Raw genomic sequence first — 72,089 nt, 5'->3', positions numbered from 1 at the left:
AACCACAGCAGAAATATACTGAGGAACAAAATTAAAATCAGACATGACATTAAATATAAGCCATGTTCCTTCAGTTGATTGTTAAAACCGATGGCTGACTTTAACCACAACCGACGGTGACTGTATCGCTTTATTCCATGTGCAAAATGAAACCGATGGTTGACTTTAACCACAACCGACGGTAACTTTATCGCTTTATTCCATGTGCAAAATGAAACCGATGGTTGACTTTAACCACAACCGAAGGTGACTGTATCGCTTTATTCCATGTGCAAAATGAAACCGATGGCTGACTTTAACCACAACCGACGGTGACTTTATCGCTTTATTCCATGTGCAAAATGAAACCGATGGTTGACTTTAACCACAACCGACGGTGACTGTATCGCTTTATTCCATGTGCAAAATGTTGACTTCATATTTAAGTATTACAATAGACTTTGTACATGACAAATACAAGATGCTCGATGTTGGCAGGAAAAGATATTTTTAAAAAAATCGCTAAGAGGAGATACATAGAAGAGGACGAGAAAAAAGTTGAATTCATAATGGACTAAAGCATGTACATTATTGCCTGATCAATGTATGATAAGAGACCTAGTGGGGAAAAGGAAACTTATATTCAGTTGGTCTTTTGCAAACCCAAACTTCCACTTTGTATATAAACAGCGAAACCAGGCTAAAGTTATGAAACCTCCTACGTATTACCGGATTGCATTATGTGCCTTGTAGTCATATTTTAAGTCAAATTTGTCTTAATTGGAACATCTGTACGTATTAATGACATCATATTGCAAAATTATTATGTCTGAGAATGACTTCGAAATTTTGGGAGTCTCTGGCAATTTTAAAATTTTACAACAAAAATTTTGTTGACTTTTCATCCATCTTTTCCAACTACTTTTCCGTACATGTTGATCGGTTATTTCTTTGTATGATATATTTGCAATACTTATATTCAATGATTATTTTAAGTTCAAAAAACATTGTAAAATTTTAAAATTGCCAGAGACTCCCAAAATTTCGAAGTTTCTTTCCAACAATTGGGCAAAAACATACTCCACATACCACAGATACATAATTTGTTGGCAAATTAAAAAAATCTCATAACATTGGCTAATTATTTGAGTTAGGACAACATTGAAGCACCTGCTTTACCTGTTATTATTTTGGGGCGTTATACAAGGTCTCTATGCAAGTCGTTTATATGCCTACCGAAAGTATTATTTTAATTGTTTTAGATTTCGTGCCTTGGTTAAACATGTTTTGATAAAAACGTAAACAAAGCAAACCAAACAAAGCAAATCAAAGTAATAAAATGCTAGTCATATAAAGCCTTATTCAAAACTAAAGCCATACCGGCTCTCAGAAACATTAGTATCAGATAAAGGTTGTTTTTTATTTACATTATTGCATTTAAATGTTTGTTAATTTGATCTTATCCACATTTCATGATTGTCAGGCGTAAATAGATTGACAGAATATCAGTTAGCAGAACTGTCAGCAGGACAGAATTAATACCATCTCGAAAAGAATGCTATCCACTTTGTCTTGGCTCTTGCCGACTTCACATTCTTATAATATTGTTATAAAGTGTTTATCAGCCTTTACAATGACATAAATTGTTACCTCATATTGATGTTAGGGATTACCCCCAGTTTGTACTAGTCGGTACATTTCTGCAAATTGCTGTTATGTCTAAATATATGACCAAATGGTATCATAACTGTAATCGATAACAAAACAAATACAGTAGTTTCACTTTTTCATTGTAGAACGTATTACTAGAATGTAACCATGATGTTATAATTTGTCCCGTAACCTTTGCTGCCCTAAAAATAAATGACGTCGTTAGCGTTTTATCAATGTCTGTTCCTGACAGCAGTCTGTGTGACAGATAGAATGCTTTGAACCTGGCATCTAAGAGGTAGATGACACAAGACATTATTCTTTGATTTCGATCATGATATTTCCTCACAATTCAGACTATTACGGAGTTGTAGAAAAGCGGAAACCGTAAGAGTAGGATTATATGCAAATTGCATTGCTGTTATTAAAGATCTAATTAGGTTGATTTTAGCATGGTGAATCCCAATTTTTAATTTGCTTATTTAATGCATACATTTTTCTTTCATATCTTATGCGCATATATCGATTCCTGTAGCAATTATCATTCTTTGTTGTTTCATGTTAGCCCTGAAGGTATCACTAACCATTATGTGAAGGATTTCGAAATTTAACAGAGCTCTAATTAAGCTGTTGTTTGTCAAATCCATCATTATCCGTTTTCGTAGCACAGTTAATCAATGAAGGTAATGTTCACTCATCCAGTAAGATGTGCATCTGAAAATATTAGATATGTGTATCGAATTCGCTAACTCCCATATGGCAACCGGATGAATGTCTACCTTTTATGCACAATGTATTCATCGTTGGAATTTTGAACCTCTTCTTCCCACTTTCTCTTCACTTTTTGTTATTATATTTGTAACATTTATTCAACTAATAAGCTTTGTTCTTCTACAGATGCAGCAGAAATTCTCGCATTCTCTGACCATACTGTACCATTTAATTTCCTGATTTAATTTCGGTTGCCATTAAAATAAACGTTTATGAAAAATGCAATCCGAAAAGTATGCGTTTTCATCTCATGAAGAGAGCGGAAATATATATATAAACGGCAAAATAATTAAGAACAAGATCTTCAAATTACAAGTTTCTCTCCATTGTAAAGATAAATGATCAATTACCGAGATCCAATTCAAACGTACTGAAATATGCACGACAAACGGCTTATGATGAAATGAGGGGGATGAAGGAAAGGTACGAACAGAAAAAAAGTGTTTGTACGGAACATTTGGTCTGTAGTCATAGTGGAACACAAATTAATCCTATGTTTGTGAACCTTTACGAGTGAATAAAACATTTCTGTATTTCCTTTTGAAAAACAATGTTTTTGGACTCTTTCTTTCAAATAGTCAAAGTATGGTGCTCAACAAAAGAGTATCCAAATCGATATTAATATTCACTAACGATATTTGTAATAAAGTTCATTTCTTGCTTTATTAAAATGACGATGACGGTCTTTTTCTATTGACAATCCACAATATAAGGATGGATAGGCGAGAATATTACTTCTCTGTAAGTCATAATTCAGGGAACAACATTAGTATTAATTGGCTTAGAAGCACAGGAGCTGACCAAGTACCAACTAATAAAAACGTGGAGCAGACATGTTGCGCTTCGTTCGTATTTCAGGTTAGTATAGACGACAGTGGGATTTATTTTTGGATTGTTTATATCGTCCCAGGAGTCGATAGGTGTTGTCTATATGACTTTGTTTCTAGCAAGGAGGTTTTACATCAATACTGAATGATTTTGTTCGATTATCACAAATCGTAAGCCAATTTCTGGTGAACAAAGTGGGTGTATGTGGATAATATAATCTGGAGACTGGTTGTTGGCTATGTTATCTAATGAAAACTACCGAAATCTAATGATTTTTCTTGTTTAATTTTGGTTGTTTGTTTTGGGGATTTTAAAAAAAAAATTGAAAGGGTGATAGCCGATCTGCGAGAGTATGCAATCAAGGTTTAAAATAAAATGCGTCTCTGCTAGCAAATTAAGGAATCTAAGTTAGCACATGAAGACCATATTTCAGATGAATTTTATAGGATATGTCGAATGTAGGTTAAATCAATTTTCATATGGTTCTGTTTTGATAATACACATTTAAGGTTCAATATGGTTGTTTGTAGATGTACTCGATGGTCGCATGATTCCGATGTGTCACTGTGAAATAACACGACAAATATGTGAGTTGTTGAACAATTATATAGTTATGCAATCAGTCATTCGTATTGGAAACGCACTTGATAATGGCCCAAAGTGAATACAGCTATTTGAGTTATGTAATGTTTGAATAATGGTGTTATTTTTCTGTGAGGTATATTAGTTTCTTTTGCTTTAGAAATATCTTTCATCTTAAGGTGGTGCATTTCGGTGTTTATATTTCTTACAACTTGAAGTAAAAAAGCATCTCAAGAAACATTATCAAACCCCAAACGACAGGAACGTAATAGAGAATTAACAGCGAGAAAATCGCTCATATTGTGCACACAATATAACATGTTTGCAGCAGATGCAGTGTGCAAAATGAATTATTTGCGAAACGTATTCATACATTGAAGTCTCATTTTTTATTTTGATTCTTCTGGAAATCATAGAGTTGATACGTATTGCTGAGATTCCTACCTAAACATTGGATGATTTTTTGTATATTGACAGTTTCAGTTAGTGTCTTGTTGGCCGCGGTAAATCATGTTGACATAAATGATAAATGTATGTTGTCAGATCCTGTAATACATACATACATACATACATACATACATACATACATACATACAGATAGATAGATAGATAGATAGATAGATAGATAGATAGATAGATAGATAGATAGATAGATATATATTGCTGAAACAAATATCTTCAAAAACCGTTTAATTGAAATAGCATTAACTATCTAAAGTGTAATTGAAATATCCTTATGAAATATCAGAGATATTTGCAAATGTCATTGTTAGCTGTAGAACTGTAAACAAGTAGGCCTAAATTCAAAAAGCATTTGTTTATCTTTAGCAGCCAATCGAAAAAAACTAATGAAGACTGAGAACGGAAACGTAAATCAAAAATTTTTAAACAAGAAATACAAATTGATAAAATTGTGAATGTCGAATATAGGTTTTATCTTTTTCTTCATAAGTTACTTTTAATAAGATGTTCATTGTTTTACTAAAGGTACACCTTTTAAAAATATATAGTTTTAAAATTGAAGATTTCAGGCCGATTCAAGAGTATGATCGTTATGAAGTAGCACATATATTAGCATGAACTAAGGATATTGATGAGTATGGTCCATGTGACTCAATACATACATTCACAGGACCTAGGAATATTGATGATGTCCCAGGTAAATTGACATTTATGATATTTATGAAGTAATGTGTTCATTACCATGACCTGAGGTTATTGAAGGAATGGAATAATATATTCGTTGGAAATCGTTTTTGAGGCTTTGAACACGTTCTCCTGTACATTTATGTGAAAATTTGCAGATGCAATTTATTTTCATTACGAACATTATTGATATCACTGGTTAGTTGTCACTTTTAGGCGATGTATAACTGTGGTTTGTTTTCACTGGGTTCGTATTTGATACATTCCCAATTATCAGTAACGTAATAATTCTGGAAGATATAAACAAACACAATACGTGGGCTGATGTTTTATGAAATTAACTGAAACGAGTCGAATAGTCTTAACATCTGTAGCAAAAACATATTCTGTAGTGGCAAAACAAATATAAATAGTTTTACACAAATACGACATTATACTTGCTAATATAATGTCATAGACAACCGAATACTTGGCTGAGAAATTGAAATGATGTGTACAAGTATATTCCAAGAAATCGTCTTTGGCATTGGTGAGATAGCTCTTGCTTTATCATTATGGAATATATTATTACATCTAATATCAATAATGTATTACTTCTGGAAGGCATTAACTAACATAATAACGTAGCCGATGTTTTGCGAAATTGGCGTAAACGAACTGAATAGTCTTACTAGCAGCAGTAAAACGGATTGTGTGGTGGTAAAACAAATATATATGGGATTTACATTCCACGACTCTTATATTCTTTCAATCAATATTATAGACAGAAAATATTTGGTTGAGAATTGAAGATGATGTGTGCAAGTATATGTGACGAAATTGTCCTTCGTATTGGAAAGATAGATCTTGGTTTATAATTATGGAAATATCTATAGCATCTATCAATAAGTTTGTATGGGAGGCTAACGGTAATTTACCCCCGAACAATCATTCTAATTTGTTTTTATGGATTTTCAAAACCATCGAAACTTGTATGAACTTATAAATAAGTTTGACTTTGTGACACACGCTCACATGAATGTCCACGTTGTTTGCCTCCCCACCTACCAACCGACAGTAAAATATCTGACGCAAATTGACAGGATTTTACCTCGACAAACTATTTGTAGTCTCTCTCTCTCTCTCTCTCTCTCTCTCTCTCTCTCTCTCTCTCCAATTGTCCTTGTGATATTATTTTTCTAGGAATGAACATTCTTGGAGAAGATTTTAATTCATGTACGTCGTGTGAGGAATTATCTATCAACGACAATACTGATAAATTCACCGAAATAGACGAAAGTATGCCTGTAGAAATATAGTGAAGTCAGACAATGTGTATACATGTATTTTCTGGGAATCTAAGTCAAGACACCCAAACAATACTTCTCTAAAGAATGTACTGACGCTTTCAAGTAATATTCCCATGGGTTGCTTTATTATAACAAATATTGTTTGCCCGTTTTCTTTTCCCTCGGCTTTCATAATTTGTCATTAATGCATTTCCTTGCTTTGATTAAAGATTTTCTTCCGAAAGTGCAGATACACGTTATTAATTTAATGTAATTTGTATGACATTTCCTTCAAATTACAGGAGAATACAATCTGCGCTTTGACAGAGAATACTGCGGTTATATAATCATTGCATGCAGATATTGTCTCATTAGTGAACAGTTCCTGTTCTTGTGTTACAAGATTATACATACAATTCACTCATATGCTAATATGCCATTTAGTTTACGTTCAAAATTTCCTTTGGAAAACAGAAAGACGGTGAAATCAAAACTTCACATATATTAAAAATTGAAAACTTGAATTGATGAATATATAAAAACTGAACTGTTGTGGTTTTCATGAGTTAAATAATAAAAAAAATCAAAATCCATGATTCCAAACTTCCTACCTACTTACCTACCTACCTACACACACACACACACACACACACACACACACACACAAACACACACACACATATGAATCAAGTTTGAAGGTATAGGCTCGCTATGCAAGCGTAATTCACAGTCAGCTGTATGCACTAACACTCTAGACTGAAATTTAGAAATGTATGATAGAGCATATATACTAATCATTTGTAAACAGCGATATTTTACAGGACACTAAGAAAACAACCAATCTAAGGTCTGCTCTGTCGATGGACCAACAAAGATCGTTAAAGTATATATGGCGGGCTACAACAAAAAAGCCTTTAAATATAAGTCAATGAAGGTAACGAGTTTTGCTAATGAGAGAGAGAGAGAGAGAGAGAGAGGACTGCCTATGATATTTTGGACTTACATTCCATCAAAAGAGCAAGCTTTATGAACAGTGTATATCAGCTCGGCACTCGATTATCTAGTCTGAAGTGATTTCTTTTTAAAAAATCTATATTTTGGCTCTGTGTCTCTCTCATTAAACATTCCTGCGAAACAGTCTTCATTGTTATAACCCTGATGTTATATTTATCGTCATTAAAGTCGAAGTACAATCATTACTGGTGGGGATTTCTTTTACAAAACAAGTATAATTAAAATGTTGTACAAATATGATTAACAGGAATGTTTATATACTAGTCTCATATAAGTTATATTGCTCTATCTTTAAGAATTATGTTACGGCGATTTTCATTGTCTTCTTAGCCGTCATCATAATCATTGACATCGTCATCAATACGTTTCCTATAATGTGGGGAGTATATAAATGTGTGTGAGTCTCCCGTATTTCGTGTCGTGATTTTCTACTTACAGCCTTTAAGATTCGAAACGTCGCATGATGTCTGTAATTTTTGTGCTTTAATATAAGCTCATGTTATTAATTTCCAATTCGCCTCTAGTTCAAACTAAATGGGAAAGATAGGAATTATATTTGACTTTGACTCGCAGAGAATACTACTCGAAATTACGATATTACTATAGTCATTGATTCTCTGTTGTAGTAATAGGTGTTGTCGCTGTAGGTTTTGTCGCTGTTTAGTTTGTCGCCATTACAGAAGGGAAGAGAGTAGTAGTTGTTAATGTGTGCTGTTCTTGTTTGCTAATTAAAGTAGACCTAACGATTTAGTCCAGCGACAATAGTATACATTAGGTTAGACGGAGTTCACGCTGTAATCGTTAAATAGGAGTTGGATATTCTTAATGCATTATGTCAAATATTCAGATATTCTTCAACAGTCATGGAACATATGCCAACAAATGTTATATATCTTCAAAAGATAACAACGGTAAAGAAGTACCTGCAATTTGAAATAACATCTTTCTACTTGACAAAATAACCAAACATTTGTTGAAGAAGAAAAGAATGGTTTTGTACAAAAGGACTTCCAAGAATTCTGAAAAAAGGCACTGCATGACAATACATTTCAAACTTTATCAGCGTAAGAGAATCCAGTTCAGATGTACAATTAGCCTAATAGAGCGTTCATTCGAATGTTAACTATAGCTCTGCATATTATATTTAGACGAGTTGCTCGGAATTGCACAACAGCCAAAACTACCAACATGGACTATACGATAATTGTTAATTGTATTCTCTTTGAAAAAATACTATGAAGAAAAGAAGAAGAAAAACACACTTTCCAACCATCACCATCATTAAAGGAAAAGAGGAAATAAAAGTAGGTAATGGCTTTGATGATGATAAAAGTTAATATATATGGTATTGTCAAAACCATGATAAAAATAGAATACATGATGTCCACCATATCTCACTGAAAATATATGATCGCCTCTTTAAAGGGGCATTTCGTCTGTTTATATAAGGATTAAAATAGCATGCACTAAATAAATTGGCAAAAGTGTCCGTTATAGATGATAATCGAGGATAAAAGATTTCATATGAATATAACATTTGCTAACAAGCTTGTAAATTCTAGTTTGCTGCGATACCCAACAACTGTGTATGTGCATGTTCATATGGAATCAAACACTCACATGTGTTATACTTTTGAGAATATTTACTGATGCTGAATTTTTTAATTAAATTGTACCTGTCTTGGACTGCTAGTTGTATTAAGGGACGTCTTCTACTATCTCCTAAGCTAGTGTGCACGGACCTTATCAAAAGCCTGGGAATATCCGTACAGGCCTTATCAAAAGCCTGGGAATACCCGAATCGAAGATACCTAACACTTACAAGTTCCTGACTGCTTGTATTGATCTTTGTTTCAACATGGGATTACATGAGAAGCCAATGCATCTTGACATAACAGAGGAGAGGGAAATTGATACAGAGAAGATATTTGACACAGACACGTTTAAGACATATACAAAAAGTGGCACAAATGTTCCATGTGTTTTCTGGCAGGATAAAAGAGGAGCTATGTCTGCCAAGGGAATAGCACAAGAATGTTAAGAATGTGTTAGGTATGTATAGCTAACTGAAGCAATCATCGTATTATTGTGCTTCTTTTCTTAGTGATAGCCCCTTCTAGCTTACATACTCTCTTACTATCTTGCGACTTCCTAACGATTACTTGAAGCCCAGCATACTGAGGAAAAACTCATCTATTTAAAACACTGTCAATGTTAGGTATCCTGGCATATAATTGTAATTGTTTTTAATGCAGTTTTGTCTCAAGCGGTGGAAATCTATAAGGCACGAATTTTAAATTCTCAGTGAAGTTATATAACAGCATTCATAGCAAAGTTGTTTATTCACCGCCGTCTTCTCAGATATGGAAACATTGTTGTTAAAGTCTCCTGTAACAGTATATAAGTTCTTCCCATCAACGAAAGTCAGTTATATTCGACGAATTCAGCAATTGCAGTCAGAGAAACATTATAGTAATACGTATACAAATTAATTTATCAAACTACATGGATGTTTAATGGTTATGCATATACAACAACATGAAAAGATTTGCAACATATGGCTATTTATTATATGCTCATTTTTTCCCCGTTAACTTTACATTGTCAGAATCGTTCAGTATTACCCGATACTGAACTCGCGCGACAATACACTTATAACATTCACGTGCAAAAAGGAACTACTTTCTATTGTAAAGAAACAATGGACGCAGACTCCAGCAATTTTGATTTGTACACAATTCATGTACATTGCGTAAGAGGCTCTTTAATTTGTGATTGTTTAAATTTGTTTCTGAATGAACTAAAACAGATGTTTCGTGCACTGCCACATACCAGCTGTTTTTGGCACATTCCGCATTGATATAATGTTACGGATTTAAGCTAGCTATAGTATATAACAGACGCAAGATAATGTCCTTACAAATAACATACAAGTGACAAGGCATATACTCTCTTCTTTAGCTGGTGATAAGAATGGCAAAATAAAATAAACGTACCGTTTTACATCCTGAATTTCCTCAAAATGTATTTTCTTAACTCTGCAAATCCGAATTACATGAGCTATGTCACAGGTTTTCAATCTGGATTACACATTTCGAAATTGTGCTGCAATTTTGATGATAAGTACAACTGCATCCTCCTTACTGTACTCAAAATGAAATAAGCATTAAATTCCATAGCGTCTTTTTGATAATTGTAATTGAAAGACTTCATATTTTTCCTACATTATGATTTCAAACATTCAATGAGAAAAACAGAAACACATTTTCAGATGTAAACACTCTTCTCCCGCGCCGCTTCAATCCGGTGTATTTCATGTACAATTTGCACAGATGAATCCAATCCAAAATCACAAACTTTCGTCGAATCGAAACAAAATACCAAATTATATTCATTCCAGGTCAAATGGAAAAGTTGTTGTAATGCGCATTCATTCGCAATATGACTGCAAATTTCAATTTTAACTTAACACGCCATTTTCTTTCGAAAGTTATGTCGAGCGCGCGGCTAAGTTCAAATTTATCTCGGCGGAGTTATGTGCCCATTAGTAATGATGTTATTGCGAATGACAAATCTGCGCTTGTGTATTTAGTTTGGAATACGGCATTCATTAATTTACGTTGTTTCTTGTAGTGTATTTTGTTTATATAATTAAACCTTAGGTAGAATAACAAAATGAGCATATAATAAAAAGGCTACTGCATTTGTATTGGAAAATATGAACTCGTTTTGTCGGAAGGATATACCGCACTCCCAAGGTCGTGCAGTATTACATCCCAAAACTCGTTCATATTTTCCACACAAATGCAGTAACCTATAAATCCAGTCTACCCGAATTACTATTCGAAAGATGAAACCTGAAATACATATTTTGTTTGCGTCGAATACTGAACAAATTGTGATACTTTTGTCATAAAGATCATGCGCATAATGCTTTTGCGATTATCTTGACACTGAGAATCGTTACACTCATTTGTAAAGTAATTTATTTTGTAATTGTTACGACTGAGAATGGAAAGTGAAGTTGAGGTGTGGTTTTAATAACTGTAGAGCTAAAGAACAATAAATAAAAACTGATGGTACGTACGCAGTCATTTAAAATGGCACTTGGAAAACGAGTATTATGCATTTCACAGACGTTGTTCTTACACCTTGACTTTGATTCAGTTCTTGTTTGGCGACTTATATTTCTCAAAATAAAACGATCATTATTTTTCTTTTTGGAACTCCAGTCAATTAGTACAAGTCACACAAGTACCTACTATTACACACTAGCAAGTGTGCATATGTAATGTGCTAGAAAAATGTTGATTTACTTATTGCTCAATCATAATCTTATTTTAGCAGGAAAATATGGATTAAAGCCTGATACATTAATAGAGTTCATTGTTGTTGTCGTTGATGTTGTATTTTGGGTTTAATGTCATTTTTAAGCACAATATAGGCTATAAATGGCGCCTAGTATAAACGGTGGAGGACAAACCCGGGAAAACCTCGGGAAGAACTACCGACCCACGAGAAGCTACTGGCAAACCTTTCTCACATGCCCACATTAGCCGAACCCGAGACTAGAACCCAACAGAACCAGATAGAGTTAATTGTCTTACACATTATAAATGTCAGCAAAAAGGCATATATGTCTTTATTGATACAATATTGAATGGCATAAAACGATAATGTGGATAGACTTCTTATTTACAATTGCATATATATTCTTCGTAATACAATCCTAATGGCTTTGCTGAAACAGGTTATGTGCTGCTTGTCTAAATTTAAAGGTCATTCATCTTCCTTTCAAAGCAGGGTGTTTCCAAAACTTTAAAAAGCTTCATTTTTCTTTTAAAACATAGTAGATTTTACTATTCAGCACAGTATAAATTGGGCCCATGAATTGACCCCTTCACAACAATACTCAAAATATATGCTGAGACATATATCGTGAATTGTATAAATTCAGAGTTGTCTTTCTTTTTTCTCTAAACATGTACTTCGGAAAAATGGAAGTATGTTGTTTCGCTGTTCCCCCCCCCCCCCCGCTCTCTCTCTCTCTCTCTCTCTCTCTCTCTCTCACACACACACACACACACACACACACACAGCTGAAACTCCTTGATGGGATGCGATTTGCCATGTAAATGTTTATGGAGCTTTACCCCGTAACGACGTCGGACGTCACAGACAGCCACGACCACGAAGATTATCCACCCGACGACATAAATGACACAAAACGCTCTTATTCTGTGCTGAACGTGTCATCATAGATATCCACAGCGACAATTTTGTTAATGCCAGATTTCCTTTAACGCGGTAGTTGCACCTGCAAAAGCCCCTTCGGTGTGCCAAATCGCTTCTTCGTCGGTAAGGTGCGGAAATAGTGCATTTGTGTGATTAGCTCCAAATATAACTTTAAAAAATCTGCAAAATCCAAAAACATGCGAAAGTGGAATCACACATGAAAATTGACCTTCTGAGTTCATTTGTGATCAACGTGCTACGAATCCCGTGTTGCGTGTTGGATTGATATCTTGCAGAATAGCAAAGACGTCGCTACGTCACGCTATTCTGGACGGTTGTGCATCAGTTACTGTACCTCGTGTATGTTGTACTTTAAGAAGTAGCCAGTCACTGGTGTCACTGGTGGTGTCTTTCGCTGAACATCTTAACGGGCCTGCGCGCGATTAATTTTCGGAAGATATGGTTAATTAGTGTAATGTCCTTTGCAATGACAACGTTGTCCAAACACGCTTCGATTTTCTTACAGTCGATGATGAATCGCGCGATGAAAAACAATGGCATTATTCTGATGTTGACAAAACCGAATCGTTCTTCTGCCGTGTATGGATTGCCATTTTGCTCTGGCAGATCCCCTTCAACTTGAGTGAATGCTTCTGAGGGCAGGAAATATCTGATTGTATCTTAAACTTGTAGTTACGCACGTCTACACGCTTTTGGGTTTTGTGCATCATAGCAATAATATCGAAATTCACGCACTGGCTTATCCTTGAACATTGGATCGTCTTTGTAAAATGCTGAATTTGATACGCTTTTGGAATTTTTTATTGCATTCGTTGTTGTTTAAAACCGCGACCGGATAATCCGCTCCTGGGTACCACTATTAAATTTACAGCAATATTCGGGACTTCCAGTGCTTCTTCGTCTATTTCACGGCAAGCCGTCCCCTGTTGATGTAAATGGTTTCTTCAGTGATTTATCACCTGCCAATTCTAGTTATTCTCAGCTGCACTTATGATTTACTCACATTTTCTGGCATCAATGAAGTGCTTGGTAGCGCTAGTGATTGACATTTCCTAGATACCAATTAGGCAAGGGTATCTCCGATTGATGAAAAAAATGCCTTTTCAATATCACCAACTGATCTCAATGCTTGTTTTCTAATAAAGTCGATCGCTTTCATTCCTAACTGCTTCGCGATTCGGATCGCTCTAGGAGCAATTCTCGGAAACAAATCACTAACAACGTCGCCAGATCCGTTTCCGTAAACAGCGTGGTAACTAGTGAGTCGCAAATTCATCACTCTGAATACTGTGGGGGTATTTTGAGTATTGTGTATGTTGATTATATTTTTCTGTCGTCGATCTGATTCTGATGCATGAAAACGAACCGACTTAATCGCTGAAGTAAATAAATATCATCAATTAATTCATCGACGAACGCTTAATAAATAGGTTTGTCCATCATTTTACAAATGAATAATAACTGGGAGATCATTGATCATTTGTTGATATTATCATTGTAGTTAGTACTAGCTCGCGGCTCACCGAAAAGAACTTCTAGGCGATCAACGTTGGCGAACACTTGATCCTGAAATGTACGTGAGGCGAGGCTTTGCGGGCATGTTCACCGCTTATTAACCCGCTACTGGTTTGCGCTTCATCTTCGTCCCGCGGTGGCGACGGTCGTTCCTTATATCGCAGAGCTGTTACTGTTTTATTACTTTTGGGCACTTTAACATGGTGGATGACAGTTTTATAATTTGTCTTATTGTTTTTTATTTTGATTTGCGCAACACCAAGCGATTCTCGATCTTCCATATCGATCAATTGTTTTATAAAACATTATGATAGTTTCCCTCAGCATGTTTTTACGCAGTCTATATCCTGCCGCAGCAATTCCAACTGGACTTTTAACACATATGCGTACTCCTGTTGGGTAAAATATATGGTTTAAGCCTATTTTTAAGTGTTAAACGACATCTGCAACTTTCGTCGATCTCATTACAAGCTTGATCGATGGCTTCAATAGTTTCATCGATTTGTTTTGCTAGCTTTGCAAGTTTTATGTGTTTCCGTGGTCTCACCGCAATCTCTTTCGTTGGTTTGATAAGTGGATAAAATATTCGCTCAAAATTCGCAGCTAGAACTTCTCCGCATGCTGACGTTCTTGCAATTCATGTTTAATGGCATCTCTGTCAGGTGTTTACTAATAATGTTTTGATTCGTTTCCGCGTTAATCACCATTGCTCACAGGATTGTATAATTCTCCGATGCGATGTGCAAGAGTAAGGGCCTCGTTGACCGGCAACAACCTAATGGGCTCACTCCCTAATAGGAACAGCAGGATAAACTAACAACGTGGCCACCATTCAACTCTTTTCTTGCTGTCGCCATTGATATGAGGAGGTGTGATGGGTTGGTCCCCTCTGCTGCTGGTGGAATCTGAAGACATGAACGTGCAGCATTGTAATATCATATCTCATAAACTCAGTGAAAACTGTTTGCAGGTGTAACAATACAAGCAAAAAAGTTCATCCTACACAGATAGAAAATGCAAAACAGATCAAAACAAAATAGTAGAATTATAGTACGCATATAATTATGGCGGTAATCCCCTCCATGTTATTATTCTTGACAGGTCATGCAAGATTAGAAAGAAAGAAAACTGACGGGATACTAAGAAAGAGGCGTATAAGTAAATACTGTGATCTACGTCAAAACGAGAGTTGATAATATAGAAATCGGACAAACAACAGCTAGACAAATAGCTAGACAATATTCACTCATGTGACACCAGTGATACTGGTGTGTGTGTGTGTGCATGTGTGTGTATGTGTGTGTGTGCGTGCGTGCGTGTGTGTGTGTGTATGTGTGTGTGTGTGTGTGTGGAGGAGGAGGACCTAACATAATTCAACCAAAACCGTTTTATTCGTCCCGTCCTACAATATATATCGCATTCCACTAACACATACCGTATTAATCATATGTATTTTATACCTATATAAACTGTTCTGACATATAAACTCTGAAGTCCTGGGATTGTATGGTAATTTTGGTAGAATGAAATGTGCACTCATCTTTTGTATGGCTTCAAGTGGTTAAATTACTACTCCTACCCAAGAGAGCTGATGAGTCTCCTGACAAAACTGATCAGGCATTCTGTACTATTTGTTAGTCAAATGACGACAACAAAAGTCGCTTTCTCGTGTGCTCTCTGCATCATGAATCGAGCTTTTTACAGGTTGCATCGACCAGCTATTTGTTTCTAGTCGTTCATCTTTGCTGGCCAAGGTTCCAATATGTTACCCTATCTATACCTTGAAGGATCGATCCTATATTTCTGTGCTTCGGGTTTGTGAATTTCACTGGATGCCACTGCACCCAAACGAAATTCCCAGGCCCGAAGCAGTGCAATGGATACAGTGGCATCCAAACAAATTCGCTCTTTCATTTATCGTTTTTACTATCAACGACTTGACTTAGGGTGCATGTGTGTGTGTGCGTGTGTGTGTGTGTGTGTGCGTGTGTGTTGGATTTATAACGCAGCTTTAAAACAATTCAGTGATATCGCTACGATGTCTGCAATATACAGTGATGCCTAATACTGGGGCGTCATGCCCCAGACATGTATCATCACGTCCCACACAGTCGCATTATCCTGACAACAGGTATGACACGGCCTGGGATTGAACACACGACCTTCCGCTTCAGAGGCGGACGCTCTAACCACTAGGCCACCGGACTAGTGTAATCTCACTAGTGCAATTTTTGATGATATACTTTATACATGGACGGTGAATGCAGCATTACATTTGTGCACAAAAGTGTCACCGCTCCGGTGGTCTAGTCGCTAGAGCGTCCGCCTCGGATGCGAGAGGTCGCGAGTTCGAACATCTGCGGAATCATACCGAAGACATATAAAAAAAATGGTATTAACAGCTGTCTCGAGTGCCGCTTAGGATTAAGATGTCTGTGTTAAGACTGGTCGGCCTGATGTCAGGATAATGTGACTGGGTGGGACGTCATGCTACATGTCTGCGGCATGATGCCCCAGTGCTAGACATCCTTGTAATAAAATGTTCTAATAAATTTAAAAAATAGAAAACTAACAGAAAAACAACTAAATTAAAATCAAATATAGATTAATTCAAATATACATAACACAAACCATAATATTATTATTAACTTAAACATAGAAGTAAATGGCAGAAGATTCCCCCAAATACCCAAATTATTCTTGCAGTTTTCATGTTCGACTGTCATTTTTGACACTATGTGAAGCTCATAGTGCAAACACAAGCCCTTTTAGAAGGTGACAATTCTGCAAAACATTGTGTACTAAACAGCTGGATGCAGTTCAAAATATTTGCAATCCAAACCGTTTTTGCAACAGTCTGTTTACCTTCCGCCAACATGTATACTGATATGGGTGGCTAGATCTTTTTCCAAGCCCACAACTGGTATTTCGCTGTCGACATACTGTGAAGTAATTATGGGAGGTGTACATGTCTCACGTCGATTTTAAAAAACAACACCAGCCCCAAACGCCTAATTCAAAAATATATTCATATCATTAATTAGCAAATATTAATATCTTGAAAAGTCACGCAATAGCTTTAAGTCAATAAATTTGGCTGGGGACAATTTTCGAATCTATCCTTTGCCATCTAACGAAGTCTCCTTTTCAGTCGATGCTCTTTTACGCTGTTCTATTGGGTTCTTAGCGGTACATAATAAGGGAGGCAACTCGGGAAAGCCAGTAGATGTAGCTAGTTAACGCATGAAATACCGGATTGACCCGCCAAGGTGTAAATAGGTTATCGGAACCTTGGCTAGCAAAGATGCTGGTCGTTGAACCTGAAATAAATGTTGAAAAAGATGTTCTTTATTTTTTTCTTCTATATTTTATGTTCTGTTTTGGGTTTATTTTTTGTTGTTTTGTTGTTGTTGGGGGCGAGGGAGGCGGTTGGTTGTTTCTGTTTTTTTTTTTCTTTCTACAAACATTATTCGACCTTAATTTATATTTTCTAATTTATTTTACAACAACATTGGAGGGGTTTGGGCTTTTTCGTATTACATCGGGTATAGTTTCCTTTTGTATATAAACGAATCAAAGACATAACGAATGTTATACTCACAATTACTGAGAAGATGAAGCATCTTCCTATTGATTTCATACAGGCAGTCAGTCAGAGACTACCCAATTCCGACAACGCGGTTTTGGCGAATTCTAACATTTCGATAGGCAATGTACTCTGATCTCCCATCCCAACACAGTGTCACACTCTCTCAAATCGGATGGGAATGGTCAGAGAAAACTCGTACTAATATTCATGTACTCTCTGGTATGATTGTAAATTTGCTCAGCACATGATAGGTTTAAATGATATATTTTTTTTAAAAAATATGGTTCTGTTTAATAAACAAAAGACCCGAGTAAACTTTCAAGGTAAATTACGAGTTTCTTATACCAATGCGTGAAAATATAGCTGTAGAAATAGTGGAGTAAACCTACACAACTCATTATAAAAAGAAATAATCACTCCGTCTTCAAGATTCATTGTTGTTGTTGTCTTTAAGATAACGATGTAACTATTAAGAAATTCCGAATCTTTACGCATCTCTGAAAGTAGTTCTAGGCATAAAATCGTCGCCAGTGAGAGAAGCGATTTACGAATTAAAAAATGGTTTATACATATTTTATTACATATTTATCTTGTCTAATACAATTATGGGTGGCAACCTTTCAAACAAATGTACTTCGTATGTAAAAGAAAATATAAGTGCGGCGAAAGTTATATCTGTAATTATTTGTAGGTAATCTGACTGATCAGCTATAAAGAAGAATTTTCATTTCAATTGGGTTTTTTAATAATTTTATAACGAATGGAGAGAAGGAAAGATGGAAGATTAGAATAATTATCACAAAATATACACTTGGGGCCGTCCATTTAGTACGAACGCATGGAGGGGGAGCGGGATTTGAAGTTTGCGTCGGGGGGAGGGGGGTAAGACCAAGTAGTACGTGAGCACATAATAACAAAATACGGCACGTCTGTTTACTTAAATACACCCAGATATTACTCATTTCACTCAAATACGCACATTAAATATATCTTTGGAAGTATATGATATACGTAAACTAGATTTTAACCGTTAACACATTAACCCCATGAGCTTTTTGTCACTTTCGCCTGAAAATCGAGCAGGAAACAAATTTTGAAAGTTATTTCTGAGTAGACTCGAAAACACCAAATCCCCGGTCATCTTTCAATAACGTACTACCTAGTTGTGTTAGAATCGTCGATTTTCATTGACTATTTGGCTCGCGCATGAGAAGAAGGGTAAAAAAAAAAAAAATTTAATTTTTTTTTTGCTAAACGGAGCCATTATTTTTGTATGGAGACCACTCTTTGCTCCAAATGCCCATCTTATCCTACTTTAAAATCCGGACACAAAATCGGATTCCGACCAAGGACGAATTTTGGGAGAAAAAAGTCGGGTCAAAAAAATGAGGTTTTTTATCTGTATTTTGTAGTGCAACTAGATATTCCATATTATTTTGTATCATTTTAGAGCTACATCTGTCTACCTTTCTATAATACCACCACTTTAGTGTATCATGCATGACCATGACGCTACAGGTAGGCTACTACCTCCTGCCCCGTTAAGTCGTCGCTAGGGGCTAATGTGTTAATTAATGAATGAAAACACTTGAAGACTCCATTTTATATGGTGCTGACTGTTCACGTGATTTGAATCCATTCTTAATAGAACGAGCACGAGACATATCTAATTACCAATTCAAATGAACTGAACATGCATTACTCTTGGACTGATTTAGAGTTTTATGTCTACATTGTAATGTAAGCTCATATACAAAGATTAAATTAAGTATTGCTTGTTTCGCCACAATTTAATACTAGTATATCTTAACCAAATCAATTCAGTCGTGATTGTTGAATGCTCGGCACTTTAAATGTCAGCAAACAACTTCCAGGCGAAAATGTATATCCCATGGACTCTACAGGTACTAAACTGGGTCAAGAAAAGAGGACGTCGAATTGATAGTTCTAATAATAAATTTATGTAAATAAAATATTTGATTACGGTTCGTATTCACAGAAGCAAGATAACGAAAAACGCCAGAGCAAATACGCAGAAGTTTGTGACATACAAATAAATACATAGCAATAAAAATGTTTGCTTTGTCTCTTCGTTGATCTTTTTTATTTATAAAAAGAATGATATGTTTAACTCAGCTAACACAGCGGCCTTACAAGGACATATACGTTTTAAACTTAGAATACTGGATTATATTTACTGTTGATGCAAAATTTACGGTATAGGTATGGAAGTGCGACTTTAATCAGTTTCACACGTGCCCACACATGCTAAGAATGACATGTAGTAGAATAGACGCATGCTACCCCTTCAACTCAGTTAACAATTAGCATAGAGAATTGACAAGGACGGTTTCGCAATGCTGCGTATACAGTATATACACATATATGTGACTTAGCGCACATAAAAAAATCCATAGTATTTGCACACCTTCAGTTTTGTTTGTACCCCTTACCAATTTTAAAAAAAAAAGCTTCAAGGATATAAAAATATACACAAAACTTAGTCATTTCATTCATCACTTTATAAATTCTAACCTCATTATTTCCAATGCTGTTAAAATTGTAGAACTATGAAATAGGGGTGGGTATGAAGATAAAACGTGAATACGCACTGAGGATGAGATATGAAAAGTACACAGTGCAACAAGTGTGTGTGTGTGTGTGTGTGTGTGTGTGTGTGTAGAAAATGGCTGATTGTTTTTAATACGTACTAAATGGACTGTCCAATGTTACAGCTTTCTTGAACGACGACTTTGTACACAATACTGATTTTGTACCCTAAACCTGACCAACCCAATTAGCTTGGGAGGTGGGTGGGTAGCTTGCTTTATGACCTGTCAATTCGCAGTGAACTTGAAAGAATTAAACTTGATAATCTTGATTAAAATTGGGATCTCCGACACAACGGAGACCCAACAAGAGATCGATACGAGGCTATGTTCTGTTGACTTTTTGATTCACTAATCAGATTACAGCTTTCACATTTATAAAGTGCAGAGAGTCTAATATAATCTAATGTTTCTAACGATATATTTCCTTAACACGAAATGCAGCGCTTACGATTATAGATTATTTAAGACAAGAGGACCGGGAATTCCTAAAGTCACTAGCACAGGGACCGTTATCGGTGTGTGTCAGACTATTTAAAATGAGTAGATCTTGATTTAATCATACTGGAACCTTATAGACATCTTTCCTGTGTTTGCCAGCGGAAGCAACAGATACATCAATAAGTGACGAATCGATCGAGGTAAGTAATGCCTTGCATAGATTTTGACACTTTTTGTTACGGACACTTTAACGTGAATTGGATCCGGAACACCATCCTCAGAAATCTTCTCTTGAGACCCGTATAACGCATAAAGCTCCCTACCCTATCTTCCGCTACAAATTCTTCCAGCTAACAAATGAGCGTTAGTGTCAAACAATGGCATACAGCCACCGCCCACAGCTTCTGGGTGGGGGGGGGGATATCAATTTACTGCATCCGTTTCCTTTCTTTTACTGTGCCATGATTTTTAATTATGTATCTTTGCTACCTATGTATATAATATATCAAAGTGTTTGTCAGCACTCAATGCTTAAGCTTCGCTGGAGAGAGAGAGAGAGAGAGAGAGAGAGAGAGATTAACTACTGATCAAGTGCAATTAATTGAATTTTCATTTTTGACTTTATTCACACCTCTCTTGCTAAACGTTCCAAACAAGACCAATATGGCATCGACCGATAACACTCCTTGTTAAACGCCAATCAAGATTTCGTCCAACACAAGCATCAGGGTTCAGCCATGGTATGTACTGTTACTTTACTTAGTCATAGTGAACAACTTTGAAGAATGACATTGGGAAAGAAAGGAAAAGGTTAATTCTCAGCGACAGCTTAAAAAGTTTAACAAATATTTGCAAAGTCAACCTTTTACTTCATTTATACGAAGATCCAGATAATAAAATGTGGCACCAGTTGAAGTAAAATGAGTTAAGATACAATAGAAGAAGAAAGAAAAAAACTGTTAAATTTAATGATAGAAAACATTTAAAGTTAAACGAGGGGACACGAATTCTAATTGTGATAATATGATTTATTGATTTATACATAGCTACGATCGAAATGTGAAGCCTTAACCATAGGTATATCTAAGAACAGAATGACATCCGCAGAGAATGGGTTTTAATAATTTATCTTTGATGCCTAATCATATCAGGTCTTTGTCAACAATGAATGCCTAGGTTTCGCTGCACACAGATATGGGGTGGGGGGGAGAGGAGAGGTGAGAGAGAGAAAACTTTCCACTACATAAAAACCTATAAATAGTTTAGGTTTTAGATATGGACATTCACATCACAATATTTGCCCGCGATAGCCCTCGATAACGAGATCAAGTTTCGTCATGAATTATTTACGTACCATGGGAAATACAGTACAACGACGCAGGTTAAAGCAATCGTTGATGCAACCGTATCGATTCAAATAGAAAACGATACTTCATGATATTTCAAACCAACCTATAGTTTACCCTAACCTTTCAGCCCCATTTGTGACATTTGGATATTTATTATGGGGTATAGTGTCAGAGCCAAATGCCTATCGACAAAATGAAATTTGCTGTCATGTAAAGGTAGGGCCGTAGAGAGCGATCACGGGCTCTGGGTAAGAAACACCCGGGCCTCTTGTTCAAACAATTTTTTTTTCTTTTATAAACTTAAAAAGTGTTGCTTGGATATATCCCTGGTTGCCACCCCCTATATCCCTGGTTGCCACCCCCTTGTCCTCCCTATCTAAAGGCAAGACGAAAATCGCACGGTTGTTAATCTCGCGAACTTAGTTCATTTTAAAATCTATATTGTGGTGATTTTGACGTGAATGTGTGTGCGATTCAAGCAATAACTCGTTTCCGGAACATGGCAGCGCACTACGCTCAGATAAGAAAGAGACCGAAGACTAATTACGTACGTACAGTCTTGACAAGCAAACGAAAATATGTCAGATTATAAAGGTTGTGGCCTGCTTGGCTTGTCAGAGAGAGAGAGAGAGAGAGAGAGAGAGAGACTTAATTATGTGTTTATACAATAGCTATTTGCATCGGGGATACTTTGTAATTCAGACTGGAGATAACCCTTCGAAACTAACTTCCTTAAATTTCGTCAGCAACCAATGAACGTTATCTATGCTCATGCTTTATAAGATAGCACAAACTAGACAGCGTAGATATATTGACGGTACATGTATCTAGTTAACAAAGAAAAAAGAGTGTTTTAAGTCTGGTTAAGAGTTGTTTTGACAACAATTTCCTTTTTGGATAGCAATCTGATTGCATGTCTCTGATTTATATTTTAATTTATATTGTCTAGAATGAGTTACATTTTCCTCTTCTCATCTTGTTTTTTTTTTTTTTTTAAATAAATCGTGGAAATGCCTTACTGTTGTTAGAAACATATTGCAGGTTCCACAAGCTTCGCTCATCGTTAACATAAATACAAAGGTGTTTTTTTTCAAAACTGTAATATGATCGCTAGTGTGACAATACATGGGTGGTTTGGGGAACGTGTAGTATTACTTATTGAATTTAAAAGATTTAATGTGAGACGTTCGTTATACCTACCTATCTAACTAAACTAACGCCCTTACTTTCAATCTGTCTTTCTGTCTATCTACCTATCAGGACGTTCTACGTCACCGAAATTTTCGCAATTTTCTACTCAGGGCATATTATGAAAAAAGTAAAAACCGTTCAAGTTGAAAGTTTTAGGCAAATAGCTCCAGCATACAATTGTCATTGGAGAAAAGAGCGTTATACTAATCGTTTGATTACTACTACCTACTCAGTGGCGTCACTAGGGTTGGTGTCACCCAATGCGGTAACTCATGGTGTCACCCCCATGGACCTCCTTCCTGCACACACATTGAAAAATGTTATAGACATTCATGTCAAGTAATTCATAGCGTCACACACACACACACACACCCCATTGACATCCTTTCTGCACAAAAATTCAATTTTTTTTATAGACAATCATTTTGGTGTCACCACTCTGATGGTGTCACCCGGTGCGGTCCGCGCCCCCTGCACCCCCTCCCCCAGTGATGTCACTGTCCCTACCACCACATTAGCATTATCCTCATGGACAAATTATTAAACTATCCTTGCCATCATCATCATCAGCAGCAGCAGCACCACCACCACCACCACTACCTCCACTACCACCACCATCATCATTACCACAACTACCACCACCATCATCATCATTATGATAGAAATTATTTGTAACATTATCTAGCTTCCTGTAACAATCTTATGATGTATAGTTGACCCTCTATGAAAATGATGAGATATCTGATATCTAGTACAGACGTGACATTGGCCATCTAGAAACTATTGCTACACGTCCTGAATCCGAGCGAGCCCACTAAAAACCGATTTGTGGAAAACCGTTTTAAAACATGTTTGAATAATCCAGCGGTCATTATTACTTGTGTGATATCGCCAGTGCGAAATTACTAGTGACCACCAATATGGATATGTGAGAAAGCTTGCAGGTGGCTTCTCATGGGTCGGTGGTTTTTTCTGTTTTTTTTTAATTGGGGCACCAGACAGATGCCCCCCCCCCCTTTCCTAATTACATAAATTATTTATGTGTTTTTGTATTCCCCCAGATATGTTGTAATGTATTATTTCATCGTTTCTGTAACGTGAATTTAGGAGTTAGGGTATTTATTCAATCCCTAGTGTATCTATAGAGGAGTATCTCCGAGAGTGATTTAGATTATCCTCTCGGTTAAACTTCCTCTTTTTCGTTTTCTCTGTGACCTTGCTAGGGTCTCCTACATCCCATGTTTGTTATATGTTTGTGCTATCGGTTATGTATGCTATAATGTGTTTTTGTTGGGATAGCTTGTTGGATCAAATTCTTGTAGTGCATAAGTTTTCTATTATACTCCGTATTCATATACAACGGAAATTCTTTTTATACGTTTTGAATTTTGAAGAACGGTGATATCCCCTTATTTTTTGAATCTTATTGATTCTTATGTATGTGTTAAATCACCTTTCTTAATAAGATTAGGCTGAGCACCATGAGGAGTTCACATTTTTTTTAATTATTATGCTTCTCCCCCATGGAACAGGTCTATCTTTTAATTAGAAATATCTCAAAATTGGTTCAATCGTAGAGAGAGGAAAAAAAAAAAAAAAAAAATTTTTTTTTCCCTAATATTGATTTGAGTTGCAAACCAAAATTCTGATTTTATACATTTCCTTTTTTAAATTTTAGATAAGTTTTAAATTTAAATTTAAGTTTAAAATCCAATTTCAATTCACATAGATTTTTTGTTGATGTTAGTGATAGAAGAGATAGAAATTCAGTTAAAATTTATTTTTTCAAGAGGGGTTCCTTTCCAGATTCTGCCATGGGCCTGTTCACTTCGCGTAGCGCCATGTGACATAGCCCCAAGGCATCATTATCTGTACTTTCCCTCTTGAGGTATTCCCTAGGTTAAAATTTGATTGGGCCACATTTCTTAATATTATTAACAATAAAACTTGAAATTTTATATAAAGTTGCTTTGCCTAAATCACCATCAAGATATAATATACATTGTGGTTTAAATTTACTCTTTAAGTTAATTTCATCAATTATTTTTTTCCTATCAACTTCTGTTTCCTTACAATATAACATTACGTGTTTTTTATTGTACATTCCTATTTTACACAGCGGACATTTAGGCGGTACTCCGACCATGTGCCGTCTCGCTGCAACCTCTCCCGTCAACCACGCATCATGCATGTATTTGAAGGCGAGGCTTTGTATTTTTAAAGATCCTAATTGTGACCAGTGCCCCCATGACTTTTTCCAGTTCACATATAAATTTTCACGTTCAACTTTACTTTGTATATTTTTGGTTACGTCATTCCGAATCCATTTATATGAGAGTTTTTCGTCCTGGTCCCAAAATTCTTTTGTGTCCCTATATTTCATTAATAGATCTCTTATACTCTTATATTTTCTAGGTGTTTCTAAAAGTTTCATTAATTTGTTATTTTTATATATTCCCTCCCTGTTCCGCAAAACGAAACCAAACCAATATATATATATATCCCCTCCCATGGTAATTTAGGTTCGTCACTCAGTCGTTTAAATCTATTTAAAATATTGGTAACTTTTAAAATTATGGGGCTTGGTAACCCTATTCCCCCTGATTCTTTCGCCTTGTATAATGTTTCTTTTATAACATAATGTAATTTAAAATCCCATATATATTTAATTATAAGTTTATCTATATTATTTAAAATTATGTTACTGATGTTAGTAGACTTCATAATATAATTCAAGTTTGTATACATATATGTTTTGGCCACCTGTGCCCGTTCCATTAAACATAACGGCATAAGTGCCCAGATATCGATATTTCTTTTTATCTCACATTCCTTTTTTTTACAGTTTTCCTTTTCTTCATTTTTGCCAAAGTACACACCAAGTGCTTTAACAGTATCTTTAAACATATGGGCTGGTATGCTGGAAAGCCTACCGCGCCAGTTGCCTATCTCTAAAATTTCTGTTTTATCATGATTTATTTTTGACCCCGATGCTCTTCCAAATTTTTCATATTCCTTTATAAGGTTCTCAAAGGATTTCGGGTCCCCTAAAAAGTTAGTGCAATCATCTACATGTTGTAACATTTTCACTTCCTCTTTGATATTTGGAACATTTATACCTTTAATTCCTTTATTTAGTTTTACACTGATACTGAGCATTTCAATTGCTATCACGTGTAATAGCATCGATAGTGTGCATCCTTGCCGCACCGATCTTTTAATGTCAAATTGTTCTGTCATGGCTCCGTTATTTTGAACTCTTGAAGTTATGTTATTATATAAAATTTTTGTCCATTTCCGGAAAGGTTCTCCGAAGCCAAATTTTTCCAGGACTTTCTGTATATAGTTATGCTCTATTCTATCAAAGGCTTTTTCTTGATCAAAAAGTACCATAGCAACTTTCTGTCCCTTATTTTGTACATGTTCTAAAATTGCAGTTATACTTAATATGTTTTTTTGTATGTCCCTATTTTTGGGCCCACACGTTTGGTTTACATTTATTATTCCACCTATCCCCTTTTTTAGCCTATTGCTTAGGATTCTACTTAATATTTTGTAATCCGTATTAAGGAGGGAGATGGGCCTCCAATTTTTTAGTTCTTCCCTATCCCCTTTGCCTTTATATATTAAAATGATGACCCCTTCTTTCATCGTTTCCGACATTTCATTATTTCTTAAAAATATATTGTTATATAACCATTCAAGAATGGGCAACAGCTCTCCGCAAAATGTCATATAGAATTCTGCAGAGAGTCCATCTCCCCCTGGAGATTTTCCCTTATTCATTGTATTTATACTGTCTAAAATTTCTTCTTGTGATATAAAATCATCACATATTTGTTTAAAATTATCATTAATTTTTTCACATGGTATATCTTGTAAGTAATCAGCAATTTCATTCTCTGATATTTTTTGAGACGTATACAGTGTTGCATAATAGTTTTTAATATGATCCATAACTTCCTGTTTTTCCATTATTGTTGTTGTTGTTGTTGTTGTTGTTGTGTTGATTTTGACCTTCTCCATAAATTTATCTCCCCCCATTCTTTTCTCTTCTCTTTTATATAATCCCTCTGCTTTTTTATATATCCCCGTAAATTTCCCTGCCCTAATTTCTCTACCCCTACTTTCTATTTTATTTATTTCTTCCAATCTGTTTTTTAAATTGGTCTCTATATCCTTAGCATTTGTTTTTTTTTTGTAGTTGGTATCTGATCGCTTCTCTTTCTGTTTTCAGTTTCCTATTTTTTAAATTACAGTGTTCAATCGCTAGTTTTTTTAGTTTGACTTTAAGTTTTTCCCATTCTAATATTATATCAACATATTCCCTATTCTTAAAATCTTCTATCTCTTTCTTTACCCTTTGTATAAAATCCGTATCTTTTAAAATTGAATTATTTATCATCCATCTTCCATGCCCCCATTTTATTCTATTTTTAAAAATTACAGTCATATTAATAAGTTTATGATCGGATATTTTAAAATCTGTGATATTCGTTTCTTTGTATACATTTTCATCATAGTTGTTACAGTAAAATTTGTCTAAGCGGCTTCCTTTATTTATTTTATAATTATAAGTATATTCTTTCCTTAATAAGTTCTGTACTCGGTACACATCCGTTAATTTATATTTTTTGATAAAAAAGTCCATATCCGGTTTGATTCTAATGTCGTTTGGTGCTAGATCTCCCTCCCTATCTATATTTTCTCCCACCCAGTTAAAATCGCCCCCATAATTATATTTCCTGTTGCATATTTCTCTATATATTTATTTAAATTCTCTAAGAATAATTTTTTATGTTCCCTATTTGCTGGCATGTATATATTAATTATGTGCACATCCTCTATTGTAATATGTATCATCCTACCGTTAAAAACCTTATCTACTTCTATTCTTTCCCATGTCAAACTTTTTTTATTTTTGATTAAAACTGCCACCCCTCCTTTAACATCTGTGTGTTCGTAATCACTAATTAATAAGATTCCATTTAGGTAACTTTCCATTATTATTTTTGTATTGTCTTTAAAACCGTTATGCGTCTCTTGTATTAACAATACATCATAGTTTAGATCTTTAGGGAATTTAAAGATTTTTTCCCTATTTATACCATTTATATTTATAGACAAGAACTGTAAGTTTTTTCCTTCCATTCTTGTCTCTTCCCAGGGTGTCGCTTTTTTTTCCTTTTTTTTATTGTTCTAAATTATTCTATTCTTTTACAAATTATTATTGATTTTTGTGTTATAAACTTGTTTGTGAACAGTCTGTAGGAGGGGCACTGGTTTCCCCACCCCCCTCTGATGTAATTGTACTATTTTGTGTTTCCCCTGCACTTGTCACTGTTGTTTGGATCGTACTCTCTGACTCTGTGTTCAAAGTTTGTATCGATTCTGTTGTTGATATTATCTGTCCGTTATCTTCCTCCATTTCCGTGTCATTTTCCGTTTCCAGTTCCGATTCGTTTCGCCCCATATCTTCTCCCTCACTTTCAATTTCTGAGTCTTCTTCTTCTTGAATTTTCTCTATTTCGGCTTCTACAGTTTTCTTTCCCTGTTTATTTTTTTACGTTGTATTGACTTTTCCTGTGGTGATATGGCTTCCGAGTTTCTTTTCGCCCTCTTTCTCTTGGGCATGGGCGTCGATGTCAGGGGGGTATCCGTCTGTGGGCTATCTTCTATGTGTATGTTCTCTAGGATGGCAAATCTATTTTGTGTAGTTATCTCTTCTTCGTTTAGCACACCTGCTTTTGACGTTTTGTTTGGGCTCAGGTAATTCTCCCACTCCAATGTCTTGTGCCCTTCTATTTTTGTGATTTCTAGCTCGGGTAGAACTTGTATTTCCTCTTCTCTTTCTTTTTCTTTTTCCTCTCTAACCTGTCTTATCAGATTGAGGATCTCTTCCTGTTGCTTTTGTAGTTGTTGTTGTTGTTGTTGTTGTTGTTGTTTTGGCTGCAGGGGTGTGGTTTTCTGCCCTTGTCCTGACGCTTTACTGGCATATGTTTCCTCTTGTTGTTTGGGTCTCTCCATTCCCCTTGGCAGTCTCTAGGTCCGTGTCCTTTTTGGTGGCACATGGGGCAAACTCGATCTTGTTCGCTCCCCCTGTACCATGTTTTCAGACGGAAGCCCAAAACATAGAAGAAGATCGGGATCTTCTTGGCATCTTCTCTGCTTACGTATAGGAGTCTATTTCCTGACTTGATGGGGGCGAAACCCCATACAGTCGCCATTTTGTGTGTGACAACGCTCACTCCTGTCTTCTTTTTTATTTTATCCACCAATTCTTGGCTATCTACCTCCATGGGGAGTCCCATCACGTTGATTTCCGTCAATCGTGGTTCCATGGTTCTTATAAAGGGGGCTGCTTTGTAAACTTGGGCTGTCATCCCCTTTACGCTTATTTCTTCCTCTTTTAATAAGGGTATTCCTCCTTTTGGGTAGATCACAAATTTATTAAGACCTCCGTTTTGTAGGGCTTCAATCTTCCCTATATCTATCCCCATATGGTGAAGTGCCATCAAAACTTCACTTTGTCTTGGCGAGTTGGTGGCGCCTTCGAAGTCGATGGTCTGACACCCAGCCGGGTGGTTAACTATCATCCTATTATCTTCATACACAGCATGAAAATATTGTCTGATCTTGGATCTGACTGGTTCAGTTTGACCTTCATCTGGATCCATTTTGTTTTCCTTTTTTGTTCTGAATTATGTGCGTGGGTTACACGATACTATAAATGCGAATTCAAAAACTTCTCTATGTGATTGTGTAATTTAGAGCCGGTCAACCCCTTTTACTTTTTCTCTAAATCTTATAGTGATACTACAATAATGCAAAATACATGAAACATAAAGTGCAAACAAAACTGTTTGCAGCAAAGACTAAGTGAATTCAAACTCACTCTGCGCTGTCGCATATAATCCCAGCCGGGATTAATGATATGCAGCGGTGCAGAATAATTGAAATGTTATGGTAAATGCAAAAATCTAAATTATAATAGATGTTAGTATGAAAAAAACAAATGTCCCTTTCTACCTCTCCTCAAATATTTTCAGTCTGCTTTGTCCTTGCCATTTTCAGACGACTAAACAACACTCACTGTACTTCTCAAGAAGGAGTATAAGAATGTTTGGTTCTTTCTGGGGTCTTACAGGGTTCTTCCTCCACCATTAATACTGGCAGCCATGTATAGCCTATCTTGTGCTGAAAATGGCCTTAAACCCTATAACAACAACAATAACTAGTGACCACTGACCAATCCTATCGATAATTCTGCTTCGTCGTTACTAATAACTATGAGAAAAGGTAGGTCATCGTTATCACAAACACCTTTATATATACAGTAATACAATTTGGCGGGTGTGCTCACATTTGTAATCACCAGTTTGATAGCTTCTTGTATGTGGAAGTGGTATACACGTACTTTTCTAATCAGTTTTCTCTGACCTTTCACAGCCGGTTTTATTGATAAATACATTTCGATTTTACTCAGCCTGGGGACGTGCGTTGAACATTTTAACGAGATTAAATGAGTTTTATTTTCGATATGTAATGAGCTCTGACCCCCCCCCCCCCCCACCAACATAAGTGGTCCATATGTCAAAAACGGGATTAGAGAATTGAGATAATTCGCTGGTTAGGCTGTTCCATGCCTATTTTGTTTTCCCTTCATTTCATGTCATACTTTATTCGATGTCATTGCATACATTGTCATTAATCTTGATATGTGGATTCACCTTTGTCATTTACGTTGGTGCGATACAAAAACATTATGGTTATCATGCCCTACTTTTCTGGCTAACGTTGATTTTTAAAATATCTATGTACATTTGTGGACCAAAGCAGTGGAGATATGGCATAAAGTAGACCCTGCTGGTTCAATCTGAGCACTGGCCTTCACAATATTATGAATTATAAGCATGAAGGAAGAAAATTTAATTTGGATTCATTTCATAGATGGGAAACACAGTAACAACCCTCTTTCGTGTAACATCACTCGCTTTTCCCCCCAGTACTTTTGTAAACTACCGATACTATTTGTTAAACATTATTCATTTAGGATACATTATTTCAGATTTGCACAGAAGAAACTATACATTGTGTAATTAATGTCTAATTTGTCCTAAAAGAAAATGCTGTTGATTAAACGCCTAATACGTCGGCCACGGTGGCCATCTTAAAAAGATTGTTATCGCTATTACTCATACGGGGATGGTTGCACAGACATGGTGTTTTCTCCATACCCATCGTGTCTAGCTAGGTTTAAACGCCTATCGTATCAAGGTGGGTTTTAACACCTATCAATCTGGGTTTAAACGCCTATCGTATCAAGCTGGGTTTAAATGCCTATTGTATCAAGCTGGGTTTAAACGCTTATCGTATCAATCTGGGTTTAAACGCCTATCGAATCAAGCTGGGTTTAAACGCCTATCGTATCCAGCTGGGTTAAAACGCCTATCGTATCAAGCTGGGTTTAAACGCCTATCGAATCAAGCTAGGTTTCAACGCCTATCGTATCAATCTGGGTTTAAACGCCTATCGAATCAAGCTGGGTTTAAACGCCTATCGTAAGTTAAACACACATTGTACATAGAATAACATTATCACCAATCTTCTTGAATAAAAAGTCACATTCACGTGGGTTTTTCTCCAGAATACGTTTTGTGATGTATAGTTGGTTGTAAGGTCTTACGTGAAAATAGTGTTGATCTGACGACGTTCAATATGACCACCATAGCAGTTATCAGGAACATCTTATTATGACAATTCCCTTGTAGTATATCTACTCCTCTCCAAATGGGTAGATATATCATCATGGGTTTGTCACCAACAGACCTTTTTATGATACATGTGTTGGTCCTAATCATAATGGTGTCAGTCGTTCATTCTATATGACTGCCATGACGACTGTATTTCATGGTGTCAGTCATTCATTCTATATGACTACCATGACGACTGTATTTCATGGCGTCAGTCGTTCATTCTATATGACTGCCATGACGACTGTATTTCAGAATCTGAATCTGAATGAATGATAATTATTTTACGGAGTTTGCGAAAAGACATTTAATGATGTGTACTAAATGAAATTAAATGAAAATGGTGATAACATCCAGTATGTGTGCCACATCAGCTACTTTGAAAATCTTGTTATCGCTGAAAAATATCAAAACTGGTGTAAACACTAGAGAGCTAAAATGAAGATATGGTCTTTTCTTGAATTGCTGGAAATTCATTTCGCCCAGTGGAGTTTCAGTTCCTTCGAGGATCATTTTTTCAAATATCCAGAATTTGGGGGCCCTTGGTGGCTGAATGGTCTAATGCGTTTCCGGTCCGCGTGGATTCGAGTCCCACCTTAACCAGAGATGGTATGTGAGAAGATTTGCCAGTAGCTTCCTGTGTATCGCTTGTTCTTTGGGTTTTTTCCGGGTTTTTCGTCCCACAGATACACTGGCCGCCATATATAGCCTATTATACGCTAAACAATGGCGTTGGATCCAGAAGACCGAAAACAAAACCAATCGTCCAATATTACTGCCATCAAAATAACTTGTGCCGGTACATTCACCACATTATTATGTGATGATTATTTATGTGCATTTCTTTTCAACACCACACCCCTATTTATTTGTCGGATCAAGAGAGAGAGAGAGAGAGAGAGAGCGTTTGTGGCCTCTTTCATGAAGGTGTCATTCCTTGCCATACAGACGGTTACGTCGCTCGTGTGATTTACTGGGTTCGAACTGTAAAAGGAAAAAGAAAAACTCTATATTGTGAAGGCTAGGAAGAGCTTTTTTTTAAATCTCACAACACTCGATATAGAAAAATTAACACACATAAAGTGATCTAGTTTAGATATAGAAATAAGTTTAAAATTATTACATTATTCAAGGCTAAGCATTTTTTACACAATTCTAGAATTACTGTCTTTTAGAATATTAATGTAAATAGTTAAATATCGGATGAGTTAAAGATAGCCTAAATGATTAAGAATCCAATATTCAAACCAAAATTGTTTTGTAGCAAAAGCAAAAATTTGAATGTTTGACCTTAAATACTACAATATCATCTTCTATAACTTATAAGGTATTTTATTTCTGACAATTTTTTTTGACAAAGCAGTTGGTAGAGAATCGTCCAGTAAGACTATACTCCGATTACAAGTTTATCCAAGTTTGCAATAAAGTTAAAACAATCCCTTATGCAATATTTATTTCATAATTTATATTATATAATAAAATGAATACAAAATGCCATCGAGTGAAAATTGAATCAATACCATAATGTCTTTAAACATTCAAGTGATTGCATTGTAATACTTAATTCAAGTCTTTAAAATGTAATAAAGTATTTTCTCTTACTAAAAAAGGGAAAGGTAAAACTCTATAATGTAAAGTCTAGGTAGAGCCTTTACCCAGCGTTCAAGAGATGATATATATATATATATATATATATATATATATATATATATATATATATATATATATATATATATATATATATATATCAGCCTAGCGCCGCTTTTTTCATTAGCTTCATCTTCCTGGCGGCTAAAATCATGTTACAAGTGACATATAACACCCACAACTCATTAACACATTTTCCGAACTAGTGTAGAACGGGTTAACTCGTGGGAAACGACGTTTGCCGAGTTTATTTTTAATAAAAATATATGCAACAAGTGCTGTGTCAAAGGTACAACGTACATACTATACATATATTTTTATTTATACCACATACAAAATACAAAGTTAATATTTGAACATGAAACTTTGTTTTAAATGAAGAAGCTCTCTCTCTCTCTCTCTCTCTCTCTCTCCATAATTGTCGATTTGTTCTAGATGTCCTCTCGTAGATCCAGAAACACAGTCGTGAGATACGGGCGCAAATCCATTATGCTGTTATTCCCGGATATGTGCCTTTGGCTTGCGACGATATGAGTGACAGACAGAAATGCCGACAGGCATGCTAACTGACGAACCGACACGGACCAAAAGAGATACCGCTGTTTCACTTTGTTATAAATATTGCTAGCAGCAAATACGACTGAGCATAAGGAAATGAAAATTTGCTTATTTATATATATATATATATATATATATATATATATATATATATATATATATGTGTGTGTGTGTGTGTGTGTGTGTGTGTGTGTGTTGTTTATTCTAACTGATACGAGTAATACCTATACTATGCTGTGGTTATTTTTAATAGATGAATATGTTTAATAACCGGACACTGGAACAAATCTTTTATTTTTTATTTTTTATAATTTTATTTTCAAAAAAATTCGAATCCCAAAAAATGTTGAAACTATACTGAAACAGTTACGCCTGTAATTGTGAAGCACACGCACAAAATGCTTTATACAGTGGTAGTCGTTTATTCAAACCAGCAGTCATTGATGTAACGGGATAGTGACCTTAACTGTACGGCTTCATGTTTAAGTGCATATTTTTTTACAACTATGTAAATGGCTTAGGCTTGGTCAAGTTTCGGTGAAGTTTTATAAGTTAAAAAAGATATATTGTTAATCATGTAGCAACAGATGAATTGTTATTTACCTGACTGTAATTATAATAATGAAATATATGTAATTCTGTCAGGTAGAATAAGTTACAATGTATTTTTTCTTCAGTTCTCATTTGAAGTCCTATGGCCAATTTATACCATGTATTGATGTTCTAATCCGACCACCGGATCAAACAAGGACGGATTAAGGGTTTGGGGACTTATCTATCCCATTCTTTAGAATGTGAAATTGTCTGCAGGGACTCCCGTCTGCGGACATCGGTGAACATTTAAGACACTGATTTATATCTCGGGCTCTCAAGTTATGATCAAATGAAGGGTCCTTTCGGTAATATGTACAGAATAGTTTAGGATGAACTCCTGTGTTTGACGAATTTTAAATGTGCGTGTAATAACACAACCCTACCTAATGTGGCCATTTCGGATTTCGTGATTATGTTGGACGACAACTTGGAATAGACCCTCTCTCGGAATTCGAACTATCGCACTCTTCTCGAGAAACTGCAAGACCATGTGAAGCCGTAAAATAGCGGATACACGGGTAAGCTGGTGAGTAGATTGATGACGAAAGCGCAAGATAAATTATAGATGGCAGCCATTATAACTGGTGGAGGAAGAACACAGGAAACCCCGGTAAGAACCACGTACCCAGGGGAAGCTAGAGGCAAGCTTTCGCACATACCCTCATTAGCCTAGGCCGAGATTCGAACGCAAGTGGACAAAGGTGAGACTGACAGTGAGAAATACATTGAAAATCAAACCTCAGTTATGTAAAGAGTGTATATAGAATACCTGATGGAAAACATAAATATTTTAATGATGTGAGCCAATTTGTGACCAAATTTTCAAAACTTAAAGCACACGGTACCATGATTTTTAAAAGTGTCATATCTTTTTTGTAAATTAAAATAAAATAAGCTTTGAAATAGATTTTGACAACTTATTAATAAAATATACATTTTATATTTTATACACGACACTTGTCAGGAAATTGGTGCAGTTATTAGTGAAAGCCTATGCAAATTTTTCAGTGAGTAATTTAATTTAATGAAGAATAGCACCAATAAAGTGGCAAGCTGAATAATGAAGATATTGCTTTCTATTCCTCGGATATATGAACATGATTTGAATGATGATATTTGCATCTCAAATCCCTATCAATACCTTGTTAAGAAAAATACAATAATGATCAAAACTTTTGAAACTTTCTATTCGTTACAATTTGAAATAGTGTATGTGTGTTGTGCGTTTGTTTGTGTGCGTGATTTGGACGTTTGTTTTTTTTTCGTAGCTTTAACAATTTTTCAGTCATATTGCTAAGATGTCTGCAGTGTGGAAATTTATAGTGATGTATAGCACTGGGGCATCATGCCGCAGACATGAAGCTTGATGTCCCACACAACCACATCATCCTAACAGTAACCTCTTAATGCCGAGCGCCAAGCGAAGTAACTGCTAGTACCATTTTTATATATTTTTGGTATGACTTGGTCGGGTTTCAAACCCGCGACCTCCCGCATCCGATTCGGACACTCTAACCACTAGGCCACCGGAGCGGTGATTTTGATCAATGAACACTGTGTATGCTTTGCATATCAGTACTATTAGAAACATGTAACTAGTTATAAGGCATGATGTAGGATCTGAGGCACGCAATGGTGATCGTAGGAAATTAACATTAACTATGATCCTGTGGTAAACTTTGACACTTCAATATTAAGGATGATACATAAGGGATTCAAAATGAATGTAACACTAAGTATGACAATAGGGAAAGCTATCTCAATTTAATATTAAATATGATCCTATGTTCCATGGGTTCTTGGGTAAACTTTGACACTTCAATATTAAGGATGATACTAAGGGATTCAAAATGAATGTAACACTAAGTATGACAATAGGGAAAGCTATCTCAATTTAATATTAAATATGATCCTATGTTCCATGGGTTCTTGGGAAAATGTAACATTAAAATCGTCAAAAGCTATAAAAAATTAGTATGATCTAATGGACCTTATTTGGATATAACATGGTGGAACTCCATGAGTTATAACCTACCTTGACTGACCAAGACTACTCGCAGAATGTAACAAATGCAAACTAGAAAACTACAAAAGGACGTGTGGTGGGGGTGCAAAGTAGAAGGTACAGTTATGATGCATATCACTTATTGACCATGCACACCCAATTTCACGATGCAATCTTAACAAACCAACCAGAAGAAGAAAGGTGTGGATATATAATTCTCACTCACACACTTATGCATTATCCAATATACCATGGTACAACAATACCATCACGCATAAGTTGTATACGACCCGTATGTGCTGAGTCACTATGACATGACAAGAAACAGACTCATTTAATACCTTCCTCACCCCCCCCCCCATACGAAACAGAACAAAATACCCATTATACACTCAAGGTTATTGCACAAAAAATTCTCCCAAAACACAACACCTGATCACGTATTAAATAAACCAATGCGGCATACCAACTAACATCCTCCTCTCATTTTCAAAACATGACACTATCAAGGGCTTTACAGGACACACGGTACTAATTATACGGAAGAACTGTGAACCAGTCTAGAAATGGGTGAAGAAATAATAGAGTATTTACAGGTTTGGTGGTCCATAATTGGTTAATAATGAAAAATAAAATTTTAGGAAAAATATCTTTTGAGAGCTTATCCTATATGTAATGTAAAAAAAATATTGACAAATTTCTACTGATGCAATTTTAGCATTTTTACAGGCTTGACTCAGGAGTACTGAATACTGAAAGTAGCACCTGATTCATTTGGTGCAGAATCAATAACATGTGTTTCATGCACATGTATGTAAACAAATTGCCGCGGGTCATATGGTGTTCCCCACACATAAGCTTGCACCAAGGTTAGATGTGCACGAAAAATTATAGGTGTCATTATCAGCACCCATAAATTTTAAGTTATTGAATTTTGAATATGACAGTGTTTCCATATGTTTACCATTGGAGTGGAATTAGTACCGTGAGTCCTACAAATCCACTCTTCCGGCGTTAATGACAAGCTAAAATTCGGTTCGGAAATATTAAAGTTTGCAAAGTACTTGTTCGCCGGCAAGATAAAACATTAGTAGAGAGGGAGAAGCAGCGTGAAAGAGAGAGATCGTGTTCAGTTCATAGTGTTTTGTGTTATGCAAGTTGTATAATCTGCGATATCGCCACAGTACGTATGCTAGCATCTTTTTTTCGCGTTTATATTGTACCCTATTTTCTATTTGAATTTCTTTCATATCTTGATCGTCTATTTCACACCAAACTCTGTCAAAGTCTGTACTTTCCATTTCAAAGTCAATGTCATGGTCAGTCTAGCATTTGCTCGCGCAGAAACAATGTCTGTTGTTTAAAACATATTTTGTTTTATTAAAGGAGATGGGATTTGGCAGGAGTTGTCCAAAGACGACATTAATTTTCCAAAAATACGAGTACATCCGAATACGAGGTAAAAATGTTCATATATTTAAGGACACGTAATATTCAAAGGTACATATAACACGCATATAGTTATGTAGGTAATTACATTTGAAATTAATGAGTGAGAGATGGGGTGGGGTGGGGGGTCATATATGAGAAAGTTTAATATTCAGGATATTAAGGTGATTTCTAACAGTATAATTCTGTGTTGAATTAGATACATGTTTTCGGTGTTTCTCGAGAAGCTGCATGGTAACGTTTTCGACTCATATAGTCCAATCACATTTCATCTTTACAGAGTGCATTTAGTTAACTCTTCCACGTGTGCAAGAGGCTACGACAATGAAGATGTTGATCACTCTTTGTTCTGTTTGCGCTTATTTTATATTCAGTGATCGTTTGCTCAATCTTTTAACACACGCGTTGACTTTGGATATAGTACTGAAAGGTGAAGTCAGACTAAAACATAAGAACACCAAATTCTTCCATTCTTCTAAATGGTCAGAAATATATTCACGAAATTGGATATATTTATTACTTATAATTAAATAAACGAAATTTACAAAAGTGACTGTAACCAGTGTAATGTCCTCTCTCTCTCTTACTCTCTCACTCTCATTAATTGGAATGTCCTCTTTCTAAAAATCTAAATAATTTAGGTGGGGTTGATGTGGAGTGTCATGTTAAGATACTTCTTGAAGACCTTATGTAAGCTGCTGTGAAGTGACTCGCGCCTACGTCGAAGGTGTAGGATGTAAATTGGGTGTTGGGGTAAGTTTTACAAGTTAGTACAAAGAAAGCATTTTCTTCTACAGATATTAAATATATTGCCGTAGAGACAACATTACGTCTGTAATCTACACTTAAGTATTTGTTTTATATGATGAATTTAATAATACTGAGTAAATGTACCTGCTTTAATCCAGAAAATTCTATAAAATAACCTTTTTCATAATTATTAAAAGAATGTGAGGGTTGGGGATTGAGATTTTCCCCGTACTCCCCAATATTTTAATGGACTGAGTTTTATTTCTAAATTATTTTATTAAATTCTCAAATGGGTTGCTTGTTGTTCACTATGCTCGCTTTATGACTGTCATCATGGTCGTCTTCAGTATTGTTGTCGTTACCGTTTTCATCATGGTCATCATCTTTACCACCACAACGAGTTCAATCATTATCATGATTATCACTACCACCATCACATTCATCATCATCATCATCATCACGCGACCGGCATTATCGTTTTCAGCTTGTTCTCTTACTGTGACATTTTTTGCAGGCCCGGCCCTAAGATATGCGGGACTCAAAGCAGCATGTGGGGCCCAAGTCAGCAAGCGTTGAGCGCGAGGTCTCAAGGAAAAAAAAGTACATTGCTTGAAAGCGCAGGGCCCAAGGTGGTTGCCTCGTTCGCCTTGTCCTAGGGCCGGGACTGCATTTTTGTTTCCATTCGCCAAGTGTCAGACCTACAGTTTAGTTATATTGTCATAATGTCCGGTAAATACGCAAGTTTCATTTAAACAGTTACATACAATCTGAGACAAGACGAATTCGAGGGGTGGGGATGACATGCCACCTTCCCACATATCCGACTGAAAAAACTGTCATCTGTTAACTATTTTATTAAATTCGTGATTGGTTGCTTTTCTTATATTATACTTGATAATTGTCGTGAAGATCGTCCTCTTCAACCTCGTTGTCAAGTTTGTTCTTCATCAACGTCGTTGTAGTCATCAACATTACCACCACTGCAGTGCAATCGTCGGTATTAAAACCATCCTCACCGCATCATCATCATCATCAATGCCACCACCAGAATCGCCACCAGTGCTTACATTATCACCTTTCTCAACCTGTCCTCTTACTGTTAATCATTCCTGTGGCCTAGTGGTTAGAGCGGCCGCCTCGGATGAGGGAGGTCGCAGTTTCGAACCCCGGTCAAGTCATATAAAAACTCATATAAATGGCGTAAGCAGCTGCCTCGCTTGGTGCACAGCATTAAGAGATTTGTGTTAGGTCTGGTTGACCTGGTGTCAGGATAATGTGACAGGTTAGACATGATGTTACATGTATCTGGCACGATGTCCCAGTGCTAGACATCACAATATACTGTCACACTCCAGACATCTTAGCGATATGACTGAAAAATTGTTAAAGCTATGATAAACACACACACACACACACACACACACACACACACACTTATTGTTGCATTGTATTGCGTTAACATCCGCAAAATAAAAGCTGTACAAGTGAGGAATATTGCCAGTATGACTGGTTACCAAGCAAGTTTCAGGTAACAAGCTACATGGAACTGAGACAAATGTACAAAATCAATCAGTTATTCATTGTCGTACGCCACCGCTTGTTCCATGCCTCGATGGTTACATGTCTGAGGCCGACTGTATTAAGCGGAAATGAAACAGTACTACATGTGACTTATCGTCAGCTTGAGGACGCACTGCTACACCGGAGCAGTAACACATTGTGTGTGTGTGTGTACTTTCTCCCCCATTACTGGATTTTGGATTAGATTAACCTACGTTTTCATTAGACCTTTAATTTGTGTTTTTTATTCAGTCGACGTGATTTACATTCGTCGGCAAAAGTCTTCCAGTTCTTTGTTTGCAGTGCACGATGCTGTTAGGACGTATCCCGTTCCTTTACAAGTGCACCATAATTCACATGAACCTCGGGCATAAAGAACGGTTTAATCTTCAGCTGTACCTTTAAAGAATTGGAACTCATCAATACTATGCAGACATTCCTTGTGGGGTTTCGCTAACTAATGACTGCTCCACAGATGTTAGCTATTTATACAGCGGAATGAACTATTTTACTTGATAAAACAGTAACATATACAGGCAGTTCTTTGTGTGCGCGAATCTGGAGCATGCTAACGTAACAGGCAGTATTATTCAGGTTTACATGTATGATGCTTGGTGTACGTTGGAACAGTATACAGTACTTGTCTGCTATTCTATATACATGGAACATGAATCAAAGGAGCTTCTATTCAGGTAATTACTGCATATTAGTATTCTATTTTCCCGGCCTTTAACGCCCGGAATACAAAGAGTATCGCATGGACACGTATGAAGGCATTTATGTAATTTAGTAGCAGTATGTTTGTCTGCCCTGAGAACAACTATTACTAGTAGTGTGTACCGAATTATGTATCTATCTATATATCTCAGTAAATAAAGTAGGGACACTCTGCTGCCCTATTTGTTTTATACCGTTTAACGATATGTTTCCGTTTTCAGTTGAAACGCTAATTGTCCTGTTAAGGTCAAACTTTCTGCATGACACATATATATGAATACCACTTTGTTTCCCATCTCTCTGCTCAACACACACACACACACACACACACACACACACACACACACACACACACACACATATATATATATATATATATATATATATATATATATATATATATATATATATATATATATATATATATATATATATATAACTAAAGCTAATATTTACTAAGCGTTTGGAACATAATCTTGTGACATTTTCAGCTTCATTTACATGATTAAATTTGTAAATTTGTCGGAGTATATATAGTATGATTTCCAAGAGTAGTCACATAACCTCCATTGACTATGCTGCGGGCACCCATGCTTGCTACTTTGTCGACGTAATCTTTCTTGTTACCGATTTTAACGAGATTATATAGTTTTGATTTGTCTTATGCGAGGTAGCGCAGTTGTTAGCACACTGAGCTTGCGATCGAAACGATGTGGGTTCGAATTATATTGTGTCATTAACCTGCCTGTTACATGTGTGTGTCCTTGTGTAAGGCATTCCACTCCAGGACCTTATATATGAATATCGTTTAGCGGACGTGAACAAATAGGCAAAGGGTCTGTTGAATGGAACCTTTGGCGGGTCACCATAAGGCATTTTAATCGTTTCCATGAGATTATTTTAATCAACCATGTGACTGTATTATGTTATATATATATACAGTCAACTCCGCTTACATGCATAGCCTCGGGACCGGACCCAAGCTACTCATATAACCGGTGTATGCACTTAATTTAAGCGGAATTCATGTATATTTACAAGGTAAAACGGGACCATTCTTTCGCTATGCACTTAACTTAAGCGATCTATGCAATTAAGTGATATGCATTTACCTAGAGCCGACTATATATATATATATATATATATATATATATATATATATATATATATATATATATATATATATATATATATATTCGGCTCTAGATAAATATATATATATATATATATATATATATATATATATATATATATATATAACATAATACAAATTTATTTCAAGCCCTTAACTTATATATTTTCATCTAGCAAGATCCGGTTATTATATTTCACAATTAGTATACAGAATAAAGATCAGTTTACTGACATCAGAATTTTAAATAGAAAAATACTATTTTTTAGCGTCTGTGTCAAACTATGACGTGTGTACGTGTGTGTTTATTTGTACAGAATCAACACTGTTTACGGGATGGGAGGCAAATCTTACTGTCTCGGCTGTGAATCGAACATGGTTCGTCGCTCTCAGTGTCCATCGTGCAAACCACTAGCCAAAGAATTAGCACCAGCTACATTGTAGTCGAGTTACATAGTCTCATATTAGTAGACCTCTACACTATTTTTTTTTTTTACAGTACCGAATACAAACTCAAACTTAGTTTACACTGGTGTTTTCATTCAAAATAAGTGATAGTAGAGTACAACTGCACCAGTTACAAATGCATAAATGGTTTTTAAAAAAAGGAAAAAAGAAAGTAACAAACAGTTAGAAATATATGTAAAAGGCCAATACATGTTACCGACTGTAGCAGTTCATTTTATGCATTGGAAAAAGTAGTTTGAATATGTTTTAAGTTAGTGAGAAGTGTTTCAGCTTCACTGGTGGTTATTGATAGATCTGAAGAGATGATGGGATCGTCTTTCATCCCTCCTCGTCTAATAGCACAAGCTTGTAATCGCTACTCTTCCAAAACTACTTGGAGGATTGCCATGAGACTTTACACATTCATCGCACGGTCTAGTTGGCCCTAATTGAAAATGCTACTGTTCAAACGTCCAATAGGGCCGTCACGGCAGCCATTTTGAAAATAATGTTATCACCACTCGTCCTGAAGCAAAAGCCATATTAACATGGGGCTTTCACGATATCTTGTTGGTTCTGCACGTAATGCCAATTTCAAGGCCAATATAGCGCCTCAGCGGCCATCTTGAGAATCTTGTTGTCACTACTACTTCTGAATGGAAACTCGTTTTAAGATGTAAAAACTGAAAATTGTGTCTGATAACTAAAATAGTTACCACCTTTGCCAGATTCAAACCTTTGACGCTGCTTCTGAAGAATGTACAGCCATATCACCATAGGGTTTTCACTACAAGACTTTTTAAATTAAGATGCTTTGCTGATCCCAAGTTTGAAATGGTGCTTATCTGATATCTAATGTGTAGCAACTTGGGTTTTCGCTGCTCCTTTTTTAATGGAACGTCATTTTGACACGAGATCTTCACTATAAGAGTTCCATGGTGTTTATTTGGTCGTCAGTGGAAATGACTATAACCTTCAGTATGGCCGCCATGGTGGCTATATCCACATGAAATTTTCAATAGTAGTCTTTATATGTTACCTGGTTTCTCCGAAATGAACCGGTGACAATCGTACATCCAGTATGGCTGCCACTATATCTATCTTGCAAATAATTTTGCCACTGCTCCACATGAAAGGGTGTTAGTATGACATGGGATTTTCACTAAAGTCTTCTTTATTCTAAATGAAAATGTGCCATCCGATACGTCTGTCACAGCAGCCAATTTGAAAATAGTCTTATCCGTTATGAATATGAGAGATAGTTTCAAAGCTCAGTTGTTAAATGGAGGAAATGGTCTTCTCGAGAATACTTGGAATTTTATTTCCCCCTAGTATAGCGTCAATCACGTTGATCCCTAATGTTGTTGTTGTTGTTGTGGGGTTTAACGCCATTTTTCAGCACGATAGGCTATACATGGCGGCCAGTATTAATGGTGGAGGAAGAACCCGGAAAACCCCGGAAAGAACTACCGACCCACGAGAAGCTACTGGCAAGCTTTCTCACATGACAACATTGGCTGAATCTTAGACTCGAACCGCCGCAGACAGAGGTGAGATGGCAGTGATCCGTAACGAAGAGCGCTTTAGACCACTCGGCCACTCGGGGCCCCGATCCCTAATGTAGTTTCGCTTGTACGAAGCTTGACCGAAGCGGCTTCTGTTGCAAACAACGAATAGAAGCAGTTCACCAAATCCCCATAATGAGGGAATATCGCGGAGTCAACTGATAATATATTTGAATGATAAAAGTGTGTGTGTGTATGTCTGTGTATGTTTGTGTGATTTAGATGTTTTTTTTTATACTTAGGTTTAAAGAAATTCAGTCATATCACTACCATTTGTGCAGTGTAGCAGTTTATAGTTATGTCTAGCACTGGGGCATCATGTCGCAGGCATGTATCATGATGTTCCAACCAGTCACATTATCCTGATACCAGGCCGATCAGTCCTAACACTAACCTCATAATGCTGAGCGCCAAGCGAGGCAGCTGTTAGTAAAATTTTTGTACAAGTCTTTGGTATGACTCGGGGTTGGGGGGGGGGGGGGGTTGGAACCCGCGACCTCCCTCACCCGAGGCGGACACTGTAACCACTTAGGCCACCTATTATGCGCTAGAATGTGGTATATAACACGAATCACAATCGTAGCATTCCGGAGGGAAATATGGTTGTGACACTGTCATACTTAGTAAATCAATGATGCAAGCTGTAGTCTCCTCCCACTCCTGGCAGCCCCCCCCCCCCGCCCCGGGACAATATTGTCCGGTTACGAAGAAAACTTTGCACATTAGAATCAGTATTCTTGCATTTTTGTTACGGAGCGCCGATTTCCTACACTTAAGTGATCATATGATAAATGTGCTTAATCGAGAAATGATGTTTATGGATGTTCCTATGATGTTTTGCGCCCAGCACAGTGGTGGTATATAGTGATACCTGTTTCTTTTCGTACGTGCACCCATGACACTTTATTCGAGTTTTGAGTTTCTGGTGCAGGCCATTCCCAGTGATTCAGATGTTCCTAGAGCGAAAACTTGTGTCACTTGAATCCGGAAATAAATCAGTTTAAGAAATCATCCATGACAGTCTGAATATAGTCATGAAAAAAGATATTTACAACCTTTGGCAGGATTGTTGTTATACCACACAACTTTCTTGACAGTAAAAGGCAAAATAGGAACGAATGTAGCTATCATTGCCAGATGATGTACATCCCTCACTCTCTAGTACATTCATATCACGTTGTCATCTGACCCCGTTTGGTTTACATCGTTCCTTCGTTTCTTCTATCGGTCTGTATGTCTTTCTGTATGTATGTCTATGTGTTAAAACGGTGGGAGTGATTGTCCCTCCGTATTTGGTTTTCGTTATCTAGGGGTTGACCGCCCTCGATGTTATTGCCCGGTTCGAGTAATTGTAAATATAAGTGGTGAAACTTATAGGTGAAATAGACAGAGATCTGAGCAGGTATATAGAACAAACCAACACGAGTCCCCGTACATGTAAACAAACAATTTAATCAATTACATACAAACACTGTGAAAATTCATTACATCAGGAATGTACTCTGTTTTTAGAAATTTAAACTCCCGCCGAAATACAAAGGAATGCAAATAGATTTAAATAAAATAGTCGATCTGTTTACTGATAGATTTAGTTCATCACAGGATCGAGTGGACAATCGAAGTCAACGTCTTGTACGATTTCATAACCTGCTCGTCCTCAGTTTGGCTTGCTCCCTCTGTAGCTGTTCAGACTCTTGGATCTCAGGATGATACTTTCTACCATCCGTCTCAGGATATTCTTAGAATACGTCTTCAGAACTTAATACGTCGCAGGATTGCGTCACAGGATTATACGTCTCACTGCACTCTTCTCTATACTTCTCCGTATAGGTCTCAGAATAACATCACCTCATACGTCCCAGAATAATACGTCTCAGGAGCTATTTTCTCCCTTTTAAATAAATATAAATAGAGACAACCTAAATTTCCCGTTATTTATGAAACACTTAATTCTTCATTATTCTCCCTCGTTATCAGATTCTACTATCAGTGCTAAACAGACGCTAAGGCTATCAATCGACTCCACATGTCCTATAATGACCCTAGTTAGTCAAATGGCTAATTCGTTACGCCTTGACCTTACACATTAACACATACGCGAGGCCTGGGGTTCTGAGCCAGCCTCAATTTACACAACGAATAAATAGGATACATCACATCAGTCAATTACTAGATCATTTCAGTCAGTGCACACTTATTCTTAATCATACGTGAAATCTTCTAAATTAGGCGAATTCACACGGATTCTTGTAATCATATTAACTAATGTAATGCATTAAATTCTTAGAACATAACTCTTATGCAAACAAGACGACAAATTCAAACAATTCGTCAAACTTATCTAAAGAAGATTAATGTACAACTTCCTATGCATAAACTCAACACAGTTATACTTCATAAAGCAAATTATTACACGAATGTAGAAAAAAGATTCATGCAGATACAAGTAAATAACTTCAGCAAAGCATTATATATGGCATCAACAAATTACATGGAATTGTCACACTACCTTTGCTTTCAACGTTCATTCCTCTATTCGGTAAATTAGTTCGTCGGCTCCTTTCGACAATAGTCCGCTTTTGGACAACAGTTGTTTTACGGAAATTTCTTGCAAATTCTCGGAGTCCTACTTTTTGGGTCTCCTCTTATAGGAAAAGCTTAGGCTGATTAAAATTCGATGTGGGCGATATTAAAACCTATGAAATTTTGTGTTGGAACACGCCCCCTCATTTAACGTAACCAATCAGAATCAAATATCTCTGCCGCCTTTTTCAGAGGCGCCAAAGTCAGGGTCAACTTGACCCTGGTAGATTGAGTAACAGAGTTTCTGCGTTCTCTCAATTGTGACAACTTTACCATGAAAATGAAGTTTTCCTTGTCCTTAATAATCCGCCTGGCTGCTGTATAAACAAATGTTTAATTAGGAACGAAATTCTCCCTCTAAAGGACATTATCGTACACGGTAGTATGGCGATATGATACGCGCTTGTCTCCATAAATCTAATTAATGGTTCTCTGGTCTCCACTAATGTATTCTTGTTAGATCGACATAAAATTTGCCACTTGACACTGTGTTTTTATGTATGTATGCATGTATGTATGTATGTATGTATGTATGTATGTATGTATGTATGTATGTATGTATTCTTAATAATTCTTTTTGTTTCATAGGTTTAATACATATTAGATGCTTATCTGCCACTTGATAATGGGATAACTATCAGATAATTACTGAGAATTTTTGGTGATCAAAATTGTATAGAAGATCTTGATAACACAGCTAGCAAGTAAAATAGAATAAATCTTAAATCTACACGCTGATTAAATAACATACAGAAGAGATATTTGATAAAACCTGTATTTTGAATGAAGAGATAATAAAGAAAAACTATTTATAATAAGATATTTGTAAAGAAAAATACAGGTTGTAATTACGAGATATTTAACAAAACTTAATTGTAATTATTTGAAAAACTACTTCTACCTTTACTGTTCATGGAATAAACGAGTTGTCCATCCAACGTCTGTCAGCATAAGTTTGTTGTAGCTACTTTTCCTAAACTACTCTGAAGACTGCCATGAAAATGTACACACATACACATTTATCACAAGGCCTGGTCATGCAACCAATATAGTCGCCGTTTCATCCGTTTTGAAAATTTGGTGTCGCTACTTCTTCCAAAAGGAAGTCTTATCAGCTTGGGGTATTTACCAAAAGACTTCTTACAATGGTTGGTTGATTCAATATGAACAATATTTCGTTAGGATGTCCAGTATGACCGTAACAGCTTTAAAATCTTGTTAGCACTTCATCTCCTGAATGGGTAGTCATGTCAATATCAGATGTTCACAAATAGACTTCTTATGATGTCGAGTTGGTCCTAAATGAGGGTGGTCCATCTGACATCCAATATGGCCTCCACGCCATCCATCTTGAAAACAAATTTTGTAATTGGTATTACTCCAGAACGGAACGTCATATGGACATGGTTTCCTCGCCAGAAGACTTCTTATGGTGTCTAGTTCGTTCTGAATGAAAACGTTTTATATGTTGTTCCTAGATATAAATGGTTCCACTTAGATATCCAATATGGCAGCCACGTCCGCTATCTTAAAAATATTGTATTAGTTAATCCTCCTGCATTGATGGTCATATTAATTTGATGTTTTCACTAAAAGACTTGTTTATGACGATTCATTGGTCACAATTGATAATGTGCCGATCTGGCCTCCACGTCAATCGTCTTAAATACCTTGTTGCTATTCCTCTTGAACGGAAAGTCATATCGTTTTCACCAGAAAACTTAATATGATGTCCTGTTCGTATTAAATGAAAATGTTGCGACATCTTGTTAATGGTCCTTTTCATGAACGGTAAGTCATATCAACAAAGGATATTCATTGAAATAATGGTGTTTTGTTGGTTTTAAATATAACAAATGCACCGATCTGATAACTAATATGGCCTCTGCAGTAGCCATCTTGGCAATCTTCTCGCTACATATTTTCGTTAAAGTTGAAGAACGTGCCATGGAAATATTGTGCAGTTTGATGTTTTCAATATTATCCCTACGGTCCGTTAAAACTCTATACATACATGTGTGCTTACTGCGTTTAAATCAATGGCAAGATCTATTTGACGCTTTCTTTGCAAATCATTTAAAATGTGTTTCGCCTGATTTTCGTCTAAGATTTCATGTCCCCGTGTTCCTTGATTTTGTAACTCGGGTCTCAATTCAACAAGAGCAATGAACAAGAGGTTCGGTTTGATGTTCTGCGGCACAAACATACAAAATGGTTATATAGTGCAGAAGCAATTGGAGGAAATACTTTAACCAAGAACGTATTACAACTGCCCACCCATGTCATATCAGTGGTAGGATTCTAACCCGCATATTTTCGGTCGCCAGTCCGGCACTCTAATCAATGAGTGACTGTTGCTCCTGATTCTATTATTAGCTTCTTTTTTTCGAAATGCAAGAGGGCGAATTGCATCCATTCCATAGGTCACAGCCCGCAGATTATGAAGACGTGTCATTCAAATTTTGTTCATTGTTGCATATGCGTCGGAATATCAGTATTTGAGATTTAGTAATGCTTTTCAGTGTCAGTGGTAGACGAAACCATGCTCACTGCCTGTATCATTTAAAAATTATTGACTTGTGTATTGATTTCCTTTGGAGATTGTAATATTACTTTAAAATTATAATTGTTGGTGTTAATTTTAATTGATGTGTGGTGCCTATTCATTAAATTAAGATAATTATTTAGTTCTTGCAAATATATATATATATATATATATATATATATATATATATATATATATATATATATATATATGAACAAATACATCAATCGGTCTATCAGTAGGTAGATCAATACAAAGGCATATGATCATTTAAGCAATAATTGCTGGTCAGTTATCAACACGATATCCCCATGAGTCTCATGTAGGTCAATCATTACGATATTTAGGTCTGGCAGCTTTTGAGGAATAATCTGCTATTTTTATTTGGCAGGTGAGGTATATGCTGAGGTGAGTGCATTGTTACCGTGGAGATGCCTATCGGTTGTCATGGAATCTGACGAAGAGGTGTAAGAGTGAAGAATTCGAGAAAAGTGGAGCAAAAGTGTGTGAAGTTGGAGACCCACTGGTACGATGAGTGATTTAATGTCTTCAGAAAAATGCGTAAATTGGTTGTCAGAGTTTTGCTCTTCCCCTTCATTGTCCTTAATTATGTATTCCTCCGCCTTAAAAATGTATTCATATCCGGGCGAAGAGTTATGGAACCAAGAACAAGAAAGGGAGCGTTGTCTTTTGTTGTTAAATGCATCGCTTGTATTGTTTTCATCTCGGTTATGTATTACCAGATAACATTCCCTGTGCGTTATCTTTTTAAACATGTCAGTACCCATAGCACGTGCATTATCCCGAAGCTGGATCCCTTCGATGATTCGATAATGAGTTTTGTATGGCATCCCAAGCCTTTGGTGTGCCAAAACACCCCTTCTGTGATATTTGTCGACGATGACGGTTTACTGCAGTTTAACCAAACAGCGCTGAAGGCATTCAATTTGGATAGTTCCAATTTAGTTTGTAAATATTCTATTCTACAACGGTTAGACGATATGAGTGTCAAATTTTCGGAAGAGGTTCAATTAAAGCAACCATCCTCTGTTGAAGCTGATTTTTTCAGAGTAATTTGTTCCAATACTTACACGTCATCAGTTGTCTTTGATAAACTTCTTACTAATATCAATACAAATAAGAAAACCAATTCAGGCCCTTTTAATTCAGAACAGTATGGTTCTGAGTACTTCAATATTTTCTTATTTGGAATCGATTCAGTTTCTCGTTCGGCAGCTATCAGAAAATTACCGCTGACATACAAGTATTTAAAAGATGATTTGCATGCTTACGAGTTTGAAGGATACATGAAAGTTGGAGAAAACACACTTCCAAATATAGTGCCTTTGTTGACTGGCAAGCGTGTTTGGACACAAGAAGTGCCTATAACAGATTATACCAAAGAGTATTACGATTCGTTTCCATTCATTTGGAAGAACTTTTCGGATGCCTCTTATGCGACCTTTTTCGCCGAAGACTTGCCAGAGATAGGAGTTTTCAATTACGTTACTAAGGGCTTCAAGTCTCCGCCGACGCACCATTACATGAGACCGTTTTGGCTGGGAATTGAGGCTGTTAATAAATTAAAGTCCGCTATTAGACCGGTGCTTCTTTTCTTGGAGGAAAACAAAATGAAGCTGCAGGCATCATCATCGCTGTGTTATGACAACACACCAAAACATTTGGTTCAGATTAATTACGTGAAACAATTCATCAAAAGATATAAAAATAGACCAAAATTTATGTTTTCCTTTCTCACTGAAATTGCACACGAATATCCGAATTTCCTGGAGTATGGGGATACAGATTTTAGAGACTTCCTTATTTGGCTCAAAACGGAAGGAATGCTTCAAAATTCAGTGCTAGCTTTCTTCAGTGATCACGGTGCACGAATAGATAAAATCCGAAACACCTTTGTTGGAAGAATAGAGGACAGAATGCCATATGTTACGCTAGTGATACCCGATTCCTTGAAACGGCGCTACCCACATTTGGATACGAATTTGCTCTGGAACACGAAAAGGTTGACCACGCCATTTGACATGTATGAAACATTAGTAAACATTCTTCATAACGAATTTGAAAACAAGGATTACAGCTCTGCTTTAGAACTCCCACGAGGCATCAGTCTTTTCCATCTCATACCAGAAAGAAGATCATGCGCAGATGCATGGATTCCGGAGCATTATTGCGCATGCTACACAGCCACACCTATAAATACAACGGATACTCCAGTTATGCAGCATCTTGCAGAATTCGTTGTCAGTGAAGTTAATGCTTTACTATCCAACTATAAACATCTGTGTGCCTTTTTAACATTGAAGAAAATTCTGGAGGTTAATGAAATTGAGCTTGGTTTACAACACTCTGGCACGGAAAATTCTGGTATTTCAATCTTTAATTTTTTTCATCCTGAAAGTGCGCATGGCGCGCGATATTTGATCGTCTTGGAGACCACCCCAGGCAATGCAGTCTTGGAGGCCACCGCCGAGACATACGCCAAGTTCCGGTATAGATTGGTCGGTGATGTGAGTAGGGCCAACAAATACGGAAACCAGTCTGATTGCATTCAGGATAAAAGATTAAAGCTCTATTGCTACTGTCTGTAAGTGATATTTTTCATAATGGAGACAAACCGATTTGCTCACAATTTCATTTATTTTCCTTTTATTATTGTTATATGTAAGTATTTCACATAGTCAGACTTCGGAAGTATTAGAATGGACTTTGTAAGCTATTTTCGTATTTTTTAATAAACTTTTTGGTTATAAATGGATTTATATTTAGTAATGTGTATGGAGAGAGAGAGAGAGAGAGAGAGAGAGAGAATGCATAAATGGAAAGACCTCTTTTTTTCTTTCTTACATAAACTTTCCCAACTGCATTATCGACCGCAGATCGTGATCAACCCTGCTCATTTTGCTTCTTAATTAAAGCGAACCTTACAGACCAGATTTGCCTGCGTATTATATAAAGCGTACTTCACACTACCAGATCCGTCTGCGTATTATTTTAAGCGTACCTTAAAATCCCAAGATCTGTCTGCTTTTTTTTTTTTAAGTATACATCACAGTACCAGATCTAAGTATTATCTGAAGCGTAGGTCACAGTGCCAGATGTCGGCGTGTTATTTAAAGTGAACCTCACAGTCCCATATCTGTCTGTGTATTATTTGTTAAAAAACACAGCTTTATTTTTGTGGTTATTCAGGTGAACATATATTGCAGTATTAATATATTTTGGGATTAGACAAGATTGATCAAATCGCATGTACGTTTCTAGCCCTACTTAAATAAGCTAAAGAGATAAATATCTAATGCAAACACATTTTCCGATGAGCTTAAACTGAGATCTGCATGATTACTGAAAGGAATTATGACATATATTGATTCAGCTTGCATCCAATTACATCATAAAAATTGTCGACTGCTTACTTTAAATAACAAAGGAGCGTGGAAACCGTCTAAACGTTCAGAAAAAGACCAGATAAAGTATACCTATTTAATTTTATTACAAAACATGTGAACTATTGCTTAAAACCTGACTGTGTTACAGATCGTGATAATAATAATAATAATAATAATAATAATAATAATAATAATAATAATTTGAATAATCATATAATGTGGCGTTTCATTCTAACGAAGTAACACCGGCTACAAGTCCAAAGTTCTGCCGACTGAACTATCACTGTCCAAAATTACTGGTAAATTTGGGTACCTTTAAACTCTGTACTAGGAATGCAATTAAGTATAAAAATCTACTCTCTGCAACACATGGTCAAGTTAAAAGTTTAACATTTCATATTCTAGGACAAGTGTCCGCTTCTGTGTGGACTTGAGGGTTTTAGGTGTGAGCCGTTAAGTAATGGGTTAAAATTACTCTTCCCGCAATGTACATTTAGATCTTTTGGTCCCATATCAAATTGTACATTCTCAGGCATCCAATATGGCTGTCTCAACCTTTATATTGAAAAATCTATCGCTAATGCACTAGAACGCATGATAATATCTACTGGTTTTCTATAAAAGACTTGCTTGGCGTGTACTTGAACGGATTACTGTCCTGTCTGCAGGTCCGGATCTTTGTTGGGGTCGTGCTCTGGGCCCACTAGTTAGTACACCCTACCCACCCACCCTTTCCGGTTGCCATAGACACAACTAAATGTGTTAAATAAACCATATATAAATCTAAACCATCTAATTCTTAGCCTAATATAGCTATAATAAATGTATATAATAAATATATACTGTATAAGCATGTTTTTAATTGTACATGCTGACTTCGTGGACAAGACCAAAAACCACCACATTCTTAAGTTCCCAGGGCCTCATTGCCTTAATACGACCCTTCCCGTCTGGTGAGATTCGGAGTGGGATTCGGCAGGAAGCCTCCACTCATATAAAGGCATGAGTAAGGGAACTGCATCCTCTTTTGACTTCTGGTAGACATCTTCTGATTCCCAAACGGTTCACTGGCACTTTCATGGGATGGAAGTCGCACCACCCGATAGCTAGTTCCGCCTTTCTGACACAAAGAGCTGTCAAATGAAACTCAAACGGGTAGACCAGAATTAAGGGGATCTGATCGGACAAGTCGAGTTTCTGGGTAAGAACTCGTCGAGTTGGCCTCAAGCAGGTCCATAAATGCCGATAACCATGCGTCTGTCTTCAAACGTCGGCTTCAGTCTGCGATCACCCTACACCGGACACTGGTTAAGAACAGGTGCCACGGAGTTAATTTACTTTTCACCGTCATTGGACTTCGAACCTTGCCCTTCTGAACGATCAGCACCGTCGTACCTTGGTCGGAATTAGGAAGTAACTTAACCTTTCAGGAAATGGGACCTGGCGTCCCCTCCAACTCCGCCACCGCTTTCCACATTATTACCATTCATTCCCTACGTCACCCAAGGAGTCGCACTGTAACATGATGATCCGGTGTGGGATTAGATTATAACGAACACACTAAAAGCAATTCCGTGAACGAGATGGTTATAATGTGATTGAGAAATGACTAAATCCGACACCAAACTCGTGCGCGTAATATCCCCAAATTCAGCAAAATGATGTGCACAGTCAAACAACCGATACAAGGGAAATGACGTTATTAGCTTGAACGAAAGAATATTAACATGCAACTAGTAATGAAGAATTAATAAATATAAATTATCAACAAATACGATTGATTTGATCTTTCACCATGGATGATCAATTTCTAGAAAAGAAAGACCCAATGCCGCAGTTTTTATTTTATAAATTTTACCATTCTTCCAATGTAACTCAAGTTTGGAAGAATTTGATTTGTTAAAAAGTATCTGATATTAATGACCGTCCTTTGAAAGATTGAAGATGTTTAGTTTAAATGACATTCAAATATTGAGTTTAAAATTAATAGGTGGCACCACTTAATTCAGTTGCCGCATTCGCTTGCAGGTTTGTTTCTTTTTGCGGAATTGCTCCCAACGTAGTGACATACTGCATTCGACAAATTCCGCTAGTGACCAATCTAATTACTTTCGATCATGGCAGACAAAATTGAGAAGAAAGGAATAGAGGTAGTCCCGCCTTTTTAAAGCTGATCCGAGAAATTAGAAACGAAACAAATTTGTATACCTATCGAAAATAATATGCCTGACCATTTTCCTTCATTTTGTGTATAATTAATTTACATAATCTGGACATATATCACATAAGGACTAATCTGTGGTTTGACTTCAGTTTACCACGGTGTTGTTATCAAAGACTGTTCAATGTTTCGACTGAAATCGGTTGACCCAAGAATGTCGCCGATCGAGATTGGATTAATTCGTACGAGTGTGAAAAATGGCCGTGTTTCTCAGTTCGATGGATAAATCATATGGTTCAATGTGATTTATCGTCGATATTACCAAGCTTAAAGGTACCCAAAGAGGTTTAGGACCAATATCTTTCAAGAATCAGTATTACTCAGTTGATTTGGCACATACATTTTTCACGTAATGGCGGCATTGGAGCTTTAACTCAAAAGCGAGCAGGGAAGCGTTTATCATTTAGTGTGATCAAATTATGGATTTACACAACTATGAATATGTGATGATTATTATCCGGGGTGAAGGAAGTATGTTGTTGTTGTTGTTATAGGGTTTAACGCCCTTTTTCAGAACAAGATAGGCCATACATGGCGGCCAGTATTAATGGTGGAGGATGAACCCGGGAAAACCCCAGGAAGAATCACCGACCCACGAGAAGCTACCGGCAAGCTTTCTCACATATCCACATTGGCCGAGCCCGAGAAGGAAGTATGTAAAACAAATTGTACAAATATGGATAATATATCGTCCAAAATTTGCTTACAAATATATCATTTTCAATCCAATAGTGATACTTTAATACATTTGATTTTCACTAGAATAGTGATACTGATAAATTCACAAAAACATCGAAACATAACTGGTGGCTTCCATGCATCCCCAGTCTCACAGATTTGTCATAAGCTCATGGAGCCACCACACATGGCCCGCCCATCACGTTCTGCCGAAGGACCATTCAGAAGTACCCCCCCCCCCCGGCCAGTTCTCTCTAGACCTGCAGACCCGTTGTTCTCGAAGCTTTGCTACCTCAACACAGACAACCAGTTTATTTGATCCAACGTCATGACCGACATCAACACACATGCTATACAAAGCCCTACAGAGTCATACTTTGCTGCAAAGATATTTGCTTTTTAGCGAATGTCACCTACAAAATCACAGCTCAAAATCCATAACCTTAGATACACTTTGCCTCCAAATTCAGACCGCTTAAAATATGACTAAAATGGTGTAGTACGAGGAACTGTCATGTGCAAATGCAATGATATACATTACGCATGCGCGTACGTGAATTTGTTGCATGCTAAATCATTTTCGTCGGTGCATGATTATAATAATTACCAGGTTCAAATATGAATCTGTATCCGACAAGAATAAGCTTACAGAACTAGAACTGTAACATTTTCTCATACTTTTATACATACAACATTAAAATTCAATTCGTCTGTTCAGTTATAAAACTGTTAACTTGAAAACAGACCGCATTGTATTTAATAACATGGCTTGACACAGGTCCGACATTCAAAATATAGAATACATACTGGAACATCGACTATATCAAATATCTTTATCACAAAATACTGATAGCGAGAAGGGAATACAAGTTCATATTTCACGTCCAACTACAGCTGGTGATTATCCCCATGGCTACAGTGGAATCCACGACCAGAGAGCTTAAGTTTATCTGTTTTCTCATTGCAAGCACTTGGGTCGCGCAGCATGGGGTGAACGGAACTCATTATTTTGAAATCATTTTAGACAAAGGTAAACCATTCCCGGGCAACACTGTACGCGGAAACGAAACCCGAGTATATTTTAGTTCAGATACAGTGCATACTTATACAGTGCATACTTATTAAGTATGCACAATTCCATGTCACGCACCTCCTGATGAAAGTCTCTGTTGTCTCCATTTTCAACCCATGGCACTATGGATGAATTTACTATGGTCCCATGGACAGTCGGAGCGGGCAGGATGTAAGCCATTTTCGTCACCAATTCTTGTTTCATCACCAAAGAAAAGAAGTGGGCCACCACTTCTCTACACCTAGGTGGGGTGGGAAAAGGATGATCATATCTCGCCAACGTCAGCGAGATGCAAGCTCTATTAAAGTAGATTCGAATGAGTTCCAGGTGGATGTTAAAACAAATATGAACCTGCTTCTTCTACACTCAGCTATCTTGAAAGGCAAAACACATAATTAGTGCAATGGCTAAGAGGGAGCCACGCAGGAAATATGTAAATCCATCCATCCCCTCTTCCAAGTTGCGTGACCATTGTTTCTTCCTGCAGCTATATGTCACACTCGACTTCTGGACCACTCAAGACTCCCTTTTTAGCTTTGTGAGCATCCCAGGTTGGGATATCGACGGAGCCCCGGGTCGACATTTCTGTTAAGTTTCTCGAAGATATGGAACTTAAGGTTTACACTATGCTTACCACAGTTGCGCGCGTTAGTTTCTATGCCGCGGAGTCCTTCGACATTTTGAAGGACGATTTATCTACCATAGTGCATAGACATGTGGAGGCTGTCACCATGACATCGATGCGTTTTTTTTTGAACTTCTCCACGTCCCTTGTACTTTTAATACAATTTAGAATAAATTTCAATCGTAATACTTTTACGTAAATGTTATATCCTAATAGATGGTAAGGATCATTTAGTAAACAACGTATTACATAAATAATTTTTGACTATAATTGTAGATTATTATTTAAGATAATTATTATTTGTAGATGAACATGTTTGAGGGGTTCTGAGTCTAGGACATTGATTTTTCCGTCGGAAAGACCTGGTCTACCTGATATTTGCCATTTTCTATGAAAATTTAAGTAAAAGACGACCATTATTACAACTTAAAATGTTCTAGAAATGTGCACTTTTGACCAACACCATGGTCTTCAGATTTGTATCTTACTCTTTTATATAAGGAGAAGCAAACAAAATTGATTATTCCTATCTTAAGACTTGAAGAACAATTAGTCATTTAGTTTTGTTTAGTTTTAATTTCAGAGGATTTATTTATATTATTCATTGGAATGACAAAGAGTTAATACTTTTGGACTAAATCACTATTCTGAGAACAATGTGAATTGATTTAAAGACATTTAAGATTATATTATTGTGATAGATCAAAACTGTTAGCACACCAACACTATCGCAGACTACTAGTACGACAGCACATTCAAGATTGTAATTCATTCGAAACCCCACTGGATATATTTCAGAATACTCTATACGTTTGGACTTGTAACAAAACTTTTAGAACTACATGGGATTTCATTCACTGTAAGTTTTCTTTTTAAATTTTCACTTTTTGTGGTAGGAAATAATTTATTTATTGAATTTTATTTAACTTGTTGGTTTGTTATTTTCTGTTACTTAGCTTAAGGCCATAGAGTCGTAACAGTAGCTTGGATACGAATTTCGTTTTAATGTTTAAGAGAACTTAAAATTAATTTTGAAATTAAGTTTACTTTTTTCGGATTTTTTTCTGTCCCTGATAATTATTTCACATGCTTCAGAAAACTTTCGTGAAACCAACAAACTTTTACAAAGTCATCTAAGGTGAAGAACTTTATTTTAAATCCTACCCAGGAAGGAGTAAAGTCCGTGAAAGAGGGCGAATTGATAGAGCTTGCCAGACAAAAGGATTTTTCTGAAGCGAATTTGAAATTTGCTAAACCTGCGGAATTTTTTAGGTGTAACTTATAAATATTATGAATATTTACACCACTTGATTGATTATTATGTACACACATTTTCTTTTTTAATATTAATCAGTTAGCGGTTAGAAATCTTTTCTACGGCACCGTATTTCGGTGCACACCCTCCCCCCCCCCCAAAAAAAAAAAAAAAAATCGTTACCTGGATTAACGAAGTTAACTTGAGAAAATTTGACAGCGATGCAAGAAAATCACTTTCTTGCGACGAATGGACGTAGCTGCCTAGGGAGTATCATATTCTGTCTTTCTGTTTCTTCGACGGAAAGGATAAAGCAAAGAATGAATAACAGTAAGATATTTGGTTATAAGCAATATTTTCTATTTCTTCACCATTATTATGCTTTAGTTTCACAGTTGTTTCTCAGTGCAGTAATTCTAGTTGAAATTTATTTGCTCGTTGAATACCTAACTTTGGATTTGACATAAAAATATATCCTCGTTCGGAATTCATTGTAAACTCACCATGTCAAGAGTTTGAAGGGGCAATTAAAGTTTCATCCAAGAGAAGATGTTCTCTCCCTGTAGGTTGATGGCGCTTTATTAACGTGGGAAATAAGCCAGATCGTGCATTACTTATGTACCACATATTGACATAGAACACGAACCAATATATTGGCAAAAGTAAGCTCATATTTAAAGCAAAATGGTTTATCGGATTAGCGAGTAGCGACATAATTCAATCTGAGCTTGATCTTTCCAGGAACAGACACGGTTTCATAAAAGACGCAGAGAAACTTTCCGTCAAGGTTTAAAAATATAGGAGGTAAATTCGTTGATACTTGTTTAGCAAAAAGCTGCTTTAACAGATTAAAATTCTGATTGCTTTCAACGAGATGCAAGGTAGGAAATATTGACATTAGTAATGACTTGGTAAGTGGTTAGTATTCAGTCTTCGTCATCATGCATCTGCTATGGAATTAATATAGAATTAAGTTTATATCTAACCATTCTTTTCTGAGTGACGACGAGAAATTCAGTAAGACACGCAGGACACATTTAAGACAAAGTAGTCATCATTACCACAATTATAAATTGGACAAAATATCAAACACAAAATGAGTTATTTTCAGCCAGTCAGGGTTTCTTTTCTTATTTGAGAAATATCACTGATATCATCAAATAAATTCTACCCTTCTGAGGAAAAATGACACATTATATTGTACAGTTGTATTTAATCATTGAAAAAATACAGACAGTCATCGTTGAACTGCTAATTATCTGCAACACACTATGTGTAGTATAGGAACTGAAAATACAGGTAGGTTATTTAGTGCAGTGGCAAGGTTTCCTAATAGGTTAATTTTCTTAACGCCATTGTTGTCTTCCTCCATGGCGTCAACATGAAATGTATCAGCAGCGCGCGTGTGTGTGTGTGTGTGTGTGTGTCTGAGAGAGAGATAGAGAGGGGAGACAATCATCAGTAAAGACAAGCAGTAGAGAAAGAGTCATCAGGACTATCTATATACAGTTAGAGAACATGATGTATACATTGACTCCAACTTAATAGACAGTTTTAGTGATTCCATGCATTAGATGTTCTGAGGTGACGATACGGGGTTACTAGGTTTAGTGCATGCAGTTCATGACGGGGAAACCTGACAGAATGTTAAAGTATATTCACTCTGAATGGAAATGGCAAACACACAGCTTTGAAAATAGTACAGAAACGTGAAAAATATATTTGACTGTCGCGCTTCAGCATAAAAATATCAGATGATGACAACATGGCACGAAGTTCAGTCTTCACACCGTACGATGACAAAAGAAGAAAATTCAAATTAACCTGATTAACTTAGGTTTTATGGTGTAGCCCAGCCAAAAGACATATCCAAACCGAAGGCGCCTTTTGTTTTTGTGCAAGTTTTACGATATAACTACCATGCTTCAACACGATATAACTACCATGCTTCAACACGATATAACTACCATGCTTCAACACGACATAACTATCATGCTTCAACACGATATAACTACCATGCTTCAGCACGATATAACTACAATGCTTCAACACGATATAACTACCATGCTTCAACACGATATAACTACAATGCTTCAACACGATATAACTACCATGCTTCAACACGATATAACTACCATGCTTCAGCACGATATAACTACAATGCTTCAACACGATATAACTACCATGCTTCAGCACGATATAACTACAATGCTTCAACAGGATATAACTACCATGCTTCAACACGATATAACTACCATGCTTCAACACGATATAACTACCATGCTTCAACACGACATAACTACCATGCTTCAACACGATATAACTACCATGCTTCAACACGACATAACTATCATGCTTCAACACGATATAACTACCATGTTTCAGCACGATATAACTACCATGCTTCAACACGATATAACTACCATGCTTCAGCACGATATAACTTCAATGCTTCAACACGATATAACTACCATGCTTCAACACGATATAACTACCATGCTTCAACACGATATAACTACCATGCTTCAACACGACATAACTACCATGCTTCAACACGATATAACTACCATGCTTCAGCACGACATAACTACCATGCTTCAGCACGATATAACTACCATGCTTCAACACAATATAACTACCATGCTTCAACACGATATAACTACCATGGTTCAACACGATATAACTACCATGCTTCAACACGACATAACTATCATGCTTCAACACGATTTAACTACCATGCTTCAACACGATATAACTACCATGCTTCAACACGATATAACTACCATGCTTCAGCACGATATAACTACAATGCTTCAACACGATATAACTACCATGCTTCAACACGATATAACTACCATGCTTCAACACGATATAACTACCATGCTTCAACACGACATAACTACCATGCTTCAACACGATATAACTACCATGCTTCAACACGATATAACTACCATGCTTCAACACGACATAACTACCATGCTTCAACACGATATAACTACCATGCTTCAACACGATATAACTACCATGCTTCAGCACGATATAGCTACAATGCTTCAACACGACATAACTACCATGCTCAAACCATGCTTACAAATGGCGGCACAGTTTGATTCCAAACATAATCATTCAAAGTCTGACTTATTTTGGATAGTTTGGTTTTGATGCTTTAATGCACAGCAGCACATATAGTTTATTTAATGCCGAGGCAATTGGACTAAATTGTCATGCCAGATGACACACCACGCTAGCTTACCCAGACTGATATGATAGCAGCATTCGAACCCTCATCATTTTGTCGTTAGTCTGGCATGTAACCACGGCTCACACTTTATTTACTAAAGCTGGAGAATGTTAAGTTGGTCTATATTTCTTTAAAGTGTTACATCAGCATAAGAAAGAATTGTAGTGTTAGGCATTTGAAATAAAGTTCCTTGCCAGGAGACACTTGAGTTCAGCCGACCCCAAAGCGTTTGAGCAGGATTCATATCGGCACAGGAAAACTGTTTTGCATTTGCTTAACTCCGAATTCTTGATATCGGTTACTGTCGGTTGCTGCTTTACCTGAAAGGTACTGAAGTTAGTTATACATTTTAACCAAAATAATGCTATTTCTGCGATCTGTTGCAATTATATATGCATATTTTTTTAATGCCGAGCGGTTTTCTGTTTTGCATATCTTTTATAGGAATATCAATTGGCTTTTCGATGCTCGCATTTTCTTCGGGAAACGATGAATAAATTTTAGAAATTGATTCATTTGTAGGCGTTCATACTAAATATATATAGACTTAATTTAGTCTCTTCTAGTAGCGAATCAAGTTCATGATCTGTAATGCCACTTATTTTTTTAATAATCATTTTCAAGAGCATAGTGCATGATGCTAGTGTACGGTCTCGTAATAAGTGGTGTTTTAGCTAGCTGTAAAGTGAACAATATGAGTAATTTCACAATGATATAATGTTCAAAGCCATTTAAACGTTATTCCATTACTATGTTCACTTTTGATAGAAAGTATAATACAGATAGGCAAAAACCAGTAGGGAAGATATTTTATTTATTAATTGATTTAAAGTTTTGTTGCTATCAAGAATTTATACACATGGATACTGCAACGTTTTATCAGTTGCATGTTGATTCATTTCGATAATTTATACCTTTGTAGCTTTGAGTAATTGCTGACTTAGTTTATTTCATATGCGAATAAAGGGAACAAAACCGTTACCTTCTAATTTCAAAATCGAGAATTTAAACGCATTTGAAAACCTGTACGCTCACGGAGTGTGCATTCGCTTACACACTATATTGTTCCTGTGGAACCTTACTCTTAATATTTTCATTCCAGACCGTGCATAGTGTTTGTACATACCTGCAGTTTTATGGCATTTTTGGAACAGGATCGTACATTGAAACATAGTGGGTTTTTTTTAAGTTACTCTTTAACCTGCTTTGGGGACGCCTTGCATAGAGTATGTACTTCTGATATTGGCAGGTCTAAAGTCAATTGTTTCCATTTGCAACATGCACGATGGACAGAACTTTGGTATATCACTGTGCTACTTTCATGTACTGGATGAAATTTCTTTGGATATTTTACTCGTGGAAACTGTTCATGAGCTAAACACAGGGCTAACCAAAATATTTCCTTCTATGTGCTTGATAAGTCATCCGGAATTAGTCTAAAGTACACCATCTTTAGCAGTTAATAAAATACGGAAAATGAATTTTGACAGACTAGACAATACCAGCTTCTGAAAGTGCAATGAATGAATTCATACATATATAAAAAGTAAACAAAGTTATCCGCTCAATTTTGTTGACAATTTGCTTTTGAAGTCCAGGACGTGACAATGACAAAGCGGAGCTAACAATCATTTGATGTATGTATGAGGTAAGGCCTAACTGTATGTTCTATAATACAAGTTACACCCATCAATGATACATCATATAAAGAAAACTCAAAACTCTTTTAACTGATACATAAAAATAAAAGGTCCAGAAAAACCTGGAAAATTAGTTTCCTTAAAATTCTAACCCTATGCATATATGCAAAATATGAAACTAGAAAGAACTTGTGTTTACTCCATCAAAATGAGAGAGAGAGAGAGAGAGAGAGAGAGAGAGAGAGAGAGAGAGAGATTTTAAAACAAAAGACAGTATAATTTAAGTTTATATCATTGTATGAATTAGCGTTTTACGGTACCAAAGCAAAAATATGGCTATATGGTGACAATCAAAAATAAATATTCTTCAGATACAAACGTGAAGAATGAAATACCAGGGGTCCGTTTCGCAATAGTGTGTACGCTATGCGTAACGTATATCTTGCTTGAGTAAGCAGAATTATCGCGTTTCACTAACATTCCATAAACTACCCATTAACTTAAATACTCGCGTAACTTTAAGGCAGGAACCTACCTGGCGTAAGTTTTGTGCAAAGAAAACTTGGCGGCTTTAATCATTCTCTGACTTAATAAAAACCAAATGCCAGACGAGGTTTGCAATGCCAACGCGTGTTCCGGTAACGAACATATGTCCCCGATACTCTGGATGACGTTACGTTTAATATCATGGTATCGAAGAAGCATTATTCTGCAACTGACATATTTGTTGAGAGATGATATACATAGACCCAACTTGTGATCTCATCCGCTACTAGCACACATTCAGGTTTGTATTTTGCATCATCCATTCAAATTTAAATATGCCACTCAGAAATACGCTCCTAAAATAGAATTTACATGCCTAATGAGAATTTGCTAACTGACAGGGGGTTCAGAGGGTACCTGTCTGGAACTATTAGAGGCTCGGTTTGGGGGAAGTATAAGCACATATGTATTAATAGTTCTATACCAATTTAATTATATTATTTCAGCGATGTTTTATTTTTTCACTTTGATTATCATAAAAATGTTGTTTGTATGTAATAAAAGGTTAATGTTAGCAATGTACATTCTTAGATTGTTTTGCAATTTCCTGGACATGTCATCCATTTCTTAAATAAATTTTTTAAAACAAAATGAATATAAATTTTTGTGTCTTTTAGTGTGCAATTTCTTTAAATGTAATCTAACTTGTCTAAAAATGCATGCCAAAAAAACCTCCAAACTTATCGATGAAGTTGATTGAGATGGCAAGATAGCATACTGGAAATAAAATATACATACATAAATGCATGCGGGAGATCGTGGGTTCAATCCACGGCCGAGTCATACCAAAGACTTACAAAAATGGTACTAACAGCTACCTTGCTTGGCGCTCAGCATTAAGAGGTTAGTGTTAGGACTGGTCGGAGTGGTGTCAGGATAATGTGTCTGGTTGGGACATGATGCAACATATCTGGGGAATGTTGTTCCAGTGCTAGACATCACTATAAACTGCAACACTACATACATTGTAGCGACATGACTCAAAAATTGTTAAAACTAAGTAAAAATTCCAAATCACACGCACGCACGCACACACACACAAAATGCAAGCATAAATATTAATACTAAATCTGTAGGTATATCTACTTTTTTTCTGTGATTCTAATTGTGAGGGTCGGTTGGGGAGATTTTTTATAAATACAAAAATAAGGCACAATTGGTGAGTTTCTCCTATTCGGTCTCCATCACTCTGCTATGGTATGTACAAGTTGTCCAGACATAAACACACGGAGCTTGCCATGCTATGGTATATACAAGTTGTCTGGATATAAACACACGGAGCGTGCCTTGCTACATTATGTACACGTTGTCTGCGTATAAACACAGGGAGCTTGCCTTGGTATAGTATGTACAAATTGCCTGTGTAAAAACACATGAAGGTTGCCTTGCTATAGTATGTACAAGTTGTCTGCGTGTAAACACATGAATGTTGCCTTGCTATAGTATATACAAATTATATGCGTATAAACACACGGAGCATGCCTTGCTATGGTATGTACAAGTTGTCTGCGTATAAAAGACGGAGCTTGCCTTGCTATGGTATGTACAAGTTGTCTGCGTATAAACACACGGAGCTTGCCTTGCTATGGTATGTACAAGTTGTCTGCGTATAAACACACGGAGCTTGCCTTGCTATGGTATGTACAAGTTGTCTGCGTATAAACACATGGAGCTTGCCTTGCCATGGTATGTACAAGTTGTCTGCGTATAAACACATGGAGCTTGCCTTGCTATGGTATGTACAAGTTGTCTGCGTATAAACATATGAAGGATGCCTTGTTATGGTATGTACAAGTTGTCTGCGTATAAACACATGGAACTTGCCTTGCTATGGTATGTACAAGTTGTCTGCGTATAAACACATATAGCTTGCTTTGCTATGGTATGTACAACTTGTCTGGGTATAAACACGTTGACTTTGCCTTGCTATGATCTGTACAAGTTGTCTGGGTATAAACACATGGATCTTGCCTTGCTATGAATGGTATGTACAAGTTGTCTGGGTACAAACACATAAATCTTGCCTTGCTATGGTATATACAAGTTGCCTGGTACAACCACATGGATATAAATAATTTTGATATTCATCGCTACAGTAAATATTGAAAAGAAATAACCTCAAAAGAAATCTAATAATACTATATAGATTCAATATTATATTAATCGAAATAAGTCATAGCACAAACATTATATATATATTTTATAATGTCATCATAAATAATCATAATTAAAATGCTTACACCATGGATGTTGCTATTATTAACACAATGTTTACTACATTCACTTTTCCGTTCTTCTTAGTAACCTATTTAATTTTATGTCCTTTTTCACTTGTTATGAACATCTTTCTACTTACTTACATTTTGTCAGCAGTTTTATCTATAAATTCAGAGGTGGGGTTATCAAAAAGCTTCTGATAGTTTGTCGTAATTTCGTCTGTAAGGCACTAAATTCCCATTCCCACCTCCAACCAATTAATAGACCACGAATCTACCTCTGTCATTATGGTGGTCTGTGGAGACGCTCTTTGTTGTCTGTGAAGCTGTCATTCGTAACGAAGGTTTGGGTGGCAGGGTACAGTTTCGTTGATTGGCCCCTGGCAAATTTCTTAACTTAAGGCTATGGTGTGATTTTCTCAGCTATTATTGTTTACATATAAAGTACAATATCTCAAAGACGGCTTGGATGACAACTATATCCAATTGCATGAGTCTGTTTAGTACACATTATTGTTCCAAATTTTTATCTAGGAAAAAGCTTTGCGTTTGCACTGTGAGCATCACATGGTGTCAAACATAACATTCAGACATACAACTTGAAGGTAGACATTTGGGGTTGGGGTGCATAAACTTCTTTTGCATCGAACTGCCATTGACTTCTCTGGTCAAGTGGATAACAGTCTTTAGCTTTGTTTTAATATAGGTACCCCAAAATATGGACCTTTTTGACCTCACTTGCGTATTTGATGTTTTGATGAATTTTTATATTAGATCGCTGATTGCGGCATTAAATTTGTACATAAAAACTGGCCCCTGCCCCTTTAAGGAAAACTGATATAAAAATGAAAAACATTGGTGCAGTCAGCAACATCTATTATAAATTTCTCTTTCTTTATGTGTATGTACATAATATTTAAGCATTAGCTTCATCATATTTCCTTCATTTTACCCTATATCACTTAATGCTCTTTGGAGAGGGAGGTAACTGTGTTTTGTACCTCAGTGTGAGAACTGTTTACATGATGACAAAGTAGCATATTTTGAACTTAACTTTCTAAATATGGGGCAAAAATTGTGAACATAATGTATTGTCTTGCTCTTTCTGTAGTTGTCAAGGTTTTCACCCCTATTTTTATGAATATTATTCACATTTCAGTACAGACACAAAGAAACAATTGCGTAACATGTCAACATGCATTGTTAAAAGTATTTTAACTCCACAGGAGCAGATAGACTACAGAGGAATCATATATAAACATACTGTTGTGAATGTTGAATGTCACTAGTGGAACGGTCTTAGAAACAATGATTCATATAGCATGTTGCTTGCTATATTTTGGTGAGAAGAATAAAAGTTTCACACACAGACATAGTTTTTACCTTCATGACCCCACTGTGAAGTTGATATAAGAGATTCATATCTCACACTTGAGTGATAATAGGAAATGTTTCAGTGTTATTTATATATCTGGAAATATCTAGGTTAAGTTAACAAAAGGGGAAAAACTTTAAGTGGTAGTTTCATGTATTTGACAATTCACATACAGTTCCTCCTCTGAAATTCTAATGTTTTCATTGAATGTTTAAAGTGCATCAATGTCACTTGTTTCCTTCGTTTTGCAGGTCTCAGTTTGCATGGTAAAATAGTAGGATTAATCATTTGGTCACGCTGAAATAAACAATAGATTCAATCTCATCCAGATACTCATTCTGATCTAAGTACACATGAGAGTGACTTTGACAGACAGATTTAGCTTCTTCAGGAGTTGTTTTATGGTACGTGCTTATAAAAAGCCAAGCAGTTGAACTGCTGTTTAGCTTGAACTTAATTTTCCACTGTAAATATTTGTTCTATACCTTATATTGTTATTTACTATGAATTTTTAACGCCAGAAATTATTAAAGTCAGTTGTATGTGAATTGGTGTCTGAAAATAAATTTATCTGCTATATTGTATTCATTTATTGTATATGTATGGTCAGTTTCAGTGGCTATGTATCAATTAATTTATATGATATGTCACTTTGTAAGTTTAACAGGGTCCCACACATCAGTATATCAATATTCCAGCATGGCCAGTTTCAGTGGCTATGTATCTATGAATTTATTTGATGTGTCACTTTGTAAGTTTAACAGGGTCCCACACATCAGTATATCAATATTCCAGCATGGCCAGTTTCAGTGGCTATGTATCTATGAATTTATTTGATATGTCACTTTGTAAGTTTACAGGGTCCCACACATCAGTATATCAATATTCCAGCATGGCCAGTTTCAGTGGCTATGTATCTATGAATTTATATGATACGTCACTTTGTAAGTTTACAGGGTCCCACACATCAGTATATCAATATTCCAGCATGGCCAGTTTCAGTGGCTATGTATCTATGAATTTATATGATACGTCACTTTGTAAGTTTAACAGGGTCCCACACATCAGTATATCAATATTCCAGCATGGCCAGTTTCAGTGGCTATGTATCTATGAATTTATTTGATATGTCACTTTGTAAGTTTAACAGGGTCCCACACATCAGTATATCAATACTCCAGCATGGCCAGTTTCAGTGGCTATGTATCTATGAATTTATTTGATATGTCACTTTGTAAGTTTAACAGGGTCCCACACGTTAGTATATCAATACTCCAGCATGGTCTAGTGCTAATTGATTCAACTTAGATCTCTCGAGATTAGCTAGACTGTTGTTGTGATTACACACCCCCCAACATACGCCCACACAACATTGATGCTGCTATTAACATCTACAGAACGATAATGAAAAGTTAGGAACTGGTTGTTTTATATCAGTCTAAAATACTTCTAAAGGATATTATTTGCTTAAATGTGTGTTATCTTTAGGTTTGCTGTAAGAGTTTATAGAGACTTTTCACTTCTGTCTCTGACAACTAACGTTGCATTTCTGTCATTCACTCCTAACATTTTTAACATCCAAATCTCTTCCAAATCTCTTCATTCATGAAGCGTAGTAAAGGAATTTTGATTCTGTCCTGATGCTTTGGTGGTAAACAAAGACCAAAAGCATTGTAGGTTGCAAACAGTTTGAAACCTTTCAATAAATGCAGTTCGTCATATCTCACAGTGTAAATACTGCAGTGCTTTTTGCCGCAAAGTAGTCACTTTTCTCAACGCGTAATACCATGCTTAGTTTTGCGCACAAAAAGGTTTCCTTTACACCATTTTACTAGATAATATCTAAATATGTGATATGTATACAACCTTTGACATTAACCATTTCCTTAAGGTGGCAGGGTACAGTTTTGTAAATTGGCCCCAGGCAAATTGTTCAACTTCAGGCTATGGTGTGCCTTTTTTATAGCTATTATTGTTTAGTAATTAAAGATATGGATATATTTGTGAACTACATGCTTCGGGGTTGTGTTGTACACCTTCCATAGTTACTGTGCAGTATGCTGATAGTGAAATACCAATAGTCGGATAGGAAGAAGAGCTAGCCTCCCATAGCAGTAAGCACATGGGTTTAGGGCAAGTAGATAATATTTTTTTTTTTTAAATACTGCTTGGATGAAAACTATTTTCAATTGCATCAGTCTGTTTAGTACACATTATTGTGCAGAAATGTCATCTAGGAAAAGGGGTTTTGTTTTTCCCTGTGAAAATGACCTTTAGATATGAAAATTGCAGGTACAAATTTGGGACATGGACTTAGGGTGCAAAAACCTCTTTTGCTATGAACTGACATTGACTACTCTGGTCAAGTGGATAATAGTCTTATGCTTTGTTTTAATATAGGTATCCAAAAAGATGGACCTTTTAGACCTTACTTGTGCATTTTAATTTTTTTGATTTTTTTATACTAGGTAGCTGATTGCGGCATTAAATTATTACATAAAACTGGCCCCATGTCCCCTTAAATCACCAGTTACACCTTTCTTGTCTCTTGTCGCTGAAGAGTGAAAGGACTAACTCCAGCGGCTGGTGCGCAAGTTGCGACAATGTATCAGATTTAGGTATATGTTCGAGAAACGCTCACTTTGCCTAAGTTACGGCGTGCGTAACTTCTTACTTTGTGCGTAAGTTACGCCAGTATTAGTGAAATGATCCACAGAATCCTAGAATTTTACTTTACAGATTGATTATTCATTGTTGGTTTTATATTATTTAAATTTGATAAGGTTTAGTCCTTAATATTTTGCTGAATCACACCTGTCTCCTTGTCCATGTGACCACAAATAGCAGTACACTCTATCCTCTTCAGATGTATCATCAGTTTCCAAACTGGAGATGTGGTTTCATCAAGGAATGCGCTGAGACAGGTAAAAGGTGAAAATTAAATAGTATGCTTCTGATTACTCATGTATTATATTAACAATCGTAATTCTGATTTTCTGGAAGCTATCCTGCCATAAACAAACACAACATATTTTAGGAAATAGCTTAGTAGTACTTTAAAAAAGGTAAACATTATTACCAGCAAAGTTTGACGAGTCTTTAGATTATAGGACTGGTACAAACTGTTGCACAGGTGACGTTGGTACATAATATATTCTAGCGTTTGAAATATGGTTAGGCTTAAGTCGATGTTCACTTGACATGGGCTTAATGGTACATTTAAAATAACAAAATTCTCGACTTGCTCCGCCTTTAGTTCGACCTTGTAGAGGGACTACCCGGGCTCGTTATAGAAACTATATCGAACCAGCTAACCTTGAATTGCGAGTCCGCCGCTCTATCAGTTAAGCTAATGCGGTTCCCTTTGGTGGACCTGATTAAAATAGGAATTTATGTTTGAAATTTGGTTCACATTTTTCGATAATAAGGACTCCAAAGGAGGAATGCGATCTTAACAAAATAACTGTGAAACACACGCACTGTGAATTTCCTAGAAGAGAAAACTTAGTATTGACTTCGTGGAGGCATAAAGAGATTAGTGCTTTCCTCGTGAAACAAGAAAGGGACCAGGTGGTCGTCTTGTAAAAAGAAAGACATGTTTAGCGCTAGGACGCGCAAGATCTGAAAGAGAACAGCAGTAATGAAGATCTGAAAGAGAACAACAATAAGGAAGTTCTGAAAGAGAACAACAACACGGTGCAAAATTTTAGTTTCATGTAATATTCTATTATTTGATTGTTTGTTTAATGCAAATGTGTTTGCTATAACTAGGTTTCCATATTATGCATCGTTTATTCAATTAATGGAAAGTGTTGATGATAGAGTTTATATGCAATTTACCTTTTAAATATACAGCTATTAGTTCATTGTTAGAACTGATTGCATGCGAACCAAATCTTCATATGCGTAGGGTTTCATAGGGTTATATGAAATAACTTCTTTTGCTTGTTAGGATGATACATGCATCATGAGCCAACTATACGTACCTAATTATATATGATTTTGTAATGCTTGGGTAATCTTGTAGTTTATGATTGCCGTGAGTTACATTTGTGAATTTCATGCAATAGTAATCGAACATGTAGTAGCATATGTAAAATAATACGGTAATATTTGGTAGACGTTCACATGGTAATTTAAGACCTGTCGCTGGAAACCGAGGTCAATATCCTACCGTACTAAATCAGAATTTACGCGATGTGTGGATAGCGACATGCTCTTAATAACGTAAGTGAAATGAATGTACCTCTAAAGAGTGGGGTATACAGACATTTACGGTGATTTTGTCCTTTAAGGAACAGCTTTCTGAGAGAAAGACGA

General features: G+C 36.3%; 1 protein-coding gene and 1 long non-coding RNA gene across 5 annotated transcripts in view; both read left to right on the top strand.

The window, feature by feature from the left end:
* Positions 1-20,641: 20,641 nt before the first annotated feature.
* On the top strand, positions 20,642-52,265 carry LOC149797519 (uncharacterized). 4 transcript variants are annotated; one of them, XM_089962374.1, is made up of 2 exons: positions 20,642-20,848; positions 49,885-52,265. In XM_089962374.1, the coding sequence occupies exon 2, from the start codon at positions 50,051-50,053 to the stop codon at positions 52,100-52,102; it is 2,052 nt and encodes a 683-aa protein (XP_089818500.1). In that variant the 5' UTR covers positions 20,642-20,848; positions 49,885-50,050; the 3' UTR covers positions 52,103-52,265. The 4 variants fall into 4 exon arrangements, with proteins under 4 accessions (XP_089818500.1, XP_089818501.1, XP_089818502.1 ...); XM_089962375.1 differs by lacking the exon at positions 20,642-20,848 and adding an exon at positions 35,245-35,266; XM_089962376.1 differs by lacking the exon at positions 20,642-20,848 and adding an exon at positions 37,905-37,928.
* A 13,194-nt stretch (positions 52,266-65,459) lies between these two features.
* LOC149797518 (uncharacterized) overlaps positions 65,460-72,089 on the top strand; it is a 6,930-nt gene continuing 300 nt past the window's right edge. Inside the window, exons 1-2 of the long non-coding RNA XR_016421529.1 lie at positions 65,460-70,693; positions 72,065-72,089. The exon at positions 72,065-72,089 is cut by the window's right edge and continues 300 nt beyond it. This is a non-coding gene — a long non-coding RNA (uncharacterized LOC149797518). The remainder of the gene's footprint in view (positions 70,694-72,064) is intronic.

Source organism: Sinohyriopsis cumingii, chromosome 6, assembly GCF_028554795.1.
Source record: "Sinohyriopsis cumingii isolate HCF-2022 chromosome 6, ASM2855479v2, whole genome shotgun sequence".
NCBI classification, from domain to species: domain Eukaryota; kingdom Metazoa; phylum Mollusca; class Bivalvia; order Unionida; family Unionidae; genus Sinohyriopsis; species Sinohyriopsis cumingii.
Note: the sequence above shows the minus strand (reverse complement) of the source record. Positions and strands in the feature narration are given on the sequence as shown.

Coding starts and splice junctions, on each gene's coding strand:
- LOC149797519 (XM_089962374.1), top strand. CDS start 50,051: ATGCGTAAATTGGTTGTCAGAGTTTTGCTCTTCCCCTTCATTGTCCTT.